The sequence below is a fragment of the Salvelinus fontinalis genome, chromosome 12, assembly GCF_029448725.1.
Source record: "Salvelinus fontinalis isolate EN_2023a chromosome 12, ASM2944872v1, whole genome shotgun sequence".
Classification (NCBI taxonomy): Eukaryota; Metazoa; Chordata; class Actinopteri; order Salmoniformes; family Salmonidae; genus Salvelinus; species Salvelinus fontinalis.
The window spans coordinates 49192217-49263529 of NC_074676.1; the positions used below are offsets into that span (position 1 = coordinate 49192217).

The window sequence follows — 71313 nt, forward strand, 5'->3', positions numbered from 1 at the left end:
CATGCCCTTGTAACCTTGTGAATCTAAGGTAAACAAAACCAACAACATTAGACAAAGGGTCAGGTTTGAGTTTGTGTCCAGGGGTTGTGAAGCTGGAAACAATGTGTGTCCATGTCGGTTTTATTGAGCCTTTGGTGAGTGTACTGTATTAGGCTTCTTTCTTTTCTGATTCCAATCGTTTTACCATCAAGTGATTTTGTTTTGATTCCTGAAATAAATATTACACTGTTATCATCTGCAAAAACGAGTAAATCGTAATGTGACAGCCGTCTCTCTGCTGTGCTGTCTCAAGGTACTGGATATACTTTACAGAATGTTGTTATTTGCACTTTGCTTTTCTTTGCACTGTTTCGGCCGTTGAAACCAACTATAGAAAGAACTATCAAAAATAACCCAGCAAGGAAGTAAGAAAGGATCCACTAATTACAAGTTGTTGGGGTAATCCGAGTAACCCAAACCATTAGGTTAATCACGAAGCCCAGCAGCACTTGGTCAAAATAACCCAACATGTGTTCTATGCCACATTGACCCAGCGCTGCGTTCGTGAAATAACCTAAAATGGGTTGTTAAACACATACATTTTGGGGTGCACATTTGGTGAGTGTCCAGTTCTGTGTATTACTGTTTAAATATAAATATTACACTATTTTTAGTGTTGACTGTAAATGCACAGGTTGTGCTTATGGATAACACAGTAGAGGTGAACTGTATACCCCACACCAACCACACCACCAGTTGTAGGGTGGACAGGGGTGGAATTAATTTCGATCAGATTCCTTGTAAACACAACATGACTATAACTAACCCATAGCCTATGAAATCCCTATTCGACAATTACTACTACTCCCATCACTACTGCTGCTGCAGTGCTTGTTGTAGCGCTGAGTGGACATAGGAACAAAGTGCATTTTGTGGCTTATAAAAGTGTTAAATACAAAGTGTTGACAGTGCTGAGTAAGAACTTCAACATAAACTCACTCATAAAACATTTTTGCTGTATTCGTTGACAGTCTCTCTAGTCATTGTTTTAAAAGTTTTGAAATTATCACAGTATTAACTGCTGTAGCTTTCTTTTATGCCTGCTACGTTACTGCATGTACTTCACCAGAGCCATCCGACTGGCCAGCGGTAGGCCTATAGTGCACTTGATTTGCTCTCTTTACCCGCCGGGAAGGAAGAGACACATGAAATGGTTCAAAATGGTAAAAGTTCGCCTACACGGCACACAGGGAAGCCGAATCGGGTACACCTACTGTCAACAGCCCCAGACGAATAATAGGAACACAAGGCTTTATCGTTGTTGTTTTTTACAGAAATGTTTGGTGATCGACTAGGAATGCCTTGGAGATCGACCAGTGGATCGCGATCGACCGGTTGGTGACCAATGCTCTAGAAAGTTGAGTGAAGTTCAATCTCATGCTTTTCTCTGTGGGCTGACATTTCTGTACGGCAGTTCCGGGGAGCTGTGTGGCAGTCTTAGAGGGAACATTGCTGATGATTCAACCATAAACGCATCAGCAACCACAGCTAATGAAGTCAATGAAACCCTTAACAAAGAGTTGTCGTCTGTTTTGGAATGGGTGGCCAGTAATAAACTGGTCCTGAACATCTCTAAAACTAAGAACATTGTATTTGGTACAAATCATTCCCTAAGTTCTGAATCTGGTAATGAACGGTGTGGCTGTTGAACAAGTTGAGGAGACTAAATTACTTGCCGTTACCTTAGATTGTAAACTGTTATGGTCAAAACAGATTCAATGGTTGTAAAGATGGGGAAAGGTTTGCCCGTAATAAAGAGATGCTCGGCTTTGACACCACACTCCACAAAGCAAGTCCTGCAGGTTCTAGTTTTATCTTATCTTGATTATTGTCCAGTCATATGGTCAAGTGCTGCAAAGACCTGGTTAAGCTGAAGCTGGTCCAGAACAATTACACACGAAACTGACACACACACACTTACCCCACTAGATATGCCACCAGGGGTCTTTCACAGTCCCCAGGTCCAGAACAAATTCAAGGAAACATACAGTATTAAACAGAGCCATGAGTGCATGGAACTCCCATCTTATGTAGCACAAGTGAACAGAAAACCTGGTTTAAAAAAAACAAATAAAGCAACACCTCACGGCACAACGCCTCTCCTACGTGACCTACTTGTTGTGTGTATGTATTGACATGCATGTGTAACTGATGTATTGTGTGTGTGCATCTATATGCATGTTTTGAAATGTATGTAAATTGTAAAGTCTTTTGTCTGTAATGTCTTTTTCATTACACGTCGGACCACAGTAAGACTAGCTGTCCCAACTGGCGTTGGCTAATGGGATCCGACGGGGACCAGTACGAAAAAAGTATCAAAATGTAGGCACTCACTACTGTAAGTCGCTCTGGATAAGAGCGTCTGCTAAATGACTAAAATGTCAATAAAAATCCTAATAAATAAAATAAAATCCTCAACTGTCAATTAAGCAACTTTTGGGCTCCCGAGTGGGGCGGCAGTCTAAGGCACTGCATCTCAGTGCTAGAGGCGTCAATACAGACCCTGGAACGATTCCAGGCTGTATCACAACCGGCCGTGATTGGAAGTAGGGTTAGGGTTTGGCCGGGGTAGGCCGTCATTGTAAATAAGTATTTATTCTTAACAGACTTGCCTAGTTAAATAAAGGTTAAATTAAAAAACAACTACCAAGCGCTGAAAAAAACGAAGGAACCAGCGATATTTATAACTAGTTCATCAAGATAATTAATCTGTGTATTTTACAGTGGGAGTAAATAAAACACAGTGGCAGAACAAGCAAGGAGTTGGGCAAAGCCAAGCACGAGCTCACGAGATCCTATTGGCTCGTTGTAGCATGTATTTGCATATCTTAAAACTTTGACATAGCGTCAAGTCTATGAAACTTAGTGAACTTGTTCGTAAAATATTTTAGTTTTGGGAACATAAAAATGTATTGAGATCAGATGTTTAATCGATGAGAAAATTACCTGAATGTCGGCCCAGTTTTACCTAGTTCCATCCTCTCACTACCCGCGACTGGACTTCCTCTCACTACCATATTTGGTGTTGAGAAAACGTTCTGAACGTACCCTTCAGCGTTATAGCCCCTATGACGTATCTGAGTTAACCCTTCGTTTGCGCCATAAACATCTATTTGACTTCAAGGTATTGCATTCTGGGAACCGATGTTATTTTATCCCGCGTCTTTTCTGTTCTCTAACGACTTGTCCATTAGAAGAGAACACTACTTCCCATAATGCAAATGTAGTCCCCCCCCCAGTCAAAGTTGGTCCGTCTGCTGAGAAATGAAATTGGAAAATGAGAGCAGCGAAAGGAGTAACCGAGGAGATAAAATTGAAAATATTGCACATTGACATCAAATATGCGACAGTACCGCAGTTGTATTAGCGACGGTTCGTTATGACAGACGTTGCACGGTGTTCTGTCTTGCTCCGTTTTTGTTAGCTATATGGATGTTGAACTAGCTGGCTAGCCACCTCCCTGTCACGAGCAACGCCGGGGTGTATTCTTCGTTTAGACTTCGGTTCATCACCGTACTGCATGTTGCAGTGGCCGAAAGGAGGGCCAGGGCTCGGTTATAGCATTTGAGATTCACCGCTGTACAAGAGCATCAGTTCACAACATTTGTCAACAATGCACAACTCGTTGCAAGCTATAATTATTTCCATCTTTTATGCAAGTTAGCCAGTCAGCAGTTAATATTATGGCACAGTACAGAAATTAATAGCCAGTAACATTTCAGTGCCGTGGTACAAGTGCAGGTGGTGCATTCCGAAAAGGTATGCAAGTTGTCCTCTAGCAAAGTTCTTGGTTAGGTTGTCAAACAGTTAAGCTGTATGTCTCCAAGTTTCCAACTTGTCAATATTCTTTTTGTGTACATGAAGTAATATAAGAGTGATTTTTTTCATTATTGTATCATATATATAGCTAGATAATTATCATGTCCCTTCCCTCTGCACAGTGATAAGGGATCATACACGGCAGGATGGAGCGAGGAGGCACCATGGAGCGAGCAGGTAGCATCCAGCTGGACGTCCCTGAATTTAGCAACTCTGTGCTGTCCCAACTGAACCAGCTGCGTATGCAGGGGCGGCTGTGCGACATAGTGGTGAACGTGCAGGGCCAGAGCTTCCGTGCTCACAAGGTTGTGTTGGCTGCCAGCTCCCCTTACTTCCGAGACCACATGTCACTGGGCCAGATGAGCACTGTGTCCCTGTCAGTCATCCGCAACCCCTCGGTGTTTGATCAGCTCCTCTCATACTGCTACACCGGGAGGCTATGCCTGCAGCTGGCAGACATCATCAGCTACCTGACGGCCGCCAGCTTCCTGCAGATGCAGCACATCATTGACCGCTGCACGCAGATCCTGGAGGGCATCCATCTAAAGATCAGCCTGGCGGAGGAGGAGCTAGGGGCCGGAGGGGGGCACAGGGGGGCTGGGAGCTTGGAGGAAGGAGGAGGAGGTGGGGTAGGAACATCAGGGTGCTCCGTAAGCCCGCGCCACAGCAGCCCCAGGGTTCTGGGCCCTCAAGGAAGCAGAACCCGAGGTGCCATGGATATCCGAGAGGTGGGAAGCCCAGCGGGGGAGTCCATGAGCCCCCAGATGGTGGAGAACAGTGGGCTGGGCCCGGAGGGTCTGCCTGGGGGGGTGGAAGTGGGCAGCAGGCTGGGGAAGGAGCCCATACTGCGCATCAATCGGGCCGGCCAGTGGTACGTGGAGGCAGAGTCGGAGAGGGGGAGCGGCGGTGAAGAGGGGGAGTCAATGAGGGTGGTGGATGGTTTGAGGATAAAGACGGAGAGGATGGAAGAGTGGACGGGGGCTGATACCCAGGAAGAAGGGAGCGGGGCGGAAGAGGGAGCAGCCATGATGATTGACACGTCCGGGTGCAGCTCGCTGGTGCAGGAGGGTATTGTCACGGGGGCCAAGAGCTCTCAGCCCTCCAGCAGCTTCAGTGAGACTGAGAGGTGGGTACAAGTTCCAGGGAAGCAGTCACTTTATATAATATATATGCCATTTAGCAGACACTTTCATTCAAAGTGACTTAGTCATGTGTGCATACATTTTTTTCCTATGGGCAGTCCCGGGAATTGAACCCACTATCTTGGCATTGCAAGAACCATGCGCTACCATCTGAGCTACACCATATAAAAGGAGTGTGCATGCACGTTTTAAACTGAAGTAAAATTCAGTACAAAGTACCTCAGAAAAGCACTTTGGGTAACATTTTAAGATTATTGAGTGAAAATTCTATACAAAAGCAGCCTACTATATGTATTGCTAATGGAAGATGGAGTGCTAAGGTAAATGGCTCAGTGGACTTGCCTGCTGAAGAGGTTTGAGGATCAAGTATCTTTGTCCTGTCAGGTTTAGTCCTACTGGCAGTGTGGTGGTGATGGCAGAGAGACCGAGAGCCAAGTGTGAGTCACCCAGCAGAGTAGACGACCAGTGCCATCCCAACTCGCAGGTATGTGTCACCCTCATCGACTGGTATCCTACCCTGGTGGTCAGCACTCTGCATTTCCAAAGTCCACCATACAACGCTAGTCCAAAAAAAAGCTAGCTTTCAGTCCAGGTGCAATCAATGATCTTTTAAGGTCTCAAGGGAGGTTATGGATTAGTACACTAGCCTGTTACATACTCAATGACTATAGCACTGAGCCGCGTACTCTATGATTAAGGGGTTTACTACTAAGGGGAATCATGCATGTTGTGTGCATTCCTCATGGACACGTACAAACATAGAGGTGATGATGATGATGCAGGCCCTGTGAACAACTCCTTAATCTGGCCCTGTGGAAAGTCCTTAATTAGATTTCAGAAATACTCCATAATACAGGAAGAGAAGACTTTCCCCAACACCTATGACATCAGCTTATATTAAGGGTCTTAATTAAGACATAACTATTATGGGAACCCATGACAGAAGTGTGGTACCTTCGACAACAATTCCAACTGCAAATACAGTGCCTTGCAAAAGTATTCATCCCCCTTGGCGTTTTTTTCCTATTTTATTGCATTACAACCTGTAATTTAGATTGATTTTTATTTGGATTTCATGTAATGGACATACACAAAATAAAAATAAAAACTTGTTTCAAAGAATGATATAAATAAAACGGAAAGTGGTGCGTGCATATGTATTCACCCCCCCCCCCCCTTTGCTATGAAGCCCCTAAATAAGATCTGGTGCAACCAATTACCTTCAGAAGTCACATAATTAGTTAGATTGCACACTTGGACTTTATTTAAGTGTCACGTGATCTCAGTATATATACACCTGTTCTGAAAGGCCCCAGAGTCTGCAACACCACTAAGCAAGGGGCACCACCAAGCAAGTGGCACCATGAAGACCAAGGAGCTGTCCAAACAGGTCAGGGACAAAGTTGTTGTAGAGAAGTACAGATCAGGGTTGGGTTATAAAAAAAATATCAGAAACTTTGAACATCCCACGGAGCACCATTAAAGACTATGGCACCACAACAAACCTGCCAAGAGAGGGCTGCCATCAAAACTTACGGACCAGTCAAGGAGGGCATTAATCAGTTAGGCAACAAAGAGACCAAAGATAACCCTGAAGGAGCTGCAAAGCTCCGCAGCGGAGATTGGAGTATCTGCCCATAGGACAACTTTAAGCCGTACACTCCACAGAGCTGGACTTTACAGAAGAGAGGCCAGAAAAAAGCCATTGCTTAAAGAAAAAATAAGCAAACACGTTTGGTGTTCGCCAAAAGGCATGTGGGAGACTCCCCAAACATATGGAAGAAGGTACTCTGGCCAGATGAAACTAAAATTGAGCTTTTTGTCCATCAAGGAAAACGCTATGTCTGGCACAAACCCAACACCTCTCATCACCCCGAGAATACCATCCCCACAGTGAAGCATGGTGGTGGCAGCATCATGCTTTGAGGTTGATTTTCATCGGCAGGGACTGAGAAACTGGTCAGAATTGAAGGAATAATGGATGGCGCTAAATACAGGGAAATTCTTGAGGGAAACCTGTTTCAGTCTTCCAGAGATTTGAGACTGAGACGGAGGTTCACCTTCCAGCAGGACAATGACCCTAAGCATACTGCTAAAGCAACCCTCGAATGGTTAAAGGGGAAACATTTAAATGTCTTGGAATGGCCTAGTCAAATCCCAGACCTCAATCCAATTGAGAATCTGTGGTATGACTTAAAGATTGCTGTACACCAGTGGAACCCATCCAACTTGAAGGAGCTGGAGCAGTTTTGCCTTGAAGAATGGGCAAAAATCCCAGTGGCTAGATGTGCCAAGCTTATAGAGACATACCCCAAGAGACTTGCAGCTGTAATTGCTGCAAAAGGTGGCTCTACAAAGTATTAACTTTGGGGGTGAATAGTTATGCATGCTCAAGTTTTCAGTTTTGTTTGTCTTATTATTTGTTTCACAATAAAAAATATTTTGCATCATCAAAGTGGTAGGCATGTTGTGTAAATCAAATGATACAAACCCCCCAGAAATCTATTTTAATTCCAGGTTGTAAGGCAACAAAATAGGGGAAATGCCAAGGGGGTGAGTACTTTCTCAAGCCACTGTAGCAATTATACACACTGAGTGTACAAAACATTAGGAACGACTTCCTAAAATTGAGTTGCACCACCTTTTGCCCGCAGAACAGCCTCAATTCATCGGGGCATGGACTCTACAAGGTGTTGAAAGCATTCCACAGGGATGCTGGCCCATGTTGACTCCAATGTTTCCCACAGTTGTCAAGTTGGCTGGATGTCCTTTAAGTGGTGGACCATTCTTGATGCACACGGGAAACTGTTGAGGGTGAAAAATCCAGCAACGTTGCACTTGAAACAAAATGTTGTGCCTGGCACCTACTACCATACCCTGTTCAAAGGCACTTAAAAAGTTTGTCTTGCCCATTCACCCTCTGAATGGCACACACAATCCATGTCTCAAGGCTTAAACATCCATCTTTAAGTGCATTTAACAGGTGACATCAATACGGGATCATAGTTTTTACCTGGTCTGTCTGTCATGGAAACAGCAGGTGTTCCTAATGTTTTGTACAGTGTACATCTAGTGTTACAATGAGTGTTGACAGTCTTGAGACGTACCTCTTGTTTGTCTTTCAGGGGGAGGAGCAGGCTGTGTTGGGCGGCTACGAGGAGTACCTGCGTGAACAGGTGGCTGACCGCTGGTGCCACTACAACCCTCGACTCACCTGCATCTACTGCTGCAAGTCCTTCAACCAGAAGGGCAGCCTGGACCGCCACATGAGGCTGCACATGGGCATCACACCTTTCGTGTGCCGCATCTGTGGCAAGAAATACACCCGCAAGGACCAGCTCGAGTACCACATCCGCAAGCACACAGGAAACAAGCCCTTCCATTGCCATGTCTGCGGGAAGAGCTTCCCCTTCCAGGCCATCCTCAACCAGCACTTCCGCAAGAACCACCCGGGCTGCGGCCCTCAAGAGGTGGCCCACAGCGCCTCCCCAGAGACCACCACTGTCTCTTCCCGGGGGGAGCAGAACGAGGAGGGGTCGCCCAGCCAGGAGGAGCCAGATGGGGGTGGAGGTGGGGCCTCTTTCAGAGAGGGTGTCCAGGCCTCTGTCTCCACCACTGGGCCTGATTGACCCAGTGGACCAGGGAGGGAGATGGTTGGGGTATAGGAGGACAGGGTATAGGTTAGGTTAATGGTTTGTACTCTCCTGCCAGGGGAGGAAAGACAATGTATGTTGAAGTTGCTTCAAAGGAAAGGATAAAAAGGGGGAGGTCAGAAGGTCAAGTCCATCCAGGATGGGATTTTTATAAGCATTTTTTTTTTTTTTTTATCCTTAGACTAAACCGCAGGGACAGGAGAACGAAGCAACAGAGTAGTTTGATATGGCACTTCGTAATATGTCGTTATTTATAAATGATATTCCTGCTTTAAACCATATCTACCTTCACAATACAAACATGAACAGATTAAGCCAACACATGAAGAAATGCCACACACTCCCAATAACCTCACAACACTGAATGCAGTGGTTTTTATTTGACTATTTTCTTATGTTACAGTTTTATTATTTTGTATAATAACTACATACAATTTCAATTCTTGCATTTTGTCTTGAGACAATCTTGAACAGATGGGGGTCAGTGATAATCAGACTCTTCTTCATACATTATATGGGCAATTCCACGGTTAGAGTCAGTTCTACGGTTGCTCATGGTTTTCACATAAAAATGTATGTCAAACAAAAAGCAATGGTTGCAAAGTTAAACAAACCATACACATTTTTACACAAGGACTACTTTTAACAATTTCCAATTTTACAAAAACACATTTACTTGAGGTAATAAAAACATTTACTTGAACAGTGCAGAGGCAAAGTTTGGTATCAGAATGACAGCACCAACAGCACAAACCGTCATTCTGTTACCAAACTTTGCATCTGCTCAAGTAAATTTATTTTTGTCAAATGTTCTGTGTAATTTGTTAAGTAGCCCTTGTACATAGTTGTATGGTTTGTTTACAGAGAGCATCACTATTACTGTGGAATTGCCCATGTGCCAGAATGGCTTAAAAATGAATTCCACATGAATAGTAGATATGGCGCAGTGAACAAAACCAGTTAATTTTGTTGAGTAATGAGTACAATTATGAAAATAAGACTGATGTCTGTCTTATGACGATTTTATGTCATGCGTCTTAACACGGCTAAATGTATTCAGAAGTATACCATTATTTAATCAGTGCAACACTTTTACAATGTATTAAGATATTGGCAAAGGTAAGAGGCCTTTTAAAGAGGACTCTTGTTAATCCATATGTATTTGACCCATACCTCCATATTCTTTAACCAGCTGCTGAATGCATACTTCTATACAGGAACACAGGAAACTCAGTTTTTATTTTATTTTTTAACCTCAGATAAGCTACAATAAAACTCTCTTACCTCTCACACATCACTACGCAATACAGCTCTGCTCCAAGGAGATTGGTCGATGCACTCAGTTGAATTTACAGTATGTTCTAATTTTTCTGTTGTGGTTAACTACCTTTTTTATAAGTGACAGTTTTTTTTGCATAAGCGCATCTTCTGAACATTTTTATCTAGCTCTGACAATGTATCTGGAGGATGTAGAGACAAGATTGTAATGGAGGACACTCATATCGCTATTGGGGGTGTCCTAAGGAGGAGACATGAGACTCTGCAGCTGAACTGTAGTACCACCCAAGAGAAAGACTCTGCAGCTGAACTGTAGTACCACCCAAGAGAAAGACTCTGCAGCTGAACTGTAGTACCACCCAAGAGAAAGACTCTGCAGCTGGACTGTAGTACCACCCAAGAGAAAGACTGCAGCTGAACTGTAGTACCACCCAAGAGAAAGACTCTGCAGCTGAACTGTAGTACCACCCAAGAGAAAGACTCTGCAGCTGAACTGTAGTACCACCCAAGAGAAAGACTCTGCAGCTGAACTGTAGTACCACCCAAGAGAAAGACTCTGCAGCTGAACTGTAGTACCACCCAAGAGAAAGACTCTGCAGCTGAACTGTAGTACCACCCAAGAGAAAGACTCTGCAGCTGAACTGTAGTACCACCCAAGAGAAAGACTCTGCAGCTGAACTGTAGTACCACCCAAGAGAAAGACTGCAGCTGAACTGTAGTACCACCCAAGAGAAAGACTCTGCAGCTGAACTGTAGTACCACCCAAGAGAAAGACTCTGCAGCTGAACTGTAGTACCACCCAAGAGAAAGACTCTGCAGCTGAACTGTAGTACCACCCAAGAGAAAGACTCTGCAGCTGAACTGTAGTACCACCCAAGAGAAAGACTCTGCAGCTGAACTGTAGTACCACCCAAGAGAAAGACTCTGCAGCTGGACTGTAGTACCACCCAAGAGAAAGACTGCAGCTGAACTGTAGTACCACCCAAGAGAAAGACTCTGCAGCTTGTCTGTAGTACCACCCAAGAGAAAGACTCTGCAGCTGTTCTGTAGTACCACCCAAGAGAAAGACTCTGCAGCTGAACTGTAGTACCACCCAAGAGAAAGACTGCAGCTGAACTGTAGTACCACCCAAGAGAAAGACTCTGCAGCTGAACTGTAGTACCACCCAAGGTAAAGACTCTACAGCTGTTCTGTAGTACCACCCAAAAGAAAGACTCTGCAGCTGAACTGTAGTACCACCCAAGAGAAAGACTCTGCAGCTGAACTGTAGTACCACCCAAGGTAAAGACTCTGCAGCTGAACTGTAGTACCACCCAAGAGAAAGACTCTGCAGCTGAACTGTAGTACCACCCAAGAGAAAGACTCTGCAGCTGAACTGTAGTACCACCCAAGAGAAAGACTCTGCAGCTGTTCTGTAGTACCACCCAAGAGAAAGACTCTGCAGCTGTTCTGTAGTACCACCCAAGAGAAAGACTCTGCAGCTGAACTGTAGTACCACCCAAGGTAAAGACTCTGCAGCTGAACTGTAGTACCACCCAAGGTAAAGACTCTGCAGCTGTTCTGTAGTACCACCCAAGAGAAAGACTCTGCAGCTGAACTGTAGTACCACCCAAGGTAAAGACTCTGCAGCTGAACTGTAGTACCACCCAAGGTAAAGACTCTGCAGCTGTTCTGTAGTACCACCCAAGAGAAAGACTCTGCAGCTGAACTGTAGTACCACCCAAGAGAAAGACTCTGCAGCTGAACTGTAGTACCACCCAAGAGAAAGACTCTGCAGCTGTTCTGTAGTACCACCCAAGGTAAAGACTCTGCAGCTGTTCTGTAGTACCACCCAAAAGAAAGACTCTGCAGCTGAACTGTAGTACCACCCAAGAGAAAGACTCTGCAGCTGAACTGTAGTACCACCCAAGAGAAAGACTCTGCAGCTGTTCTGTAGTACCACCCAAGGTAAAGACTCTGCAGCTGAACTGTAGTACCACCCAAGAGAAAGACTCTGCAGCTGAACTGTAGTACCACCCAAGAGAAAGACTCTGCAGCTGTTCTGTAGTACCACCCAAGGTAAAGACTCTGCAGCTGAACTGTAGTACCACCCAAGAGAAAGACTCTGCAGCTGAACTGTAGTACCACCCAAGAGAAAGACTCTGCAGCTGAACTGTAGTACCACCCAAGAGAAAGACTCTGCAGCTGAACTGTAGTACCACCCAAGAGAAAGACTCTGCAGCTGAACTGTAGTACCACCCAAGAGAAAGACTCTGCAGCTGAACTGTAGTACCACCCAAGAGAAAGACTCTGCAGCTGTTCTGTAGTACCACCCAAGAGAAAGACTGCAGCCCACTGATGCTACAGATGTCCCATCACCAAAGGATAGACATGCTTGCTACAGTGGAGTGTGTTCCACTGGAAATCAATCATTAAGAAGAGGAGGCATCCAAAGGAATTGAGAGGACAAGCCAAGGGTCGTATTTCCCTCCCTCGCAGGGAGGCCAAAATAACTACGCCAAGCACTTCAATTAAGGAGGGGTTTGAAATAATTACATTTTTAAAGAAATATGTGAAAGATATATCGCAAATTGAATTTAACTTAAAACATTGTTTTTATACAGATAAAGGGTAGCACAGTGGATTGGCCGTTTATTTTCTTTTTGTTTTAGAACTGAATCATTTGTGGGTGTGACGGGAGTTTTTAATGAATGGGTGTGACGGGAGTTTTTAATGAATGGGTGTATGCAAGTGAAAAACGTTTACTGATTTGTCCACTGGGTTTTTCTTATCTGAACTGAGAATGCATTACACATCACCACAGTACACCTCGGTTAATATTCGTCAGACAAAAACAGATCAACATTCTTTATAAATATCAGGTATTTTTGTTTACTGTTTTTAAGTTTACTCTGTTTGTACGTAACATTTAAGGGGTTTTAGATAACCATGGAGCTTGGGCTACCTGCAGAGAAATCTTACAGCAAGCCTTATTTAGCAAGTGCAGCTTAACGAAGATTAAATGTATACTGAACTAAAATATAAATGCAATATGCAACAATTTCAAAGAGTTTACTGAGTTACAGTTCCTATAAGGAAATCAGTCAATTTAAATGAATTCAGTTGGCCCTAATCTATGGATTTCACATGAATGGGCAAGGGTGCAGCTGTGGGTGGGCCTGGGAGGGCATAAACCCACCCACTGGGGAGCCAGGCCCAGCCAATCAGAAATAGTTTTTCCCCACAAAAGGGCTTTATTACAGACAGGAACACTCCTTAGTAACCCCCCCCAAATGATCCCGTAGATGAAGAAGCCGGATGTGGAGGTCCTGGGCTGGTGTGGTTACACATGATCTGCGGTTGTGAGGCCGGTTGGACGTACTGCCAAATTCTCTAAAATTACGTTGGAGGTGGCTTATGGTAGAGAAATGAACATTCAATTCTCTGGCAACAGCTCTGGTGAACATTCCTGCGGTCAGCATGGCAATTTTACGCTCCCTCAAAACTTGAGACATCTGTGGCATTGTGTTGTGCGACAAAACTACTCATTTTAGAGTGGCCTTTTATTGTCCCCAGCAGAAGGTGCACCTGTGTAATGATCATGCTGTTTAATCAGCTTCTTGATATGCCACACCTCTCAGGTGGATGGATTATCTTGGCAAAGGAGAAATGCTCACTAACGGGGATGTAAACAAATTTGTGCAAACGATTTTAGAGAAATAAGCTTTTTGTGCCTATGGAACATTTCTGTGATCTTTTATTTCAGCTCATGAAACATCAGACCAACACTTTACATGTTGTGTTTATATTTTGTTCATTGTATGCATTGATAACATGTGTTTTATTTTTTAAGTGAAGACGCACGTCCTCATGGAAGTAGCAATGCAGCTGTTATCTTATATTGAAACTAGGGATGCACGAATTTGGAAATTCTTGGTCAATAACCAATATTTTCTTGTCCATGATGGCTGATACTGATATGACATTACAAATATTGTGTGAACAACTAGCTATTCAATTCATCAAAATACTTTTTTAAAAACTTTTTTTTAAATCAATGAGCAAATGTTGTAAAGATCAAACATTTTCACCTAGAAACACTTTCCAGTGCACCTTGTCATTTTATTGTAGCTCAGATTTAAAGCACTAATCAGCAGTTGAAGCAATAACAAAGTGTGTTCCCCAACCGTGTTTCGGTGAGAAATGAAACCACTCAAATTCATAGACAAAGCTAATGGATGCAAGAACTGACCATCCATGCTTAAAAAAGTATAGTTTAAACCATGTTTTGAGGCTATATAGTGTTTGTTTACATTTACAAACATTGAGTAAAATAATCTTACTTTGGGTTCTGATGGGGTTCGGCATTATGTTATAATCAATGGGTCAATGGGTACATAATTCATTTGAGTACAACAATGTATGTAGCAACTGCAGATTGTCCCTTTAACACCATCCACTATTAGTCCAGTTTTTCAGCCATCATCGATCTATACCGATATGAAAGGCAGATATACAGTATCATGCATCCCTGATTGAAACATAGGTATATTAATACTCATGGTTGTAGCTTGAAGATTCTTTACAATGTGATTGCTTCAGCTAACAAAATTTGAAGATGGTCTTGAATTGTTCAATGATGGAAGATTTATGTGAACATTTTAGTCACACTCACAGTTAATGCTTCTAAGCCAGTGGTCACCAACCTTGGTTCTGGAGAGCTCTAATTATGCTGACTTTAGAATTAAAGCATTAAATTAAAGAATTATAGCATTCCAATGTAGAACTAAAGTGGAATGATTTTAATTGACAGATTTTCAGATACAGTTGATTTCATTCATCTTAGAGGTATAGTACATTACAAACCTTGATGCTGGTAAACCTGGAATCCAGATAGAGAAGTATTTCATCATTATGAAAATGTGTAAAAACTATTGGATTTTTAAACAATTACTATAAAACAACAATTATTATGAAACCGAATACAACTAATTTTGTTAAAAATAATAATTCCCACCAGGTACCGGGTTTGCTTGATTTGAATTTGTTTGAATAGCCTTTTTGGGGGTTTGATCAAGATTTATTGTTTCATGCCTTTTTCTTTGTTTAGAACTAAAATGGCTTTTTATTTTATTTTTAATAAGCTTTAACTGCTTTAAGTGATTATTGATTATTGAACCCTTGTATGTGTATTGTTACTGCTGAATGTAGATCAATGACAGGAACAAGCTCTCGTGAACTAGCCTCTAGTTTGAGCAAATAACAGATTTATGGCGGTTTTCATCGTCTCCACTTACCTCTATCTCCTGTGAAGATCCTTACTAAGCTAGTGAGAGGATGACAATAATACAGATATAGTTTATTAAAGTACTGTCCTGAAAAGTCCTGTTTTGACCCATCTGTCCAACTGTGAAAAACAACATATGAAGCTAAAAAACGTTAAGGAATCCAAACATTTCAGTTACTTTAATGTATGGTCAAGCTGAGCCCATATTTAGCAGTGATGCATGTCTTTGTCATAGGTTTTTAATGCCAAACTTGGGAAAGTTCCTTTATCTATATATTTTCTCAAAATCTTGCCAAATAATGATTTATTAGGTGATATTTAATATATTCTACATTTTGTGCTATTATGTCCTTGTTTTGCTGCTTCATTGAGCTATCGTGTCTTATCAGATATATTCTTTAACAGTTGTCTCAATGTTTATACACAAAGATGCATATGTATATCCAATATGGTTTTGACCACAAAATGCTTACTCCAACAAATCAATAAGCTATGTAATTAACGACTTACAGTAAAATATTATTTGACATTAAAAATATATTGATAAAAACATTATATCTCAAAGGAAATGGAATATATTATATGACAATATTTAAAACGTTTCCTGTCAAGTGAGGTACAAAACCAGCTGTGGTCTTGCAGGTTATATGTGAAGTTTATTTTTATTTTGCATGGTCCTGTTCCTGAAAAAGAAACATTGATTACACTGTAAAGGCCAAAGGTTGATTTGTTATTGTTTTTTATCATGTGAAAATGGGTTACTTCACAATAACCACTATCATTTTCTTCACTAGTACATATTAAAGTACATTCTTCTTAAAGGAAATAAAAATACATCACAAAGTGGTCCACTGTTCATCCCATTTGGTTTATTTTAGATCAATACAGAGATCAGAAGTAGGTAGTTGCATGACATGACAGTTTACATTGGGGAATGACATATCTGAAGTGTGTGATCAGAGGTCACAGGGGTCAGCCACTCGGCCAGTGAACACCATGGTGTTGATGGTGGACTCTCGGATGAGCAGGAGGAAGGGCTTGTCGGCCACAAACAACTCCCGGTTTGAGTTTATGGAACGGCCGACGGCCATTACAGCCGTGGCAGCAGCCGCCTCACTGCCTTCCTCATTCACCTGCAACAGTTGTTTATTCGTTAAGTTACTGGACAAAAATGTTTTGAAAGTTGATCATTTTCATTGATATAATCAAGTGAATAGAGTGCCCCAACCGTGTGCCCCAGCCGATGCACGTTTGATCTGTTCATTTGTTTGTTGACGTTTGTTTCCCCAGCTACTTTTAGTCATGATCATTATGGATTTTTGAATCATGATCCTTATGGATACTGTACATACCTCTATGAATGCTTTATGGAATGGATTTTTGAATCATGATCCTACTGTACATACCTCTAGGAATGCTTTATGGAATGCATCGGAAATGTACAGATCATTCGCCTCATCTTCAAGGATGCCTGGTAGGCTGGCGTCCTTGGGGCTGAAGAGGTCCTCGAGCCCCATGGCCTGCAGTTTCTCCTTCAGACTGAAGCTGTCTTCGATGCGGAAGCGTGGCAGATGCACCGACACTGAGGTTTCCCTCATGTTATGCAGCCAGCCAGTCAGCTTCTTCAAGTCCAGGTTCTCCTCCACCTTAGAACATCATCGGCAGAGCGAAAATTCAGTGTGATATAGTACTGTACACTATAATTGTCAGTGAACAGTGTAAATTATGACAGTAGGCACCTACCTCAGACAGGAGTGTGTCTTTGAGAGGTAGGATCAGCACCATGGTGATGTCATCTCCACGGTACGGCAGCTCCAGCACCTGCACCTTGTCTTCCGTGAACCTGCCGTAGTGGAACTTGGTTTCCTGGTACATCATGGACACTGGGCACGTCTTGGACTTACTCACATAGAAGTCAGCCTTGAAGACATTCTTTTTGTCAAATTTGCTTTTCCACTGACCCTGTGAGACAGCAGAGATGACAGTTGAATGGAAGGAAATGGATGCCTGGGTGGTGGCTATGGAAGGCCGTGGAGGCAAAAATTAAGTAGTTTTGGCTCAAAGGCCCTCCATAGGCAGAGAGGAAATAAACTCAACACACCTTGAAATAGATTGTGTTGACCAGGACCAGCACAGTGTTAGAGTTCAGCGAGTCCTTCGGCAGGGTGTTCTGAATCCTGTTCTCAGTCTTGTTTGCGATCCAATCATTGATGGTCACCCGTGACAATTCTGGCTTCTCCTAAAAGACCCATGGTCACAGAATTGCATTTCTACATGTCTAGAATTACTTTGGTTCAGAAAGACTTTTTCCACAATTTGTTGTGTTACAGCCTGAATTTAAAATGGATAACATTTTGACTTTGTGTCACTGGCCTACTCACAATAGCCCATAATGTCAAAGTGGATCTGTTTTGAGAAATGTTTACAAATGAATAAAAAATGAAAAGCTGTAATGTCTTGAGTCAATAAGTATAGTATTCAACCCCTTTGTTAGGACAAGCCTAAATACGATCAGGAGTAAAAATGTGCTTAACAAGTCACAAAAGCTGCATAGACTCACTGTGTGCAATAAGTGTTTAATATTATTTTTTAACAACTACCTCATCTCTGTACCCCACACATACAATTATCTATCTGTAAGGTCCCTCAGTCGAGCAATGAATTTCAAACAGATTCAACCACAAAGACCAGGGAGGTTTTCCAATGCCTGTAAATAAGATTTCTGTATTTAATTTTTTATACATTTGCAAAAATGTCTAAAAACACGTTTTCACTTTGTCATTATGGGATATTGTGTGTAGATCAATTTTGAATTCAGGCTGTAACAACAAAATGTGGAGTAAGTCAAGGGCTATGACTACTTTCAGAAGGCACTGTAATTACTCAGTTGTGTGACTGCAGATAAATACCATGTAGTAATGGTGCATGTAATTGATTAGACTTAACGCTGTTTCATTATAGTAATAAGTGGTTTAACTCTTGAACACACATTGTTATTAAAGAGTATATAATATCTATTTGTGATGTGTGAAAATGCAAAATGATGCTGTAGGCTATAGACAATGCAAGAGGGAAAGACCTTGAAGTTGAGTGGCATGAGTTTGGCTCCATACACCAGCTCACTGATATTTTGGTAAATCTCATTGAATGCCAGAGACTTTTCTCCAAAAAGACGGTTGGCTGAGATCAGTTCTGTCGTCTTGTCTTTCTTGCGGTACAGACGACAGTTTAGCTTGGCGAAGAAGAAATGCACTTGGTCCGACGTCTTCTCTTTGATTGTGTCAAACTCAAACACCTGAATTGAGATTGAGACAGAGATCAGACATTGGGATGCCCTGAGCTGTTATTGGTTGTTGCCATTCATTTAAAAAGAAAATGTTTATCACTAGAGGAGCAAGAAAGAGTGAACATGTGAATTGATAGAAACCCCACATTTCTAAGTTCTTCCTGCCTAATGTGGATGAAAAAATGCTGAATGAGTCATGTTCTTGTAAATGTATAGTAAGTCTTAATCTTGGTTTTATATTTTGGCTTTTTGATGTTGGTTACCAGGCCTATTTAACAGTCCTGTGGGCTACACTTCAGACCCCTTACATTCATAATCTGTTTTAGCGTGTTGTTGCAGGCGCCCAGCTTGGTCATAGCAAAGGCTGAGGAGATGCTGATAGGGGACATGAAGATGTTTGACTCGCTGGATTTGCCCTGGGCTAGCTGCTTGAACAGGGACAGGGCGAAGCGACTGTTGGCCTTGGACAGCTCCCACACCCGGGGATTGGTGTTCTCAGGGACTTTCTCCGGGATAGCGTCCCCTGTCGGGGCTTCGTCCTCAGGGCTGCGGTAGACGCACCTGGGCTCCAGGGGCACGTCTTTGGGCTTGGCATTGCAGATGTCTTTGAACGCCTGGGAGGTTGACAGCAAGGGCAATAGCAGCCCCAGCGTCCACACAAACTGGGGAAGCCTCATTCTGCGGGGAGAGGGGTCTGGGTCAGGGTATAGCAGGGCAGTGATGGAAAAAGTACCCAATTGTCATACTTGAATAAAAGTAAAGATACCTTAATAGAAAATGACTCAAGTAAAAGTGAAAGTCACCCAGTAAAATACTATTTGAGTAAAAGTCTAAAAGTATTTGGTTTTAAATATACTTAAGTATCAAAGGTAAATGTAATTGCTCAAATATACTTAAGTATCAAAAGTAAAAGTATAAATAATTTCACATTCCTTATATTAAGCAAACCAGATGGCACCATTTTGTTTTTTATTTACGGACAGCCAGGGGCACACTCCAAAATTCAGACATAATTTACAAACTAAGCATTTGTGTTAAGTGAATCTGTCACATCAGATAGTAGGGATGACCAGGGATGTGCTCTTGATAAGTGCGTGAATTGGACCATTTTCCTGTCGAGCTAAGTATTCAAAATGTACTTTTGGGTGTCAGGGAAACTGTATGGAGTAAAACGTACATTATTTTCTTTAGAAATGTAGTGAAGTAAAAGTAAAAAACGTTGTAAAAAATATAAAGCAAAGTACAGATACCAAAAAAAACTACTTATGTAGTACTTTAAAATACGTTTACCTAAGTACTTTACACCACTGTAGCAGGGTTATTCAACTCCTTTGGTCATTGGTCAATGGCTAATTTAGAAACCAGCTGTCTCTGTGGACTCTGGCTGATCGATGGCATGTATCCTGAGTGGTGCAGCGGTCTAAGGCACTGCATCGCAGTCCTAGAGGCGTCACTAGAGACCCGGGTTTGATCCCGGGCTGTATCACAACCGGCCGTGATTGGGAGTCTCATATAGGGGAGCACAATTGGCCCAGCGTCGTCTGGGTTAGGGAAGGGTTTGGCCGGGGTAGGCCATCATTGTACATAAGAATTTGTTCTTAACTGACTTGCCTAGTGAAATAAAATGTAAATGTAGGGATCAATGAAGTATCAGGGGAAGGGGAAACTACCAGACACTGCAGCTCTAGAGGACAGTGCAGCCAAAGACAGGATGAAAATAGGTGGAAACTACTTCTCCAGTAGGAATTCCCGATCACACGTGTAGGCGATGTCATGGCGACGTTGGCTAGCTAAACTCATGCGCAGAAACAAATCATCAGATCTAACTGTCATCTTGCGCCGAACTGTGCATTTGCAGGCCGTCAAATCAAAGGCACTCCTTCAATATAAAGTTGTTTTTGACAAAAGTTTGTCAGTTTGCCACTTTCACAAGGTTAGAGTAATAACATGTTTAACTACTAAAGACATTGGCTCAAATCTAGGTTGAGGCTTTAGGGAGTGGAAAAATTAACTAAAAGGAATACTTTTTCACTTCTCTCATTGACTTCTCAAACCCCAAACCTGGTCTGTTTCGCAAGCGTTCCAGAAAGTCTTGCGAAGTTGCGCCTCTAGGTCTCGAGTAGTGGTTCCCAAAGTTTTTATAGTCCTGTACCCCTTCAAACATTCAACCTCCAATTGCGTAGCCCCTCTAGCACCAGGCAGTGTTGCCAACTCCTCAGTAAGGAAAGTAGCTATTGGCTGTCCTAAAAGTCGCTTGAAGTCGCTAAATGACGTCATCCCCTAATTTGCATAATTGGCCATGTAATTGTGATTGACGCTGTAGGAGAGAGGAAAACGTCGTGGGAGAGACAAAAAGTGAGTAAAAAACACCCTAAATATGTTTAGAACTACAAATAAGCAAGCTGCAGAGAGTGGCACACACAGCAAATAAGAACCAGATATTTAAGGCCATACTCCTCCTTCAGCACTTGATGGACCCCATTGTTAATCCCCGTCATAACAGAGGCATTGTCAGTCCCTATCCCTAGGAGTTTCTCTTTTTTAAGAAAACACTTCTCTAGGAAAGCCACAACAGCACGGGCTATAGATTTGGCATCTCCTCCCTCCAACTCAACAAGCCCCAGAAATGTTGATACAATTGTCTGCTTGGTGTCACTAAAGTACCTTATCACGACCCCCAGGTACTTAGAAACACATCCATGGACTCATCGAAAAGGAGGCTGAAACGCTGGTCACCCACATCTGCGACCAACTTTTTCAGAAAGTATGGTGCTAGAACACCATTAATCATTCCTGTGCACTTTGTCCTGTCCATTTTGAAGTGGGTAGCAGCAGTGGAGTCTGAGAAAGCAGCTCTACATGCTTCTCTGTGATCACATGCCAGCATAGAACAGTGTTCAGCGATAGCTAATTCCAAGGTGGCCTCCGCCTTTTTTGCAGTCATTTCTTTTTAACCATAAATGGCAGCTTGTTTTGGGTGGAACTGTTATAAGGCTTTGCTATTTGAGTATGTTTTTGAGTTGTCATGTGTTTTTTTACATCACTAAGTCTGAAGTAGAAATCAGCCTTACAATACAGGCAGTATGCCCGTGTATCATCTCCAATAAACGGCTTCAACCAGCCTTTGAATTCAGGGTTTGATTCCCACTCCTTTATGTATTTTTGAGTGTACAGTTTAGACTGAGACATGATGAGCTAGCCAGCTAGATGTTTAGCTTATTCACAGAGAGGCACACACAAAGTGGACATGGTGAGTAAGTGACTGAGACTGTGTGAGTCAAATGCAGTGATTTATTTTAGTGCAGAGATTTATTTTAGACAAAGAACATTTTACATTTACAACCCGCCCTGAATGGGCGGGATCAGGCAGCGGCGGCTTCCCGCATGCGCGATTCATTTGCAGTCTGGACGCGGAGGGGTGAACATCTCTTGCTCGGACTGCAGCAGCACCCGCTGCTCGTCGAGAAGAGTAAGAACGATACGTGCTTTCACGTCAGAGTCTCCAATAACACCAGAGAAAGTCGCTAGATTTGTCGCTAGTCAAATTTAAAAAATGTATCGCTAGAGGGGTCTGAATACTCGCTAAATATAGCGATAAAGTCGCTAAGTTAGCAACATTGGCACCAGGGTCAGCGCACTCTTAAATAGATTTTTTTGCCAACATTGTAAGCCTGCCAGACACACACTATACAACACATGTATTAAACATAAGAATGAGTGTAAGTTTGTGTCACAGCCTTGCTACTGGGAAGTGGCAAAGAGCTCTTATAGGAGTTAATTGAAAATTGTGAATAACTAACCACAGGTTAATGTTGGGTTGTATTGGAGAGAGTCTGTCTTAAATCATTTTCCACACACAGTCTGTACCTGTATTTAGTGTTCATGCTAGTGAGGGCCGAGAATCCACTCTCACATAGGTATGTGGTTGTTAAGGGCATCAGTGTCTTAACAGCACAATTTGCCAAGGCATGATACTCTGAGCGCTGCCCAATCCAGAAATCTGGCAGTGGCTTTGATTAAATTCAATTTTCTCAGAACCGCTTGTTACAATTTCAATGAGGCTCTCTTGTACAGATATGATATCGGTAAGTGGACTGGAGGCAGGGCATGAAAGGGATAACAAATCTAGTTGTTTGTGTCATCTGTTTCGGGAAAGTACCTGCCTAATTGCGCACCGCTATATCACATTTGACATTGTCCGTAAACTTGAGTTAATTTGCACACAAAAAAATATAATACGATGGAAAGACCTGTGTGTTGTCCTTGTTAACGCAGACAGAGAAGAGCTCCATCTACTTAATCATACCTTCAATTTTGTCCCGCACATTGAATATAGTTGCGGAGAGTCCCTGTAATCCTAGATTCTGATAATTCAGGCGAGAAAAAACATCACCCAGATAGGCCAGTCTAATGAGAAACTCGTCATCATGCAAGTAGTCAGACAAGTGAAAATGATCGTCAGTAAAGGAAACTTTAAGCTCCTCTCTCAATTCAAAAAACGTGTCAATTACTTTGCCCCTTGATAACCAGTATGTTGTAAAAGTGTTACATGGTCGCTGCCCATATCATTGCATAGTGCAGAAAATACACGAGAGTTCGGGGCCTTACTTTAACAAAGTTAACCATTTTCACTGTATTGTCCAAAACGTCTTTCAAGCTGTCAGGCATTGCCTTGGCAGCAAGAGCCCCCTGTGGATGCTGCAGTGTCCCCAAGTGGCGTTGGGAGCAAATGCTTGCATGCGCATTACCACTCCACTAGGTCTCCCTGTCATGGCTTTTGCACCATCAGTACAGATACCAACATGAGCAGCATCTACATACGGACCGTTAGTGGAATCCCCGCGAGAGTGTATGGGTTAATGTGATTGGATGTTAATTATTTGACTAGGCTACCTGTATTTGACATTGACTAGCGTTGGTATAGTGGTGCTATTTCCCCTAATGCAGAGTCGATCTTTAAGATACCTTGAAATACTGCTGTGTTAATCATTCAAAACAATCAAAATATAATTCCAATAATAGCATGTCATACCATTGGCTTAAACCTGAACGCATTCAATATAACTTTCATCCATCCCCCTCCCTAAGTCACCAGCCGCCACTGCAGCACACATTTTAACCAACACCATAACACTTTTGAAAATAACTTCCACAGTCCAACATTTTCTTCACATCGTGGGAGCCCGCTGTAAAATAGTGAAACGCAAAGTCCAAAAAACGAACCAAAGCAAACACGGGAGCTATCAATTTATGATTGTGATAATTCATAATTTTAAAAGAATTTCCGCCCTGTTAGCTCTCCCAGTACGTGATATTTTAATACCACGTCAGGGGGTATGTTATGGTATCACCTTATCAAAGGCAGCAAACAGTGAGTGGACGTTACATTTTCTTTAACGTGTATAACATTTTATCCAGGTCTTGTAAAGTTCGGAAGCGCAAAACCTCAGGAAATGTATAATTTTGTCAACTCTAGAGTGCCATCTAAGCAAATACACATTGAAAAACAAATAAAAATGTTTAAGTTTGAAGACTTAAAATATATTCTATTTTATGTTGAAGCGTTGAGTTGATCGTGTTTATTCAGCTAGCCATTGAGAAATGAATACCTGTTGCTAGCCTCAATACGTGGGATCTTTGAACATGCAATTATAAGCCAATCTCACCATGGCTTAAACCATATTAAACTCTCCGTAACGATGTTATGAATTGACGCCTTACCTGAGGTAAATTTCCTTGTAAGTAAATGACTGTGTGGAACGTAAAAATATCGGCTGCGATTTGAGCTGGCGAGTCCCTCATAGGGGACAGGGTCAGTGTCCTGCAGTGCGCCGGGGCTGTAGAAAGGACCATTTACTCAGCTCAACCTTTGAAGTATTGATCGTTGGTCCCACATCCTGTGACCCAATGTTCTAATGTTTTCGCAAGTATTTGTTCATATGAAATGATACAAATAGAACCAAATGCACAAAGAATTGTCACAGTGAAGAACAAAAAAGTACAAGCTCATTCGTATAAATCGTACATACTAATATTGATGTAGCAACAGTAAACTGTCTTTAGCCTGCTTAAATACCCCATACATCGTACAATATTGACAAGAAATCTACGTATGACAAATGTTGCTCTATGCCATATAAAACAGCTGTGTGTGTGTGTGTAGAACTACAAAAGATGGTTAAAAGGCATCGGTTTCACAATATTGTTTAATTACAGTCCCTGCCAGTAAAGAATCACTGTTGCACATAAGTTACATTTACTTCAAACTTCCAGTTCTCCCCTCAAAGAAACAAAACAAAAGCAATTGTATTATACAAAAATGCAATCCCATTTTCACACAGTGAATTCTTTAACAAAAAAAAATGGTATAAGACCTATATCCAAATTGGAGAAATCTCATTCTAAACATTCCTTAAGGGAGTATAATATAAAAACAATGTTGAAGTTAAACTTGTACCTTAATTTAAGCAAACTCTTACAAAGAAAACTTGGGTAGTAGTTATCAAAAGCAATTACATTTCCCAAAGTTAGAAAATATGTAAAAAATACAAATGAAAAAAAATACAAGAACAGCCCATCTTATTACAAGGAATTCAATTTGAGTGGAAGCAATGAGTGTGTTCAGCGTGAACAAGAAAACAATCTGAAATGAAGCGGTCTCTCCCATTGGGACATGGCCGCTCACATGGAAATCAATTCCCTGTCAGGGTGGTTTAATATGTCATCCTATGTTACTTATTTTTTAACTCATCATACGATTGCTAAAAAGGACAACTAAGTCCAAAGTAAACAATTCCACAGTATTTAGTCAAATGAATCACTGAACAAGACATTTCCTGGGCAAGAATGTGACATTCTTGGCAAAGAATTCAGAAGTTACTCGTGTCTTGGTGTATGGCTATCCTACTGTCAAGTGTTACTGTGTTTACCCAATACTTGTCTTAATGATCATCTCACACACACACACACACACCAACCCCATTTAAATTAGAAAGTATAAATTAAGACTATTGTGATCTCTACACAACTTCCAAAACATTCCTTTTAGAAGGGTCGTTTTTTAATTTAACTTGTCAAGTCAGTTAAGAAAAATGTATTTACAATGACGGCCTACCCCGGCTAAACCCTAACAATGCTGAGCCAATTGTGCGCCACCCTATGGGACTCCCAATCATGGCCGGTTGTGACACAGCCCGGGATCGAACCAGGTTCTGTTGGGACGCCTCTAGCACTGAGATGCAGTGTCTTAGACTGTTGCGACACTCGGGAGCCCCTCCGTAAAGATAGAAGTCTGTCCTCAAATTCTGGCGAGCCTAACACCATCTAAAACACAGACCAAACAATGCTAAGTGACAGCCAAAACATGCCAAAAATAATTTCCCTGGGTTTCTATTTAACAGACACCAAATGGCTATGTAAACAAATAAGCAAGTTTCCCCGGTATCAATGGATCTTTAATATTAGCGCGTCACAGTTTTACAATTGTAAAACTCGTAAAGACGTTAGTGCTGCAAGACTTCCGGGAAACTCACCCCTCCCCAGAGAATCTGGCACTGAACTCCTTTGTCTCAGAAAGGATAAGCGGTTCCTCGGCTCTGCAATGGAAATCAGCCGATTGACTCATGTTTCCAGGGCTGATTCGTAGAGACCATTTAATATAAATGCGGACTCCTGAAGGAGTAACAGTTGCAAGTTGATGTACTGTATAGACAAACCTACATGTATCCATATTAAACTTTGAAATAGTCAATAGCCTGCTGGAAGGCAGGTCACATTTCTTAAGCTTCAATCAATAACAATAGAGCGACTGAGACCAGACAGTATTCAAAAGATAGCAGTGAAGGTATGGAGCGAAGAGAATTCCTATGCAGATACTATGCAAAGGATCACATTTACTAAGCGCTCATGAATTTTGCCCCTATTTTTTCTAATTAAATGAATAGTTCAAAAACTTTACAAGGACATATTCAAACATGCATGTTTAAGTTTCAATATTATATTAATTTGAAAAAAGGTTCAAATGTTGCACCAGCGCAAATACTTCATTATGAAAATATAATTGAGCAACAGACGGTGCTTTAAACAGCTCAATTCAAAATGGTTCCCTCAATGATGGGCCAAGATCATAATACCGTACCTCTGCAAAAACAAAGATACAAAATTGTGAAAATGTATGCAAACGATGTAATTTGACAAACCCAGAAAAGTAATTAATTAACTCTTAAGTTATCTTTCCCAGTGCGGGCAATGGTAGTTCCTTCCTCTTCATGCAAGGAAAATGTTAAATTCTGATAGCTGTTCTTAGAAACCACAGCATGTTAAGTAGCCTAACATGCTGACTACACCGGGCACGCGCGTGGGTCCGCTTGTGCCATCATGCGCATGTTGATTTTTTTCCATCCACACCAGATGCCATCAGGACACACAGGTTGAAATATCAAAACTCTGAAAAAACTACATTCATTTGGGGACAGGTCGAAACATTAAATATTCGTGGACATTTAACTAGCTAGCTTGCTGTTGCTAGCTAATTTGTCCTGGGATATAAACATTGGGTTGTTATTTTACCTGAAATGCACAGTGTAGTCAGCATGTCACCCATGGCAATATAAAAAATAAATAAATAAAAACCGGTGAGAGGTGAACCTTCTGCAAATTCTGTCTCTACAATGCATCACAGCAAAGCTGTTGTAGCCAATCATTACGATTGCTTAAATGTGAAGTGCCTTCCCAAGCAACAGCAACAAAAACAATGAGTATAATTATAAATAAAAAATGTTACACAGCAATTATATGTATAAAACCGGTCCAACCTAAATCTGTGCTTTTAAAGATCATAGGATGCCTCGAGAGACCAGTATGTGTCTACAAAATAGTAACATAATTTTTTTTGAGGCAAATAACTGAATAAATGTATCAAGAACATACAATACCGTTCAAAAGTTTATGGTCACTTAGAAATGTCCTTGTTTTCCATGAAAACATACATGAAATGAATAGGAAATATAGTCAAGACGTTGACAAGGTTACAAATAATGATTGATTGAAATAAGTGTCCTTCAAACTTTGCTTTCGTCAAATAATCCTCCATTTGCAGCCTTGCAGACCTTTGGCATTCTAGTTGTCAATTTGTTGGTGTGAAATCTCTTCAGATTACCTCATGCTTCCTGAAGCACCTCCCACAAGTTGGATTGGCTTGATGGGCACTTCTTCCATACCGTCAAGCTGCTCCCACAACAGCTCAATAGGGTTGAGATCCGGTGACTGTGCTGGCCACTCCATTATAGACAGAATACCAGCTGACTGCTTCTTCCCTAAATAGTTATTGCATAGTTTGGAGCTGTGCTTTGGGTCATTGTCCTGTTGTAGGAGGAAATTGTCTCCAATTAAGCACCATCCACAGGGTATGGCATGGCTTTGCAAAAGGGAGTGATAGCCTTCCTTCAAGATCCATTTTACCCTGTACAAATCTCCCACTTTACCACCACCAAAGCACCCCCAGACCATCACATTGCCTCCACCATGCTTGATAGATGGTGCTCCAGCCTCCATTTTTTTCTGCGTCTCACGAATATTGTTCTTTGTGATCCAAACACCTCAAACTTATATTCGTCTGTCCATAACACTTTTTTCCAATCTTCCTCTGTCCAGTGTCCTTTTGCCCATCTTAATCTTTTCTTTTTATTGGCCAGTCTGAGATATGCCTTTTTCTTTGCAACTCTGCCTAGAAGGCCAGCATCCTGGAGTCGCCTCTTCACTGTTGACATTGAGACAGGTGTTTTGCGGGTACAATTTAATGAAGCTGCCAGTTGAAGACTTGTGAGGCGTCTGTTTCTCAAACTAGACACTAATGTACTTGTCCTCTTGCTCAGTTGTGCACCGGGGCCTCCCACTTCTCTATTCTGGTTAGGGCCAGTTTGTGCTGTTCTGTGAAGGGAGTAGTACACAGTGTTGTACGAGATCTTCAATATCTTGGCAATTTCTCACATGGAATAGCCTTCATTTCTCAGAACAAAAATAGACTGACGAGTTTCAGAAGAAAGGTTTTTGTTTCTCGCCATTTTGAGCCTGTAATCTGTAAAGGCCAGTTTTATTGCTTCTTTAAAATCAGAACAACCGTTTAACTGGCTAAACAAAATTGCAAAAGGGTTTTCTAATGATCAATTAGCCTTTTAAAATGATAAACTTGGATTAGCTAACACAACGTGCCATTGGAACACAGGAGTGATGGTTGCTGATAATGGGCCTTTGTACCCCTATGTAGATATTCCATTAAAAAAATCTGCTGTTTCCAGCTACAATAGTCATTTTCAACATTTAACAATGTCTACACTGTATTTCTGATCAATTTGAAGTTATTTTAATGGGGGGAAAAAGTGTTTATCTTTCAAAAACAAGGACATTTAGGTGACCCCAAACTTTTGAACGGTAGTGTACATTGGTCTAATCTCAGACATCCCAATTCCTCAACACCGAGTCAAGTCCCGGTAAATCTGTATGTTGACCCATCTCACTAAATTGGTAAATTAGCATCCCTGGCCTAGCTGCTAACACCCCGACGACTCTCAACCAAGTCCTGAGGACTATAATTTTCTCTGTAAAAAGGTCTGCATACCTTCAAGACAAAAGTGTGCATTATTAACCCACATTCGGAAAGGCAGACTGAGCCTTTTATAGGGAGATATGTTGTATTGATGACACTTATGGAGGAACATGTCTCCTTATAAAAGGCTCAGACATGTTGTATTGATGACACTGATGGATGTACATGAGTAAGGAGACATGTTGTATTGATGACACTGATGGAGGAACATTCGTCCAAATACATAGAGCTATCTGAAACTGAACCGTAAGCATTACCTGAAGTTCAGTCCCAAATGCAATTGTTGTAGTTGATTTTACCATATGGTTTGACAGATGTATTGATAGTCCTTTGACCTCTGGAACAACACTGCTCTTCAGATAACCAACATGAAGTTCCTGGCAGAAAGTCAGGGCTGTCAAAGCCACAGAGATCAAACAAATATATCATATATGGGAGTTCTTTCCGTATGGAAAGCAAGTCATGTGACCTTATGATAACACCAATGGTCGTCACTTCCCCAGACCAAAATATTTTTGGGATATGTATGCACACAGCATAGTTGACTGCAGTTCTGTTCAGCCCCAGAACTACAGGTGCTTTTGCACAATGATACACATTTTATTTTCCTATGAAGTGCTCTAAAACTACTACAAACAACCACCATCATTTAGCCACCACGATGGCTACACTACAACGCAATTCATTTCCCACTACATGATACAGAGGTGACTAAAGCGAGATAACTTCTGTAATCACAAACATGCATGATGCTATGCCAATTAAGGGACTGTGTCCTCATGTCCTTAACTCTGTCATGGTTAATAAGGAGGGTTGAAGGACCATTGGTTATGATTAGCATGAAGAGTAACGCAAACTGCATTGATTAGCCTACATTGTCCTCTTGTTAACAGTCATTTTCCATAATATTGCTAGATTGCTATCCAATGCTCTGACATGAGAGCAGACAATGCATTGGGACAAACTGGGGAGAACTCCAAAAAAGTCAGCAACTTTTGAGGACTAATGGACATTTCAATGTCATGTGCACAGAAGGCAGAGAACTTCTATAGGAGACGAATTGACTTAAGTCAGTGTCATTGTCTGGCTTTGAAAATACAGTATAATGTGTATATACACATGCAGTATAATGTGTATATACACATACATTATAATGTGTATATACACATACAGTATAATGTGTATATACACAGTATAATGTGCATATACTGTACAAATACAGTACAGTATAATGTGTATATAGTCCATACATATACAGTGTAAGCATTTCATATTTGAAATAAAATCTCAAAAAGTGAGATAAGATCCGTGAGAAGTAACTAAAAAAAACACACGTACAACATATTTCCATAAAGACAAAGACTAGATTTAAAACAAGTTTGACTAATCCAGTTGTTGGATATATTTTGAATTCAAATGGAATATCCCAGCCACCATTTCACAATATGACACCTTTGAATATATTCTGCGAATTAATCTTACCAAGAAGGAAAGTAAGCTTGTAGTACTTAATTTCATAGTTCGCATGCATCTGAGAATAACAAATTGCATCTGTGTGAGGGGTGGCGATAATTGAAGCACGTAAAAAATGTAAAAGTAATGCAGATAATGCAACTGCAGCACTTCATTTGTTCATATTTGGGAAAAAGCACTGATTTGGTGTCGTCAAAATGCCTTTCCTAGTCTCCTCTCACCCTGTGTGGTGGTGCTGTGGTTGTCTCCAGTGATGCTAACTGCTTTGCTAACTGTAGTTCTGCCTTAGCCCAGTTCAGTGGCCTGTCACCTATGCATCGACCCCCATCTACAAATGATTAAAGCCTTCTCCAGGAACGCATCACAACCCCTTTTACTAGAGCAACTTCTTGGAAGTTAAAATAAATTAAAACGAGACAAATGTCTGCTGCGATTGGTGAAAAAGGTGCTCAGAGGAGTGGAGACGAGGAACTGAAAAAGGAATTTCACCTTTCCTGTAATTTGCGGTGTTACGGGTATGTTGACAGCATACCGGGTGTCACAATTGTGGAAGTGAACATGTCGTAACTCTACAGAAAAAAATAAAATAATTTTACAGTAGATTGATGTATAAAAACAGAGTGGCTGTTTGAACCCTGCTCTGTACAACATGGCCAACACTATTAGGATCTTAGGGAGCAACCATGGCCATCTTGAACTACACGTTCTTAAAACAGAATGTGGTTTTAAGTTTGACCTTTTAATGTTATATCCATCCTCAGGATGCAAATACTGTACATTTAATAAATACATATACTCAGTACAAACCATCCTTAAAGCTATGAAAGTGCAAATATGTTTTGTAGATCAAGGTCTCAAATTCCAGCCATGGGTCATGTCTGGCTTCGTTCATGTTTCCTTTACTCCATATACCCAGTACCTCTGACCACCCCATCAACAGGCAGACGTATCATTGATCCATGTTTTGATTCCCTCCCACCTAGTCCATCACTGAATTTAAATTACACCCAAAAGACGACAGCTTGAATGCCAAGCCTAAATGTATATATCCTTTTCCTCATCAGCCCCATACCAAAGCATGAATGGTAGAGGCTGAAGTAAATATCCTGAAGGTGGTGGTAGTGGTGAGGGGAGATGCAAAAAGAGGGTCAGGCCACTGAAGTGGACACAAGGGAGCCTTTGTTTCTTGTTAAAATGTATCTGATAGTTTCATCTAAATCTCAAAACTGCCCAGTTGAAAGGTGTTCTCTGTCTTCAAGAGGCCAGTGTCATCTTCAATTTGTATTATCTTGGATATGGGCAAACTTATTCACAGCCGTTTGCCAACAAGTATTGTTTCTATGCGATGGAGATATTTTGATAAGATGTAAATGTCCTCCTTCAGAGAACCAAGAGTCAAACTTAACGAAACGCAAAAAAATAAAAAAAATGGTCGGCGAATAGCATTGCAGCTTAGAAACAAGAACTTACAATTAATTCCAAACACAAATTCCGCATTTCAGGACATGCATATATGCTAAGCACAAATATTGCTGTAGCGATGCTACAAAAAAAATAAAAAAATTGCACATTGTGAAGCTAACAGATGTAATTAATGTCAATGCGATTATGGTGGCCTTATCTATTTGAAACCAAGGAACTGGTCTCATCGTTATATTATTCTTCCAATCATTAATGGGTTTGAATTCATGGAGCATAAATCTAAACATCTGGTTTCCAAGGCAGGGTGAGATTTTTTATGAAAAAAACATTCATTCACGGAACAAAACGAAAAAAAATGAAAAAAAATTCAATTCAGGGCAGATACTGCTTAGTTGTAGACAGACTAAAGTTGCAAGTGTGCAAATTTGTGTTGTATCAAATGAAGCGCCGTTGTCTATGATGGCACCACATCCACATTTGCAAATCAGTGGCTTTTTCAGTTACTTAGATACTCCTCGCCCTTCTATCACAAATCCCTCTTTGTAAGAAACCTAGAACGGTCTCTTGCCATTTTAAGCAAGGAGAGAGGTGGCGCCTCTCTCTACACGTTTTGTAATCAAGTTAAAATTGTCTTAGTGGCGTCAATCAGATTTTGCAAATGTGGAGGTAGGTAGGGTATACCAGACAGTTTGGAGGACCTGGTTGTGTGTCTCAATGACAGTGGAACGGTTCTAACGTTCAGAGGACGAGGGGTTTCCCAAGGCTCTATGTGGTTGACTGATCGGTTAGTTGTAGCTGTGGTGGTAATACCAGACTCCAGTTGTGTGGCTAGGAGCACAGGTGGACCACGCCGTTGGTCTTTCGGTCAGTGCCCCCAGCGATGGGGTCTGCAGACAGGCTGAGGGACGAGGTCTTGCTGGTAAGGCAGGACAAACCACCGCTGGACACACTGCCGTCCTGCAGCACACCACTGGGACCATTACAGCCCTCACTGCAGAGAATGAAAGGTCAGAGAGAGATAGGAAGAAACAATGAATCAAACATTTTGTATTATTCTACATAATATATATCTATATATTTTTTAATCTTCATGAATTACGAAATGACTTGTTAGTTAAGCCATTGACATTGAGAACAATGCAAGCAGCATCTCACTGGTGGTACCGACAGTGAATTCATCATTTTGTCACCACATTGTTTCGTTGATCACAAGAGAAGCTTTGGTGAAACGCATATGGCACTTTTTTTCAAGCCTTCCTTCAATTGTTTTTCCCTGGTCCTTTGTGCAACCATATACACCCAAAAGTGTGTGGACACCCCTTCAAGTTAGTGGATTCGGCTAGTTCAGCCACACCCATTGCCGGCAGTTGTATGAAATTGAGCACACAGCCATGCAATCTCCACAGACAAACATTGGCAGTAGAATGGCCTTACTGAAGAGCTCAGTGACTTTCAACATGACACCGTCATAGGATGTCACCTTTCCAAAAAGTCAGTTTGTCAAATTTCTGCCCTACTAGAGCTGCCCCGGTAAGTGCTGCTATTGTGAGGTGGAAAAGTCTAGGAGCCACAACAGCTCAGCCGCGAAGTGAAAGGCCACACAAGCTCACAGAATGGGACCGCCGGGTGCTGAAGCGCGTAAAAACGGGTCTGCCCTCGGTTGCAACACTCACTACCGAGTTCCAAACTGCCTCTAGAAGCAACGTCAGCACAATAACTGTTCGGCGGGAGCTTCATGAAATGTGTTTCCATGACCGAGCAGCCGCACACAAGCCTAAGATCACCATGCGCAATGCCAAGCATCAGCTGGAGTGGTGTAAATCTCGGCGCCATTGGAAGATTCTGCACTTCCAACTTTGTGGCAACAGTTTGGGGAAGGTCCTTTCCAGCTTCAGCATGACAACACCCCTGTGCACAAAGCGAGGTCCATACTGAAATGGTTTGTCGAGATCGGCGTGGAAGAACTTGGACTGGCCTGCACAGAGCCCTGACCTCAACCCCATCGAACACCTTTGGGCTGAATTGGAACACCGACTGCAAGCCAGGCCTAATCGCCCAACATCAGTGCCCGATCTCACTAATGCTCTTGTGGCATTAGTACCACATGAGGGAGGAGGATGTCTTCCCTGTAACGCACAGCATTGAGATTGCCTGCAATGACAACAAGCTCAGTCCGATGATGCTGTGACACACCTCCAAATCGATCCCTCTCCAGAGTACAGGCCTCGGTGTAACGCTCATTCCTTCGATGATAAACCGAATCGGACCATCACCTCTGGTGAGACAAAACCGCGACTCATCAGTGAAGAGCACTTTTTGCCAGTCCTATCTGGTCCAGCGACGGTGGGTGTGTGCCCATAGGCGACGTTGTTACCGGTGATGTCTGGTGAAGACCTGCCTTACAACAGGCCTACAAGCACTCAGTCCAGCCTCTCTCAGCCCATTTAAGGACAGTCTGAGCACTGATGGAGGGATTGTGCGTTCCTGGTGTAACTTGGGCAGTTGTTGTTGCCATCCTGTACCTGTCCCGCAGGTGTGATGTTCGGATGTACAGATCATGTGCAGGTGTTACACGTGGTCTGCCACTGCGAGGACGATCAGCTGTCTGTCCTGTCTCCCTGTAGCGCTGTCTTAGGCATCTCACAGTACAGATATTGCAATTTATTGCCATGGCCACATCTGCAGTCCTCATGCCTCCTTGCAGCATGCCTAAGGCACGTTCACGCAGATGAGCAAGGACCCTGGGCATCTTTCTTTTGGTGTTTTCCAGAGTCAGTAGAAAGGCCTCTTTAGTGTCCTAAGTTTCCATAACTGTGACCTTAATTGCCTACCGTCTGTAAGCGGTTAGTGTCTTAACGACCGCTCCACAGGTGCATGTTCATTAATTGCTTATGGTTCATTGATCAAGCATTGGAAACAGTATTTACAATGATCTCTGAAGTCATTTGGATTTTTACGAATGATCTTTTTGAAAGACAGGGTCCTGAAAAAGGGCAGTTTCTTTTCTTGCCGAGTTTACTTTTGTTAATGTAGTGTATTTTACAGCATCAAATGGCAGTAGTTTAACTTCTTATATTTAAAAAGCCATTTCAAAACAATGTGAGAAAATGTGGGTAATTTCTAAAACAAAATATCTAAGATAAGAAATGTTGTCTAAGGGAGAATTCTGGAGCAAACTTAACGGTTCCTTATGGCACAGCAGTTGAGATGAACAAACTACTCTTGCTGTGTGCCGTTTACCTGAGGACCAACGAGTGCTCTGCTCTCTGCCCGTTCTCAGTGGGCTTCAGCTTATACGCCCCACTCCCATCATGACTCACAAGGTGCTCCTGCAAGGGGACAATGGCACCACTGTCAGTTCACCACAATAGTGACTGGGAGACAAAGCTTGTACGTTTGAGAGTGTACATCAATATTGTCTCAGAAGAAAAGCTTTCAAGCTGCACTTGTTGGGCTCGGTTGTGTTTCACTCTTTCATATTTTATAAGTGGGATAGCAGTAGCAGTGACATTAGCCCAGGGCTCCTTCAGCCCTGCCCCTGTTCACATTGCCGTTTTAAAGATCAAAGCAGGATGTGTGTGTGTGTGTGTGTGTGTGTGTGTGTGTGTGTGTGAGCGCATATATATTTTTCTCCCTCTCCATCTCTGTGCCGCTCTGTCTCTCTCACCAGGGCTATCTGGCGGGTCCTCTTGCCGATCTCCCTCTCCACATGGTGGAGCTCCAGGCTCAGCTGTTGGCTGGAGACGCTCCCTGACGACCACTCCTCCGGGCTGGGATGGTCCGCCTGGGCCGTCTGCTTGTTGATCTGCTGATTGACCTGCTGGAGCTCCATCGTCAGCTGCTCCCTCTCCTTGACTGGCCGTTCACTGAGGTGGGCCTGAGGGGGCTGGCTGTACCCGGCAGCACCCCACCCTGCAGGGGGACAACAAGAGCCAGTCAGACTCTGCGAAATGCAGCGAACAGAGCAAAACCCAAAAGGTGTGCGAGTTCTCCCTGTACCTGTTGCAGCGCTGTGTTTGGGGCCATTGGTCCCCTGTGAGAGGGTCATGGCCTGCCCTGGCCCGGCAGTCAAGTAGCCCGTCTTGGGGGTGCGGGAGATCACCCCGAAGCGTGACACGGTGGGCAGAGAGCCGAAGGGGATGATAGGGTCGTCATCTCTGGCCTCGGCAGCCTTGCGCCTGCCTTCCACACCTTTCCCCTCAGCGTTCTACAACACCCATAGAGGCCACAACCAGTGGAATTAGTTATACACTGCTCAAAAAAATAAAGGGAACACTTAAACAACACAATGTAACTCCAAGTCAATCACACTTCTGTGAAATCAAACTGTCCACTTAGGAAGCAACACTGATTGACAATACATTTCACATGCTGTTGTGCAAATGGAATAGACAAAAGGTGGAAATTATAGGCAATTAGCAAGACACCCCCCAAAACAGGAGTGATTCTGCAGGTGGTGACCACAGACCACTTGGCTTCTATTGGCTTCTATTGGCTTCTGGTGACCTTTGATTAGTACACAAGGTGCAAGTAACCTTTAATCAGTCAACAAGGTGTAAAAGGAAAAAAAGCTATAGAATAGTTAACATCTGTCAAAGAAGAAAAAAGACAAACAGATGTTTGACCTATTGCAAGACAATGAGCTTTGGAACATGTTTTGAGCTTTAGATATCAGATTTGGTATGTTAAAAAGCAGTCAAGCTTTTCAAACAAACAGGACATTGAATGGGATTAGATAATGATTAATGACACTCACCATCCTCTCCATACTGTCTCTGGACTTCCCCTCCTTGCTGCCAATGTAGGAGCCGATAGTGTCACATGACCAAGGAGAGTACTGGCTAGCGTAGTCTGGCTCGCGGTACTTTGAAAACGCTTGTGAGTTTTCCAAGTACTGCTGTTGCTGTGACACAAACACAGTATTTTTAAAATCGACCTATTCTTTGAAGTAACTAACTGCGGTGACAGCACCTGGTGCTACCACTGAATATAACCACAGACACCAGCCGAGAGTTCCCTCTTACCTCCTGTGTGTAGTTGGACTCGTAGTGGTGTGGCAGAGTAGGCGAGGGGGCGAAGGGTGGGGGAGTGACCTGCTTCCCGTCTTCCAGCTGGGCCATGATCTCCTGGCGTCGGCGGTGCAAGTAGTCCAGACTGGGAGTGGGCTGGGGCCGGTTGTAAGACTCCTGTACAACAGGACATGTGAACACCTTTACTGTAGCGCACTTTTGCAGTGATGGAAATACATTTTTGAAGTGGATTTATCCTGAACACTTATTTTGATTAGCTGAATAAGGTCATTTACTCAATCTGAGTATGGCTGATGACTGAACTACTAAAAAGTAATTGCATAAGTGGCATAGTAATGTATACTGTCCTTTAGCAGCGCCTCGTACTGCAGACCTGTTCTTACCCTGGGGGTGTAGGGCCTCATGTGGCTGGGGTGGGGGCCAGAAGGGTGGTAACCCTCAGGAAGGTATCTTTCTCTGGAGGCCTCGTCCGCAGGCATGGAGGGGTCCTCCCGGTGGGGATAGGAGTGTGGTGGTGGAGGGGGGTAGGCGGGGTGTCGACGGCCGTCATAATGCGGAGGAGGCGCAAACCCTTGGGGGTTGGCATTGGAGAAGTGGGAACTCGAGGGCTGAGGGGGACACTGGCGCTCCTGGGGGTAGGTGCCGGGGTAGGGGGGCAAGGCCGGGTCGTTGGTGGGAGGGGGGTTCCGGACGTAGCGAGGCTGGGGTGGGTACTGAGAGGGCTGGTAGGGGTAGGGGGGGTTACCTGACAGGACACAGAAAATTGACAACATGATTGGTGTTAGATAAGCACAATGAAACCACACGACTGGGAGATATACAAGTCCAATTGCTCCCAGAGAGAAACTGTTTTTAAATCAGCTGATGAGTCATAAGCTCGAGATACATAGATATATACAACAACAAAGAAGAAAAGGAAATCACAGAAAAAAAGTATAGTTTGTGCTGCCTTACCTGGGGCGTTCTGGGAGGCCTCATACTGCAGGGCTGATGGAGGTGCCCTGGGCTCAGGAGGGTAGAAGAGTTCTCCCTGCTGAGGGGGGTACATGGAGGGCCTCCTGGGCATCTGCTTGTGCATGGCCAGGTGGTCCACTGCCATCCTGGGGTGGGCCATGGCCCGATTGGGCACAGGGTCCAGTCTGAGAAAGACAAATGATTTCAGTGTGTGTGTGTGTGTGTGTGTGTGTGTGTGTGTGTGTGTGTGTGTGTGTGTGTGTGTGACAGATGCTGTGTATGTCCATCTACTCACAAGTCTGGAGGAGAGCTGGGGGCACTGAGGCTTCCCTGGGACTGGGGCTTCCGCATCATGGGCTCGTAGGAGGGGTCGGCACCGCGGGAGATGAGCTGGGGCAGGGCGGAGCCTGTGACCGACGCCACCATGCCATTCGTCAAGCCCTTATGTGCCAGCCCCTCCAGCATCCCCACCTCCTCGGGCAATAGGCCAACCTCGTTCAGCTGCGTCAAGGATAGGCTGAGGGGCCGGCGGGCAGCCAGACGCTTGTTCATCTTTCGGTACCTTCAGAAAGAAGGAGAATGACATGGTTAGTGAAAGAGGTTTCAACACCTGTGTCTGGCCTAATGATTGCTGTCACACTAGCAGTGCTGAATTGAACTTTCCACCAAACATCAATACATAATTTACCGTTAAGTAAAATGTGGATTCTACCCAATGATCCCCCATTGGGAGTGTCTCAGGGTGTGCATTGTACTCACTTCTCTAGCTCGTCCTGAGAGTGAGCGAAGGTGCAGCTGGTTCCTCGAGGACAGCCCCCCTTCTGCTTCATGTCCCGACACATGTACGTCTTGTATTTACTGTGCTGGGGTGGCTGGGGAGGGGGGACACCACAGGCCACGTTAAAATTGACGAGCCAAAATATGTTGTTATCGTTACTGTTATGGTCATAAACGCACAGACAACCATAGACTGCCATTACTAGGATCATTCCAAAGTCAAACATGGCTCATGTTCATCAGGCAGAAAAATGACGTTTCATGCCCTAATGAACATGACCCTACCTATAATTTCAGACCTGTTCTATTGATTTAGATCTTATTTTGAGGTATGCGTTTCTAGATTCACACCTGTTGTGGGTCACTCCCCTTCTTGCTGTGGTTCTGGATGAAGTCCACCAGGCCGTGTACCACAGTCTTCACTGCCACCAAGCCCGTGTCCAGCAGCTCCCACGTGGGGGGAGGGGAGTCTAAGATGGAGGACAAGACGAGGTTTTTTTCAGTTAGATGCGTTATACTTGGAAGAGCACTGGGGACAGGGTCTCACAGGCACTGTGAATGTACGGCACAGTGTTGCTTACATTTAAAAAAGCATTTCAATTTGGGTTTCTTTTACTGATCTGAAAAGGTCACTCCACAAAAAACTTACTCCACATTTTTAAAGTGATAGTGTTGATGGCTTCTCACACTGCTGAGCCAAATCAAGCTGTACTGAGCTGACAATAAAATAGAGCCAGCACAGTTCGGTCTGGGTCGGCACAATACTGTAAAAAGGGTAGTGGTGTGATGTAAAATGGAGCAACCTGGACTTGGGTCGATGTTGGCTAGCAGCTCCAGGTGTGGTCGCAGGCGGTTCAGGTTGGCCGGGTCACCTGTCCTCTGCAGGGCGATGGTCAGCTCCTGAACACTCTGAGCAAACGACGCTGGCGTCTGCAACTGACACACACACACACAAAATCCCTGTTCAATTTACGGCAACACCACTACGGCTAGGCCAACAGTCATGTTATAGCAAAATATGTGGTCCATCACATAAAAACACACACTTCCTACACACCTTGTCAATGATGGACTGCATGTGGGACTTGTGCGACTGGTCCCCGTAGAGCAGGGAAGACCACTGGTCAGGGGCGATGCGGAGGCCCCCCTCCATTGCGATCTGGACGATCTGGGAGTCGTGTTCGCGCCGCAGCGCCTCGTACGTCCAGAAGTCCTCCTTCAACTGCATCAGGGACGAGTCCTCATCACGCTTGGTCACCTGAATACACGGGATGACAGACAAGACAGAATCAGGGCAGATACATCTGGGTTGTGCTTATTAGACTGACTACACGGATAGGAAGAAAATGCACTGAAAGGGACTGGGAGGAGGGCCTACCTCCCATTTTCTGTCTTTTTTTTTTACCTTTTCAGTTGCGTGCCCTAAAGCAGTAGGCTCTAAAGGAGCTGCACCGCATGGCCTATGCTGGTCTTACAATCATGTAATAAAAATTAACAATTTGGTGGGTTCTTATATTTGTTCATTAATACGCATGTGTGAATTGAAAATGTTTTTTGTTTTTTTGCATATCCCAACTCTCCCCGAGACACCGCCAGTCAGATCACGGCCATGTGTATGTTTGCATTGGTGTACAGTACAAGTCAAAAGTTTGGACACACATACTCATTCCAGGGTTTCTTTATTTTTACTATTTTCTACATTGTAGAATAATAGTGAAGCCATCAAAACTGTGAAATAACACATGGAATCATGTAGTAACCAAAAAAGTGTTAAACAAAATATATTTTATATTACAGATTCTTCAAAGTAGCCACCCTTTGCCTTGACAGCTTTGCATACTCTTGGCATTCTCTCAACCAGCTTCATGAGGTAGTCACATGGAATGAAACTCAATTAACAGGTGTGCCTTCGTAAAAGTTGATTTGTGGAATTTCTTTCCTTCTTAATGTATTTGAGCCAATCAGTTTGTTGTGTTGTTGTGTTGTGACAAGGTAGGGGTATACAGAAGTCCATATTATGGCAAGAACAGCTCAAATAAGCAAAGAGAAATGACAGTCCATTACTTTAAGACACAAAGGTCAGTCAATGCGTAAAATGTCAAAGACTTTGAACTGGCTATCATGAGGACCGCCAAAGGAAAGGAATAGCCAGAGTTACTTCTGCCGCAGAGGATAAGTTCATTAGAGTTACCAGCCTCAGAAATTGCAGCCCAAATAAATGCTTCACAGACACATCAACATCAACTGTTCAGAGGAGACTGCGTCGATCAGGTCTTCATGGTCGAATTTCTGCAAAGAAACCACTACTAAAAAGGACACCAATAACAAGAAGAGACCTGCTTGGGTCAAGAAACAATGGACATTAGACCAGTGGAAATTTGTCCTTTGGTCTGATGAGTCCAAATTTTAGATTTTTGATTCCAACCGCCGTGTCTTTGTGAGACACAGAGTAGGTGAACGGATGATTGCCGCATGTGTGGTTCCCACCGTAAAGCATGAAGGAGGATGTGTGATGGTGCTTTGCTTGTGACACTGATTTATTTAGAATTCAAGGCACACTTAATCAGCATGGCTACCACAGCGATACACCATCCCATCATTTGTTTTTCAACAGGACAATGACCCAACACACATCCAGGCTGTGTAAGGGCAATTTGACCAAGGAGAGTAATGGAGTGCTGCATCAGATGACCTGGCCTCCACAATCACCTGACCTCAACCCAATTGAGATGGTTTGGGATGAGTTTGACCGCAGAGTTTAGGAAAATCAGCCAACAAGTCCCCAGCATATGTGGGAACTCCAAGACTGTTGGAAAAGCATTCCAGGTGAAGCTGGTTGAATGCCAAGAGTGTGCAAAGCTGTCATCAAGGTCAAGGGTGGCTACTAAGAATCTCAAATATATTTTCATTTGTTTAACACTTTTTTGGTTACTACATGATTCCATGTGTTATTTCCTACTTTTGATGTCTTCACTATTATTCTACAATGTAGAAAATAGTAAAAATAAAGAAAAACCCTTGAATGAGTAGATGTGTCCAAACGTTTGACTGGTACTGTATGTTTGTAGGCAGTGGTGTAAAGTACTTAAGTTGTTTTTTGTGGTTGCTTAACTTTTTTGGCAACTTTTACTTCACTACATTCCTAAAGAAAATAAATGTCCTTTTTACTCGTTACATTTTGACAAGAAAATGGTCTAATTCACGCACTTATCATGAGAACATCCCTGGTCATCCCTACTGCCTCTGACCTGGCAGACTCACTAAACACAAATGCTTAGTTTGTAAATGAGTGTTGTAGTATGCCCCTGACTATCTGTAAAAAAAAAAAAAAAAAAAAAAAGTTAAAAAAATGGTGTGGTCTGGTTTGCTTTGATACTTAAGTATATTTAAAACCAAATACTTTTAGACTTTTACCTAAGTAGTATTTTACTGTGACTTTCACTTGAGTCATTTTCTGTAAAGGTATCTTTACTGAAGTATGACAATTGAGTACTTTTTATACCACCATTTGTAGGTTGTGTCAGACCTACCTTGAAGCAGGAGGCCCTGTAGAGGAGCTGCACCACGTGGCCTATGCTGGTCTTGGAGGCCTGGGGGAAGCGTGGCTCTAACCTCTGAACCACAAACAGCACCAGGACCTTCCTGGATAGAGCGGAGCCGTCCTCCAGAGCCAAAAGCACCAGCTTCAGAGCCTCCTCCTGCATCGCTACAACAGACAGCTCAACATATGCTTACCATTTTTCCTCAGATGATATTCATTGACATGTCATTTGGGCCCAGACTTTATATTTTATGTTCAAATAAAATGTGCCTAATTTGCATAAATACATTGGGTGTATTTGCATATATAAAACTATTAACATAACAGGGTGGGACTGGGCTCCAACCACCAAAAACTTGCTGTCTACATCTACCTGCAGTCAAATGCGCTGTTGCATAAAACAAGTGTCAATAGCAGGATACTCTCAGATTAAAAATCAACATGCTCAGCTCTAGATTATATATAAAGTGTACACACACTTCACATTATAGTTGAGAAGACATAATATCACTATAATCCAAGTTTTCGGAAGTTGCTTTCATTTCAGAGCATCTAATTTGTAAGCATTTCAACTATTAAATTATATATTTTTCTCAATTCCACAAAAAATGAACACCCATCAAAATTAAGTTATCCTATTTGTTGTGATGTAAGTGTCGAGACAATGCTTTAAATCCCCAACCAAGCTTGTGCATTGTTAAAGACAAAACCGAAAGACAATGTATTCCTTTGATCCCTGTTCATCCATTACCGGAGTGTGTATGACAGGTCATTACAAACATTTCAGTGGTCGTAACATTAACGGGGAAAAAAGAACAGGCAGAAGCAAGAGTACGAAAGAGTCACAGGAGTAAAATGAAAGCAAATCAATCCAGCGAGATTTAAGTGACAAATGGATTTTGCACCCATCAAAACACAGAAACAAAAAAATGGCTGAGAGACAGAACGTCAGGGGCACTTCGCTATTGTATACGTGTTACCTGGGCCGAGAAACTGGCAGCCCCTTGCCCTGACTGCAGCCCACAGGTTGGAGGAGAGCTGCTGGGGGTTCTGGTGCTGCAGAATGAGCTCAGTGACGGTGCGCTCCCCCAGAGACCTGGCCGCCCGCGTGGCCCTCACCCGGCCCTCCTCCTCCACCAGCTGACAGTGCACCAGGGTCACCAGCTTCCTCTGCATGGGCCGACTCAGAGAACTCTGGGCGCTGCTGGTGCTCAACCCCACACCTGGAGGAGAGGATGAAGTGTGAGAGAGGCTTATTCATAGCAACTTACAACCAGTGTGAACATTAAGGAGGAAATTGTGGAACAGCAAAACACGAGTATCAAAGCAAATGGATAAGGAGGAGAGGAAAAGGAAAGATGAGGGTGAGAGAGAAAAAGCACCATTCAAGATGAGGGAGAGAACCATTCAAGATGAGGGAGAGAACCATTCAAGATGAGGGAGAGAGAGAAAGCACCATTCAAGATGATGCCTGATAAAGCAAGAAGACAATGAGTGCACTAGACTAGAATGAGGATTGTGAGTGGATAAAAAAGGGGGAGTGGTTGAAACTGTTGCTATTAAATATGATATGTTCAGCAATTAATAGAGGCTTGTCCCACAATTCATGAGCAATGGTTGTGACTGTCAGCAGGATGAGGTGGTGTCTGACTGACCTCTGCTGTTGCTCAGGGGTTTCAGGTACTGAGCCAGCTCCTCCACACACTCACTGGCTTCCTCATAGTGGGCTATGTCCTCTGCCCCTGTCACCAAGGTGGTAGACTGCCGTTTGGGCACCTGGGGAGAGAAAAGAGACACAAAGGTCACAACACACACGTTGAAATGCAGGTTACGTTTACAGTGTGTGTGTGTGCAAAAAGAGAGAAACAAATACTTAGATCTATAGCTAGAGGACTCCTGATATCTTCAGGAGTGATAAGTATAATTTTAGTCTTAATCTGTTGCTGTCTAGTAGTCTTTGCTATCTAGGGCCATCTACTTTAAGTGCTGTATGTCTTCCCAGTTGCCTACTTGGTGTGTGAACTGCTGACTGCTCATAACTTGCAGATGATTGTTGACACATCAACCAGGATTAAGGGACAGGGCAATTTGTGACTCTTGAGGTTTTGGTAATCAGTGTCAGCAGCGGTCTCATTGTCAAAACGAAGACCGTTGCCAAAACAAAGACTGTTCTGCAGATTTATTGGAGGAAGGAAAGAGAAGAGGGCTTCACTCCACTCTCACTTGAGTATCTTACCTCAGATTCTCATTTTGTAGCTTTGGCGACTGTGTGCGCGCGTGTGTGTTTTCTATCCCAGTTCCCTCCTCTCCCTGTAGGCATTAGACAGCCCCCACCCCTTGGCTGCAACCCTTCTAATTTAATATACCCTGCACGCACAACCCATGTGGAATCCTGCACTCCGGCAGCATTCTACTGTCAAGAACGCCAAGTTTCTCACCCTATGCTGCCCTTCAGTCCATTGACTTTTTGGCCCTGACGAAGACATGGATCACCCCAGAGAATACTGCTTCCACAGCTGCTCCCTCTGGGGCTGCGTGCTACACCACTGCTTATAAGTTAGGTATAATTATAAGAAATCTAAGATGTCAAATTATATCCAGCTCAGAGCTCCAGCTATGCATTTGGTTTGCTAACTAAGTGGCTAGGCGTCAAAAATCAAGCCTCTTGGTTACAGCATTCAATCCTCTCCTGGATCAAGATTCTTGTTGCCTAAATAGTTTTGGGCTTAAATTATTTTATTTTTTTAAATTATGTGCACATCCGTTAATACTGTATACCCCGGTATGGAACAGAAACCGTACGAAAATGTGGATATCACCCAACCCTATCGCCCACCAGGTACCCTTTTGAGAGTTCCTCAATGTGCTTGACACCTTGATAATCTAACTTTCTGACGATGGCTCACTGCTCTTCATACTTGGCAACTTCCAACCTCCTGACATATGCCTTTGATTAATTTCTCTCCAACTCTTTCTTTGCCCCTGGATCTCACCCTTTCCCAGTCCCCTCCCACTCACAAGGCAAGCAATACGCTTGACCTCATCTTTACTAGAGGCTGTTCGCCTAATCTCATGGCAACCCCCTCCCTCTCCTCCAACCCTAGCCCTCAGCCCCTACCCAGATGGTCATGCACCATATCTCCACTCCTCTCCTCTTCTATCCCATCATCTGCTAAATCCTTCTCCCGCATGTCTCCTGATTCTGCCTCGCCGACCCTACCATCTTCCCTTTCAGCACCCTATGACTCGCAATCTCCCCTTTCCTCCCGGCCAGCTCGGCCCTCCTCTACTGCTCCATGGTGACTCACTGCAAGCTTACAGAACAGAGCTGTGGGTAGCTGAGCGAAAATGGAGGAAAATTAAACTTCCGGAGGACCCATCATCCTTTCACTCCCTCCTCCCTACCTTATATTCCTCTGTATCCGCTACTGAAGCACCTTTATCACAAAATGTCAAGCATCTGCCTCTAACCCTAGGAAACCATTTTTCACCATCGCCCCCAATCATCCACCCCCTCCCACTCCCTGCGAACGACTGTCAGCCGCTTTGAAAAATCCTGCGACTAGTGAGGTCTGGCCGCCCGACAACCTGCCCGCTCGACCCCATCACCTCCTTCACACCATCTCTGGAGACCTTCTCCCATTCTTCACTTCCCTCATCACCGACGTCAAAAACAGGACGGTATCACTTCTTGCTTTTCTTTCCAAAACACTTGTGCGCACCGTCTGACCAGCTCTCTCGCCATCTCTCTCAAAACGATATTCTTGACCCTAACCAGTCAGGCTTCAAGATGGGTCACTCAACCGAGATCGTTCTTCTCTTTGTCACGGAGGCTCTCCGCAGTGCCAAAACGGACTCTCTCTGTTCTCATCCTCCTAGATCTATCTGCTGCCTTTGACACCGTGAACCATCAGAACCTCCTCTTCACCCTCTCAGGGCTGGGCGTCTCAAGCACTACACACTCTTGGATTGCATCCTACCTGGCAGGCCGCTCCTACCAGGTGACATGGAGAGGATCTGTGTCTGCACCACATACGCTCACTACTGGTGTCCCTCAGGGCTCGGTTCTAGACCCTCTCCTTTTCATGCTATTACACAAAGTCACTCTGTTGCATCATATCCTCACATGGTCTCTTCTATCATTGGTATGTGGATTGCCCTCAACTACTTTTATCCTTCCCTCTCCTTCTGACACCCAGGTGGTGACATGCATCTCCACTTGCCTGGCAGATATCTCAGCTTGGATGTCGGTTCACCACCTCAAGCGCAACGTTGACACGACGGAGCACCTCTTCATTCCGGGGAAGGCCTGCCCGCTCCAAGACCTCTCAATCACAGTTGACACCTCCACGGTGTCTCCCTCACAGAGTGCAAAGAACCTTGGTGTGACCCTGGATAACGCCCTATCATTCTCTAAAAAACATCAAAGCAACGACTCGCTCCTTCAGGTTCATGCTCTACAACATCCATAGAGTACGGCCCTAACGCACATAGGAAGCGCTGCAGGTCCTAATCCAGGCACTTGTCCTCTCCCGTCTGGATTACTGCAACTCACTGTTGGCTGGGCTCCCCTGAAAATGATCCAAAATGCTGCAGCCCGCCTGTTGTTCAACCTTCCCAAATTCCCTCCTCCATAGACTCCACAGGCTTACAGTCGAAGCTCGGATCCACTACAAGGCCATGGTACATGCCTACGGAGCAGCAAGAGGAACTGCCACTCCCTACCTTAAGGTTCTGCTCAAACCCTACACTTCAACCCAAGTAGTCTGTTCAGCCACCTCTGGTCTCTTGGCCCCCACCACTACGGGAGGGAAGATCCCACTCAGCCCCAGCTCTTCTCTGTCCTGGCACCTCAATGGTGAAACCAGCTTCCCCCTGAAGCTAGGGCAGCAGAGTCCCTGTCCATCTTCTGAACACATCTGAAATATCCCAAATGGGGAATATAGTGTGATGGTTCAGAACGCTCCTTAAACAATCCATAAGAGAAGCACAATCCTGAAAATGGTCTCCACAAACATCTGACACATGATCGAATGAACTGTCTATTGCAACCTGACAAACAAGTGTAAATGCCCCCCCCCCCCCCTCACAGAAGTGTGGGGATGGGATAGTATCTAGTAAAACTAAAGGCATGCTCTTCAACGAATTGCTGCCGTACCCTCTCACCTGACTAGCATCACTACTCTGGACGTTTCTGACCTAGAATATGTGGACAACTATAAATACCTAGGTGTCTGGTTAGACTGTAAACTCTCCTTCACTCATGCTGCCAAACATACCCTCATAAAACTGACCATCCTACCGATCCTCGACTTCGGCGATGTCATTTACAAAATAGCCCCCCAACACTCTAAGAAGCAAACTGGATGTAGTCTATCACAGTGCCATCCGTCTTGTCACCAAAGCCCCATATACTACCCACCACTGCGACCTGTATGCTCTCGTTGGCTGGCCCTCACTACATATTCGTCGCCAAACCCACTGGCTCCATGTCATCTATAAGTCTTTGATAGGTAAAGCCCCATCTTATCTCAGCTCACCATAGCAACACCCACCCGTAGCACGCGCTCCAGCAGGTATATTTCACTGGTCATCCCCAAAGCCAACACTTCCTTTGGCCGCCTTTCCTTCAAGTTCTCTGCTGCCAACGACTGGAACGAATTGCAAAAATCACTGACGCCTTATATTGCCCTCTCTAACTTTAAGCATAGGCTGTCAGAGCAGCTTACCGATCAGTGTACCTGTACACAGCCAATCTGTAAATAGCACACCCAACTACCGCATCTCTATATTGTTACTTACCTTATTTTGCACCCCAGTATCTCTACTTGCACATCTGCATATCTATCACTCCAGTGTTAATGCGAAATTGTAATTATTTCACCACTATGGCCTATTTATTGCCTACCCCCCTACATTTGCGCACACACTGTACATAGATTTTTAATTTCCCCCCCTAATTGTGTTATTGACTGTACGTTTGTGTGTAACTCCGTGTTGTTTTTGTTGCACTACTTTGCTTTATCTTGGTGAGGTCACAGTTGTAAATGAGAACTTGTTCTCAACTGGTCTACCTGGTTAAATAAAGGTGAAATAAAAAATAAAAAAATAAACTTATTTTTTTTTTAAATCTGCAGGGTTCTTCTAAGACTTTGGTATCAACAGAAGATTTGTACGCCAAAGGATTGAGATATTGCCCCAAGAGTCTATCCAGATTGCCTGGCATTCATATCCAATGGGGGTGCATTGTAGCCTCGTCCGAGATATGTGTGGGCGTGACCATAAGAGTTGGTCAGACAGTACAAACAGATCTAGGACTCAGCGTACTGTGCCATCATTTCCCAAAAGCCAGAGTAGAGAACAAGCCATCCAAAACAGGAAGTCATTTACATCCAGTATCTTTTGAACCACTTGACAGGGACAGATCTAGTTTCCCTTTTCCTCATATCAGAGAACTAAATGGCCCTCTTGTATGTGTCGTGAGAACACACAAATAGATGTGAAACGTGTGCGTACACACACTAAAACAAATACACAGGCAGTATCACACGGTCAGTGGTGAACTAGAACAAGTTGTAGTCTTCCCCTTTCATGTGCTTGTGGATGAAACTGCAATAGTTCGCAGAGAAATCAAATGCAGACCTTTGTGAGCTCCTTTTCAAAGGCTGTTTGTTTGGGATTATGGAGGCAAAAATAACACCAGCCAAATGCTGGTAGATTTTGGCATTGGCTGGGAAATGTCTAAGCCTACCAGCCATATTGGCAGATGGTCACACAGAGAATTTGGGACCTTTAAAAAATATTTAAAAAATCCAAGCCCACATGCAAAAAAAACATTGAGTTTGTGTGGGTCACCACCTGGAAGTGGTGAAAGCAGGGTGGGGTACAGCATAGGTTCAATATTTGCTTCAAACAATAGAGAGATGAAGACCACTGACACAGGTCTAGAACACACTGAAATCCACTTAGCCCAAAGGCCGGGAGATGGCAATATTGAGTCGTTTCCATCTTACCGACAAACGCATTGTATGCAGCCGGCAATACACTCGTATCCCCTGTGGACCGGTTCATACCTAAAAGATTCTCCATTCAGGCTGCAAAGCCATTGACTTCCCGGTTAACTAGATTTAAAAAATGTCAAGAAAGCGCGGCGGCGGGGGAGTATACATACTTTCTTTATGAAACACAATTTTCCACAACCATGCTGAAGTGGCTAATGCCTAGAAATGCTAGTCCCGGAAGTTGCGTATCGCGTTCTGCCAATCAGGTTGCAGCAGTCTGTTGTTTACCCCTGACTGAAAGCAGGGCACAATATCAGGAAGTTGCATTAGCCACTATCATGGCGGTGGAAAATGGTGCTTTTCACTGAGGAGTGGCTTCCGTCTGGCCACTCCCCCATAAAGGCCTGATTGGTGGAGTGCTACAGAGATGGGAGAACCATCCAGAAGGACAACCATCTCCACAAAGGAACTCTGGAGCTTTGTCAGAGTGACCATCGGGTTTTTGGTCACCACCCTGACCAAGGCCCTTCTCCCCCGATTGCTCAGTTTAGACCGGCGGCCAGTTCTAGGAAGAGTCTTGGTGGTTCCAAACTTCCATTGAAGAACTGTGTTCTTGGGGACCTTCAATGCTGCATAAATGTTTTGGTACCCTTCCCCAGATCTGTGCCTCGACACAATCCTGTCTCTGAGCTCTACGGACAATTCCTTTGACCTCATGGCTTGGATTTTATTCTGACATGCACTGTCAACTGTGGGACCTTACATACACAGGTGTGTGCCTTTCCAAATCATGTCCAATCAATTGAATTTACAACAGCTGGACTCCAATCAAGTTGTAGAAACATCTCAAGGATGAGAAATGGAAACAGGATGCACCTGAGCTCAATTTCAAGTCTCATAGCAAAGGGTCTGAATAATTATGTAAATAAAGTAGTTTTTTTATGTTTAATACATTTCCTAAAAGTTATAAAAACCTGTTTTCACTTTGTCATTATGGGGTATTATGTGTAGATTGAAGGAAAACATTCTAAATCAATTTTAGAATAAGGCTTCTACACCTGCATTACTAGCTGTTTGGGGTTTTAGGCTGGGTTTCTGTACAGCACTTCGAGATATTAGCTGATGTACGAAGGGCTATATAAAATAAACTTGATTGATTGATTGGCTGTAACGTAATAAAATGTGATGAAAGTCAAGGGGTCTGAATATTTTCTGAATGCACTGTATTATCTCAACTACCTCCTAACCCTGCACATTGACTCGGTACCCCTTGTGTATATAGCCTTGTTATTGTTATTTGTGTTACTATTCTTATTTGCTAATTTTCTTACTTTTTTAAACTGCATTGTTGGGAAAGTGCTTGTAAGTATTTCACAGTAAAATATACACCCGTTGTATAGCGTCTCACCTGAGTAGTACCAACCTAGCTTAACCTAGCGTCTCTCACCTGTCCTCCCACCAGCTGCAGCAGGGCTGTGTTGACTGGCAGCAACTCAATGTCGGTGGCGATAGCCGTCTGGTCGAAGGGGCAGGCCTTGCGATGCAGCTTGTTCAGGCACATCTTGCAGACGGTGTGGCCGCAGCCCAGGCTGATGGGCTTGCGGAGGCTCTCCTCGAACAGCTGGGTGCAGATGGGACACAGCAGGAATTCCGTCCATTGCGGCGCTTGCACAGGCATCGTCACCCACGGAGGTCTCTGGGGGAAGCACTGTAGATTCGACGGACGCTTTCTTTTTCAAAGATCCTAAAGCGTGTTGTCGCGTGGGGTTTGTTTTCTTTTCGAAAAAACAGAGTGATGGAAAAGATCTGACAGATTCCACTGTAATAAAATAAAACTATTCCGAACATCAATTTTCATCTAAATGTTCAGACATTATGAACACTCAGTATGTGGTATGACCTGAAAGACAAAGTGAAAACAGAACAGTAAGCATTTCAACTGCATACCCCAAACGGGAAACAGATTAAACATGTGGGAAGAAAAAACATCAACATTTGCCTAACTACCCAACGATGTTCTAAACTTGATTCACCTGGCTGCCCTTCCAGTAAAAGGACAACCAGCAGGATGTCAATAAACGGCCCGATTTGTCTTCACACTGGGGTCAGGGAGTGTTGGGGTGTTCCCTGCCCCAGCAGCAGTGTTCATTAAGTGCCAGAAGGCTGATTATTTACTTGTACTGGCTATTTTAGGACCCTCCCTAGTCCAATAACAAGCACTCATCTGAAAATAGGAAGTTTGGGGTTTCAATGGGGAATGACAGCATCTTGTTGCTGCATAAGAACAGGTTACTATAACTGAATGTCCACATTTCAGCTACAGCAAGTGAACCCCTAGGATAGATGTTCAACCTGGCCTCAGGGCAATTCGGAAGATTTGGTATGTAAATCTGTTCGCCTTCATTTAGTATGATACATTACAAATGGAATAACGGTCGTAAAATATCATACGTCTTACCTGGTCGTACAAAAGCATACGGATTGGATGACATAACTTATCATATATCTTGGAGGACGTGTAGTATTATACACTGAGTGTACAAAACATTAGGAACACATCTTTCCATAAGACTGACCAGGTGAAACCAAGAGAAAGCTATGATCCCTTATTGATGTCACTTGTTACATCCACTTCAAAATCAGTGTAGATGAAGGGGAGAAGACAGGTTTAAGAAGAATTTTTAAGCCAAGAGACAAATGAGACATGGATTGTTTATGTGCAAGACAAAATATGTAAGTGTCTTTGAACAGGGTATGGTAGTAGGTGCCAGGCGCACCGGTTTGAGTGTGTCAAGAACTGCAACTCTGCTGGGTTTTTCCACTTTAAACAGTTTCCCCATGTGTATCAAGAATGATCCAACACCCAAAGGACATCCAGCTAACGTGACAGAACTGTGGGAATCATGGAGCCAACATGGTCCAGCATTCTTGTGGAACGCTTGACACCTTGTAGCAGGCCCTGACGAATTGAGGCTGTTCTGAGGGCAAAAGCGGGTGCAAATCAATATTAGGAAGGTGTTCCTAATGTTTTGTACACTCGGGACATTTCTCTGAAATCTGGTTGCGTTGTAACAAAGGAGAATAACAGGGAGAATTTACGTTGGTGGTTAGGAGAACTAAAACGACAAAGGTTAGGAGAATTTAGGTAAAAGGTTAGGAGAATTACATTAAAAGGACAATTCTGCAACTTTTCAACCACCTATTCATTATGCTCTAGCACCAGTCTATATTTATATTTTAAAAATATATTTTATATTTGAGATTCCTCAAATAGCCACCCATTGCCTTGATGACAGCTTTGCACACTCTTGGCATTCTCTCAACTAGCATCACCTGGAATGCTTTTCCAACAGTCTTGAAGGAGTTCCCACATATGCTGAGCACTTGTTGTCTGCTTTTCCTTCACTGTGGTCCAACTCATCCCAAACCATCTCAATTTGGTTGAGGCCGGTGGATTGTGGAGGCCAGGTCATCTGATGCAGCCCTCCATCACTCTCCTTTTTGGTCAAATAGTCTTTACACAGCCTGGAGGTGTGTTGGGTCATTGTCATGTTGAAAAACCAACGATAGTCCCACTAAGCGCAAATCAGAATCGCTGCAGAATGCTGTGGAAGCCACGCTAGTAAAGTGTGCCTTGAATTCTAAATAAATCGGTGTCACCAGCAAAGCACCCCCACACCATAACACCTTCTCCTCCATGCTTTACGGTGGGAAATACACATGCGGAGATCTTCCATTCACCCACACCACATCTCACAAAGACACAGCAGTTGGAACAAAAATCTCCAATTTGGACTCCAGACCAAAGGACAAATTTCCACCGGTCTAATGTCCATTGCTCGGGTTTCTTGTCCCAAGCAAGTCTCTTCTTCTTATTGGTGTCCTTTAGTAGTGGTTTCTTTGCAGCAATTCAACCATGAAGGCCTGATTCAAAAAGTATCCTTTGAACAGTTGATGTTGAGATGTGTCTGTTACTTGAACTCTGAAGCATTTATTTGGGCTGCAATTTCTGAGGCTGGTAACTCTATAATGAACTTATCCTCAGCAGCAGAGGTAACTCTGGGTCTTCCATTCCTGTGGTGGTCCTTATGAAAGCCAGTTTCATCACAGCGCTTGGTTTTTGCGACTGCACTTGAAGAAACGTTCAAAGTTCTTGAAATGTTCCGTATTGACTGACCTTCGTGTCATAAAGTAATGATGGACTCTCATTTTCTTAGCTTATTTGAGCTGTTTTAGCCATAATATGGACTTGGTCTTTTACCAAATAGGGCTATCTTCTGTATACCCCTACCTTGTCACAACACAACTGATTGGCTCAAACGCATTAAGAAGGAAAGAAATTGCACACATTAACTTTTAATAAGGCACACCTGTTAATTGAAATGCATTCCAGGTGACTACCTCATGAAGCTGGTTGAGAGAATGCCAAGCGTGTGCAAAGCTGTCATCAAGACAAAGGGTGGCTATTTGAAGACTCAAAATATATTTATTTGTTTAACACTTGTTTGCTACATGATTCCATATGTTATTTTATAGTTTTGATGTCTTCACTATTATTCTACAATGTAGAAAATAGTAAAAAGAAAAGAAAAAACCTTGAATGAGTAGGTGTTCTAAAACTTTTGACCAGTAGTGTATGTATGTAACTAGTTAAGCAATTTTTTTATCCTGAACTTATTTAGACTTGCCATAAGGGGTTGAATACTTAACTCAAGACATTTCAGCTTTTAATTTTTTATTAAACCTGTAAAATGTCTAAAAACATGATTCCACTTTGACATTATGGGGTACTGTGTGTAGGCCAATGCCTTTGAAAGTTGACATTTCAACTTTCAAATGGTACCACAAAGAAAGGGGATCCACACATCAGAGAATCTTGAGTTGAATTGGAATATTTGTTGTTTTAAATTATACTGACAATCCTCCATAGGAAACCTATTGAAGTCATAGAAATATAGAATAGACATTACCAAGTTGTCATTTGACAGTGGGTGGACCGATGACCATCTTTGTGGTAATAATAAGAAATAAAAATGTCATTTTAAATAGAATTGACAATGGTGTACCAGCTAAATTACAAATGGTCGGAAGGGATAAAAAAAATAAAAATCTGAGTTAATGCGTTTTTAGATAGACGTTAAAAGGTTAAATATTTCAGAACCTTGATTTAAAAACTTTTCACAAGAAATTATCAAAGTTTGACAACCCTGTTTGTAAGCTTTTAAATAATATCAAACTCAACCATTTGTCTTTTCCAATGGCATTCAGATCAAAAAGGACCTTTCGGACCACCACTTCCGTGGCCAAACATGTATGGAAAGTTCTGTTTACATCAAAAAGGAATACGTTCAAAAAGTGAATGCAAATCTATTTAAATTCAAGCACTACATATCAAAGCATAGTGTTTCACATGACTAATATACACAAACCTAATATAGTGTGACTATCATGAAATAACCAAACGAGTCACGCCAATAAATCATTGTGTAATCACACACCAACTATGAAGCATGTCTGAGCCTGTAGTAGACAAAAACAAACATATGCTGCTACATGCTGTCACCTACTAGTCCATGTCTACTCCCTTTTCCTCTAGAAATTAATAGCAAGAACATCTAAGGATGCCAGTACAAAAAGTCTGCTGTGTAGGCCTACCTTACAAAAGTAGTGCTCTCAATAGTGACAAAGCAGTCGGTAATGAACCTTGTTCATGACAATGAACAACACTCACAGCAAAAGGAAATGAACAATATGAAGGAAATGCATCTGGTACGACATGCGTAAACAAACAGATCGCACTAGTACGGTGCTGATTTTCAATGTAGAAGATACTCTCTGATGCTGGTACTGGTTAGCTAGTATGCAGAGCCAGAAACATTATGCTTCCAGTATTGCTACTTTCTCTCCTGCTTTTTTTTGCCTGCACTTATCCTTGTATCTGGTTCAAGATGGACATGTGTAATATTCAAATGATATCTTTGTTTGTGCGCCACCACTACCTCTGCCTTCCCTGTCACTGCTGCATAATTTGCTTGTGGCCAGCATAAAAAAAGCCACACCTGATGTCAACAGCAGGCGTCGACGACCTGGGTGGGGATTCCACAGGCTGAAAATAGCCCGGAGGGGTGGACTGACTGAGTTCCCAATCTGAGTAGGGAAGTAGAATAGCTAACAAGCTAACTGTTTACTTATGAGACAGGAGAAGGAAACACCCCCACATTGGTGCTGAGATGAGTGGGCCAGGCAGCGGGAATGTGATTCCCATAAAGCCTGGGAGAGCCTAAGTGCTGGGAATTGGCTGTAATACGTGTGCTGGAGCAACAGGGGCCTTTCCTCAATCAGTGATTGAGTCTGACAGACTATGATAATCTACACGGAGATGACAATAAATATCCCTGCGTGTTTTTGGGAAGGTTGACAGACAATGCGGTCATTGTGCCTGGAACTGCTATGGTACCACTCACAATGCAGTAGCAGACATGGAAATAATAATTAATTCTTATTTCTATGGTAGCAGAAGACTGTCATTTCCTCCAATGCTTCTGGACAAAACAAAAAATTGACCATGTCCACTGCATGTGATCTAACAAAGGGCTTAATAGATTAGTGAATGTACTGCAGCCTTGTCTATAAAATAAAAATATTTTAACTTAAAATAGGGCAAATGAGGCCAACTTCCACACAAACATTCCAGTGACGTTAATGTAAGATCAGGTACAAAAGTTTGAATTGTGTGGACCTTTGAGGACTTTGTTTTCATCTGATAAGTGTCTGCTAAATTACAAAACTGTAAATGAATGTAATAAGACAGAGGCCCAGTCTCTTAACCAGAGTGACTAACAGTTAGTGCATTCATCTTAAAACAGCTAGGTAGGCCAACTACACCACAGTCATAGTAAGTACATTTTTCCTCAATAAAGTAGCTATCAGCAAAGTCATAGCAAGTAAGCAAAAAATAAATGAGAAAGTGTTAGTTCAGGAAAGGCATTCTTAATTTACAAATGTATGAATACATTTATACCCAACTTCCCCTGACAGTCTGGCTGTGATTGACTAGCCTCGTTATTTTAATTGTTACTTTAGTCTATTTAGTAAATATTTTCTTAACTCCATTTCTTGAACTGCATTGTTGGTTAGTACTGTAAGTAAGCATTTCACGGGTAAGGTCTACTACACCTGTTGTATTCCACGCATGTGACAAATATCATTTGATTTGATAGCCTGGCCTACATACTGTGTGGTTACATTTTACACCCTCTCCCTTTGTACTCACACAATCTTCCATATTCAAAATTCCATGCAAATAATGCTGCTGTGACACTGACAGAGTAATGTTGACTAGCTGTCCATATACTTGTCCTTATATAGCCATTTCACCAAGACAGAAGACTAACTGTTGAACTTTGTGATTTGCTATCCGATTGACTGTTTAATATCCAATGACTCCATGACCGTATCAGTCTCAAATAAAGTTTAGTAAAGCCTAAATCCTAAAGAAAACTGTAGCCACAGCAGACATACACTCATGATACGGATGCAGATGAAAACACTCACAGCTAACATGAGTAAACAATTGTGGTCACCCCACTTGTTTTGGTAAAAAGCTGAGGGATGGGCCTGAAGAAATGTAACCACTCTCAAATTCATAAACAGAGCCCTGACCATGCAAGATATCAACATTATGTTTGAAACATGTTGAGGCTATACAGTGTTTGTGTACATTTACAATGTTTACAAACATTGGAGCAAAACACTTTATATTTTGGGCTCTGGTGAGGTTTGACATTTGAACTAAGCTCATGAGGCATTTATAAAAGTTTTCAAGAATCAAGGGGTATTGATCATTAAAGTATAAGTCAAAAATGGATGTAACAACTGCAGATTTCCTCTTTAACGATGACTCATAACACTAGAAGGAACTGTACCATCCTTACACAACCACTAGTCATAGGCCTAATGATTTCCCTACACTAATCAATCAATTCAATGTAGAATATATGTAATATATTTTACCATTGTATCATCAAAACCACTTCATAGGTTTGCATAACATGTAATGAGCAGTAAAGCATTAGCTATAAGTAACATATGCAGTTGCGTTTGTTGTTTCAATGTTCCCTTGTCATGCTGTTGGGTACATGAATCCAACGTCAACCTGCAAACCAAGTTTGATTGAATATCATGGGGCGCTTCCACAAGCTATATTTTCCACTTTCACAGCAGAATTATTAAATATTGTAAAGTTGTTATTAGGCCTCTGAAACGTATAAGCATCCATAAACATAACAAGCAAACGTATCACTACGAAGTGCAACGTAAGCAATGCTAGCGAGCTAGATGCTAAAGTTAGTTAGTAGTAGCTAACCTGCTAGGCTAATACTTCAAAGTATGCTTAATAGCTAACGTGAGTTTGCTTCGCCCAGCTCGTTGCGTGACGAATCAAACGTTAACCATACTCAAATTGAAAATCAACATTTGTCAAATGCCCTGAACCTAGTTAGCTAGTTATACCGGTTTGTCTAACTAACGTTAGCTACTGGTAATGTGTGCTTTAGCCTAACTATTAGTTACTGTGCTAATTTAGCTAGTCAATACACATTAAGTGGACATTGTTAACATTAGCTAGAATAGCTAGCCAACGTAAGCAAGCTATCATAAATTGACACAGCTAACAAAATAGACCAGTTAGGTAGCTAACGTTAGCTAGTTATCAGAAACAAAAACAATTAGTTAGCTAGCTACATTATTTTTATTTTATAAAGCTAGCTAGCCAGCTACACTTGACGGCTAGCATGGTTAGCTACCTAACATAACAGCTAGCTAGAAAACGTTAGCTGTACATTTGTCGCAAAAATAAAACATGTCGAACATAATCCGACCTTATCTAGTTAGCTAGTCATTTATAATTTCTGTAGAACCACCACCATATACTTACAATTTCCAATTAAATGCCATCAACCTTCAGCTGTTATGATAGCTAATATTGTTGTATTTTGTCGGTCGCCATGTCGACCACGTAGCTGGATCCTGGCAGTGGCAGTAATGAGCTAACTAGGAGGCTAGCTTTTAGCTAGGCTGTGTATGTCACAGCAGCACACTATGCAAAGCTGCAAGCATGACATACAAAAATATCAACACATCGGCAGGTTACTATAATACAATTTCTCAGAAGAAAAGTCTTGCTGGTTTGCTTTACTTTCATTAACATAATTTTTAAATTAGTACATGCATATCACTTTTATTGTACATAATATGCGGTACGCTAATTGGTTTTTAGCAGAGCCATGTATAGTCAGTCCATCCTACTCCCAGTCTCCTGAGGCTTGCTGGTTTGCTTTACTTTAATTTACATAATTTTTAAATTAGCACATGCATATCACTTTTATTGTACATAATATGCGGTACGCTAATTGGTTCTTAGCAGAGCCATGTATAGTCAGTCCATCCCACTCAAAAGTCTCCAGAGACATAACACCATTGAAATAATTTGAATCATGTTGCTTTTGTTGTTTTTGCCATGTACTCCCCACTTTTTCCCACGAATTGGTATTTTGACCAATCACATTAGATCTTTTCACATGTGCTCTTTTTTAGAGCTGAACTGATTGGTCAAACAAAATATCAGAATTTGGCTGCCTGTCTAAACGCAGCAGCAGTTACTTATTATACTAATCAGCATACATTATTAGAATACCACCAAGTTACATAATCGTGGGTTTTTTATATGGCTATATGGTTACTATTTGTAGCCATTAAAAAGGTCTCAGCAGTTCGAGGTGGGAGACACTTTGAAATGTCCATCAAGTAGTCAGTGTAGCGTGATGGTATTTCTTTGCTTGGTACTAATATGTGTAAGCATATCTAACACTACTATTGATCATGGTCAACATTAGTCACTCTGGCATATCTGATGAAGTATACTTTTATTGAACTTGTTTGCTACTGTTGTCACACTTAGTCAACCTTCCTAATGTTGAGTTGCAAAGATCTGTTACTGTAATCTCCTGTCATTGAAACACACACACACACAAAACTAAAGGCCTACTGTTTGAAAAGTTATTTTTGTTTTGAGGGTTAGTGTATTGAACACAGAGAGACCAATGCTCAGCATTCAACACAGTGCCCTCAAAGCTCATCAATAAGCTAAGGACCCTGGGACTTAACACCTCTCTCTGCAACTGTATCCTGGACTTCCTGACGGGCCACCCCCAGGTGGTAAGGGTAGGTAACAACACATCCGCCACGCTGATCCTCAACACAGGGGCCCCTCAGGGGTGCGTGCTCAGTTCCCTCCTGTACTCCCTGTTCACCCACGACTGCATGTCCAGGCACGACTTCAACATCATCATTAAGTTTCCAGATGACACAACAGTGGTAGGCCTTATCACCGACAACGTCAAGACAACCTATAGGGAGGAGGTCAGAGACCTGGCCATGTGGTGCCAGGACAACAACCTCTCCCTCAGTGTGATCGAGACAAAGGAGATGATTGTGGACTATAGGAAAAAGAGGACCGAGCGCGCTCCCATTCTCATCGACGGGGCTACAGTGGAGCAGGTTGAGAGCTTCAAGTTCCTTGGTGTCCACATCACCAACAAACTATCATGGTCCAAGTAAACACAAAGACAGTCATGAAGAGGGTACGACAAAACCTATTCCCCCTCAGGAGACTGAAAAGATTTGGCATGGGTCCTCAGATCCTCAAAAGGTTCTACAGCTGCACCATCGAGAGCATCCTGACTGGTTGCATCACTGCCTGGTATGGCAACTGCTCGGCCTCCGACCGCAGGACACTACAGAGGGTAGTGCGAACGGCCCAGTACATCACTGGGGCCAAGCTTCCTGCCATCCAGGATCTCTATACCAGGCGGTGTCAGAGGAAGGCCCTAAAAATTGTCAAAGACTCCAGCCGCCCAAGTCATAGACTGTTCTCTCTGCTACCGCAAAGAAAGCAGTACCGGAGCGCCAAGTCTAGGTCCAAAAGGCTTCTATCCAAGCCATAAGACTCCTGAACACCTAACCAAATGGCTACCCAGACTATTTGCATTGCCCCCTCCCCTCCCCCTCTTTTACACCGCTGCTACTCTCTGTTGTTATCTATGCATAATCACTTTAATAACTCTACCTACATGTACATATTACCTCAACTAACTGGTGCCCCCGCACATTGACTCTGTACCGGTACCCCCCTGTATATAGTCTCACTATGGTTATTTTACTGCTGCTCTTTAATTACTTGTTACTTTTATTTATTTTTCCTATCCGTATTTCTTTAAACTGCATTGTTGGTTAGGGGCTCGTAAGTAAGGATTTCACTGTAAGGTCTACACTTGTTGTATTTGGCGCATGTGACTAATACAATTTGATTTGATATTCTCAAGAGCAGTGTGTGGGTTCCTTCTTTTTTCTCATCTTATTCAACTGTTACCATGCACCTGCAAAAAAGATAGCTCAGATGTGCGAGTGCCTTTTGAATTTTGAAATTAAGTATATACTAAGGACTCATGCATGTTTTTGAAATGTGTTTTTATTTAACCTTTATTTAACTAATGCATGTGCGCGTATCTATCTATATGTGAGCAGTAGGGGGCATGATTGCACCCCCCAAAAAAACCTGCCTGCAACTAGGTTTCCATCTGCTGAGATTTATATATACACACTAGATGTCTGACAGGAGGCACTGTTTTGAAGCCACATCATCGTGGCACTCCCCCACCATTGTAAAAAGATATTTTGAAAGCTATAGAAAGGAATTTACTAACGTCTACATTTGATATTGCCACGTTTATTCTATTACAGACACCTTTATGCATACTTTTAAATTGTATTATGTGAGCTAAACATAATTTTAAAATACATTTTTTTTAAATCCTGAAAGTATAATTTTTGGAGAGCACTAATGTTTCTGTCCACACTACAAGAACAAAAATACTTAACTACATGTCATTTATTCCTTGAAACATTTAAATTAAATACTTTAGAATTCCATTCATTCTTATGGAGGACTGCTTTTCTGAGTGTCAATATGGCCGACCAGTGGCTTCAAAGCTTCTCCATGGCCAAAATATTGCTTCAGCTATCCAGGGTTATATATACATCATTGAGTGGCAAGGAGTGGAATGTTAGCTAAAGAGACTGGTACTCAGACTAGGGGGACTTACATTGAATATATGATTAAATTCCAATGATTTAAAGGTGGGATGACCTAGTAATTTTGACCTAGTAATGTCATGTCTATTATGCCACCACATCAGATGTGGGGTATCACCTTTGGGGTCAATTCAATGGAATAATATGCAATCAAAACAGAGATTAATTATTTGATGTCACCATAGAAATACATTATCATATCAATGTCACAAAGGTCAACTGACTTGGAATGTTTACTGTTACCGCACAAACCTTGTTTGTTCCAATAATAACATTTTGGACAGAAAATCCCATGATCCTTTTTGAGAATGAAGAAAGCAGGTAAGAGGTTGGTGGTCTGGAAGTTATGAAGAACCTGACAAGCCTGAGGCAGCAGTGTGCAACGCCTTAGCCTACCACCAGCCAATCACCTCAGCCCTGCCCTGTACCAGTACCTGGACTCCACCCCACACCGATGACCTGTGACTTCATGGTGGCGCCTGAGGCACCGTTTATGGAGTTGTGGGACCTCTGGGAGGGCGCAGGGGACCAGCTCTACAAGGCCAAGTGGGAAATAACCAGGGAGCACAGCACTGCACTGGGTGAGGCCACCTGTCTCTAAAATGACAACTGGTGAAACCACACAAGACACTACGCTGTTAGGCTAACAATTATCTTCACCTCACAATTCAAAAGTGTGTGTGTAAAAATAAAGTTACTTAATTCCTTCATAAAGATGTATTCCTGCATTCCTTTTATTTATTTCCTCCAATGTTGTATCCAGTACTGGAATACTACTGTACAGCACCTGTTTTACTGAAAGGAAGTGGCTATTTGAAAGAGTTAACATACAAAATGTACAGAATATAAAATAGAGGATGAGAAACAGGAAGTGAGAGTTCTGGGATGCAGAGGTGATGGAGAAAGGAAATCAGTGACGTGGGGGTTAGGGTGAATACATCTGTCATTCACCAGATTGTACACAGAGCTTGGGTTAGTCCATTTCCATGGTTTGTACTGTCCTGTCATTTACATTCCACTTCCCTGAGCAACAAATTTGAGCTCGTATTGGCTCTGAAAGAGTGCTTCTCATTTTTTAAATTTAACTAGGCAAGTCCGTTAAGAAAAGATTTTTATTTACAATGACGCGGGTCTGTAGTTACGCCAGTGCCTTAGACCTCGGCGCCACTCATTTACACATCTGTAGTAACTGAATTACATTTAAAATCACTAGTACTTCTGTTAATTCTAGATAGGCCAGTTGTGTGTGATATGGCAGCCTTTTCACAAAGCAGTGAGGCGAGGTTGACAGTGGGTAGTCTCAGTCAGAGGGGGTGGGTCTTTACTGCAGGGTTAGAACACTGGGTTTGGGTGGGCCTCAGGGGAAATGTAGTGAGCTAACTAAATAGAAAAAGAAAAATAAATATTAAATAAAGACAAACTACCATTAATACAAAAGTAAAGAAAATAAATATGTACTATAATCATGTTTTTTAAGGCTATCATAAATAGAAAGTTCAAGTTCAGAAATTAAAAATAATGCTGGAGCCAGCATTTCATGTAAACACACACAAGAAATACAAGTCAACATGAAAGAAACTTAAAATATTTACAACATTAAACTGAAAAGTACAACAAAATAGGCATGAAGGTAGTCTGTTTCACCATGTAATCAGACTTAAAAATCCCAACATTGACTATAAGTAGGTGTCCACCAATTACCAGGAGATTGGGTATCAGTAAGAGGCCAAACTGTTATAAATAAACATTTCCAAAGAGCTAGATACATCATGACGCCACACCCTCTTCCACATAGTTGTAGTAGAAAGGCAACAAGTACATTTTGTGCACAAACAAAGAGCACAGTGGTGAAGAGACTTGGTAAGAGCCTCTGTTTCAGTGGTCCTACACAAACGTACACATTACAATCAATGAGCACCATGAAGATTCCAATAGAGGCATTCAAAACAATCTGTAAACAAATGTATGGAAGCATTTAAAAATATCTTACTAAGAACACAACCACACTGACAAATCGCAATGGATTCGACAATACATTTCATTTGACATTTTGAGTTTCCGTTGCATTAGTTCCCGTGGTCCTTTAGAAGAGTTTCGGCAGCTGTCTAAGTCTACTCAGGTTCAAGAAATTTCCTATTGACCCCTCTGGTTGAGGACACTCCCTTTGTATTTCACCTAAAGATGGCAGCCGTTTTGCACCATTCTCCTTGTCCGAATGTTGTTTGGCGCAGCGTGCCAAAAGCTGCATTTTAGGACGCAAGTGCCTGAGTAGCTGGCTTTGAGAGTCTGCGTGTGGCCCCTGCGGGTGGACAGATTTGGAATGTGGCAACTCATTGGTGATGTTTTTCAGAACCAAACCTTTGCGCTCCCTCTCTCCCTGCCCTACTTGTTCCTGTTGAACATGGAACTGTATGGTACATCCCATCTCCAACTGCTCCCCCTCGGCCCTGTCGTCCTCCTCACTCCTACTCCCCTCCTCTATAAGCCCGTACCTTCTCATGTACTTGCTGGTGGCGAAGGACATGTTGTTGGGAGACAGGATACAACTGAGTCCCACAGTGCGCTTCGCCGCTCCAGGCTTCTCTGAGAGCGGTGTGTAGGGGCTGAACCTAGGGGGCTGTTGCCCTCCCCCCACAGAAAGTCTAGAGAGCTGCTGGTCGCTGAGGTACCGGAGGGCGATGGCGTTGGCCTCCAGGCTGAGGTCCACGCTGCCACTGGGGCCCCGCAAGCTGCTTCCCGTGGACTCCAGGAGGGTCAGTCTGCTGATGACTGCCTCTGGGTTGATGCTGGCCAGTGTACTGGGGAAAAGTTAACAGGAAAACCTTCTGCATAAGTAATGTAACCTATATAATTACTCTTTAAGATGTGCTGTAGTGCATGCCAATTGAAGCATTTATTTTTTAAGTCCTTTTTGGATTTACATGAAAATGAGAGAGAGAATAAGACTATTAGCAACAGTAATAGCATCTATGATCTACATACTGTAGGTACAAAGAAGCTGAAGTAAACATGACAATTCGATGCTCACACCTGGCACTCTCCATTGAGCTGCGTGTGACCTTGCCCCTCGAGACGGCAGAGTCTAGATCCACATTGACCCCTAGCTGCCGCAGCTGGCGCAGTGTGGCATGGAGCACCTGATCCTTCCCTCCTGGCGGCTGCTCTCTGGGCTCCGGCCTACGGGAGCAGAGGGGAACAGGGCTAGGGTACGACTGCTGGGACTGACAGAGGGACAAGGTGCGTTTCTCCTGCCGTGGGTATGAGGTCCATCTGTCCTGTTCCTCTTCATCTTCGCCCTCCTCGTTCACTGTACCCTGGAGACGGCTGTTCACTTGGCCCTGTGGAGGAAAGAAGAACTTAATTCATTGATAAGCACTTTTCATACATTTAGTGGAAAAAGCGACAAATAGTCAGGGATCAGGAGGGAGGTTGGTCACAAAACACGTTGTATATTAACCATTTCACTGCAATACTAGATTCTGTTGAAGCCTATCCAGAAATAAGGATACCAGGATAAAAGCTGGGGCAAATACACCACCTGGGCCGTGCTCATAACTATTTTTTGTTTCCTTTCCTAGCATAGTTTTTCTCCATACATGGAGCAAATGAAGTACCTATAAAAAAAATGTTTTAAATGAGTCTCACCAGTAGGTCTTGATAAAACCTCTGATCATCCTCCACTACTCTGGGCTCCTGACTCTTGGTGCTGTCCCTCTGTGGAGACTGGGACTGGTAGTACATGCTTGCACTCTCCCCCAACACAGGGCTCTGGAAGGAACCATCTCCAAACGATGACTGAATCCTGCAGCAACCGCGCAAAAACACATGCTGTTCATAACACAGAAAGAGTTTACTGAAATGGCCGATTGGTGGCACCAGTGTTCAGATGGTGGGATCTCCCTTCTGAAACCAATTGTGAGGGCTCACCCTGACATCCACATATTGCCCACGTTCTTGTGGCTGGATTTTAGATTGAAAACTTGGTCTATTTCGTTCAACCATTGACGACTCACCATTGTGGAATAATGGGAAGAATTTATGTAAACTGCTTAAAGGGGAAATCTGTGCTTGCTACATCATTTTTTTAAACTTAAATTAATGATATAGAGGGCCTCCCGGGTGGCGCAGTGGTCTAGGGCACTGCATCGCAGTGCTAGCTGCGCCACCAGAGTCTCTGGGTTCGCGCCCAGGCTCTGTCGCAGCCGGCCGCGACCGGGAGGTCCGTGGGGCGACGCACAATTGGGCTAGCGTCGTCCGGGTTAGGGAGGGTATGGCCGGTAGGGATATCCTTGTCTTATCGCGCTCCAGCGACTCCTGTGGTGGGCCGGGCGCAGTGCGCGCTAACCAAGGGGACCAGGTGCACGGTGTTTCCTCCGACACATTGGTGCGGCTGGCTTCCGAGTTGGAGGCGCGCTGTGTTAAGAAGCAGTGCGGCTTGGTTGGGTTGTGCTTCGGAGGACGCGTGGCTTTCGACCTTCGTCTCTCCCGAGCCCGTACGGGAGTTGTAGCGATGAGACAAGATAGTAATTACTAGCGATTGGATACCACGAAAATTGGGGAGAAAAAAATATGTATTTATGATATAGCTATAAATTATTGCACAATATAACTTAAAAATGCCTCATGAGCTTAGTTCAATTGTCATACCCCATCAGAACCCAAATTCAAGATGGTGCCGATAGAGATGGCAGCTTTGCTTCTAGTCCTTAGGAAAATGTTTAGTATTTCATTATTTATGTATTATTTCTTACATTGCTAGCCAAGAAAACCTTAAGCATTATTACATACAACCGGGAATAACTATTGGATATCAGAGACGTCAACTTACCAGCACAACGACCAGGAATTTGACTTTCTCAAAGCGGATCCTTTGTCTGCACCTCCCAGGGCATTTGAACTGATTCCAGAGGCCGACCCAAAACAACGCCGCTGGAGGAGAGAGTGCAGGAGCGGTCTTCTAGTGAGGCTTCGGATGCGCACACACCACCCACCACTCCCGAGTATTTTACTCGCTAATGTACAGGTCCCTAGTTAACAAAGTCGACAAATTCAGGGAAAGAGTTTCTTTCCAAAGCGATATCCGGGATTGTAACATATGCCGTTTCATGGAAACATGGCTAGCTGGGGATATGCTGTCGGAGTCCATACAGCCAATGGGATTTTCAGTGCATCGCGCCGACAGGAATAAACATCTCTCCGGTAAGAAGAAGGGTGGGGGTGTACGTTTCATAATTAACAACTCATGGTGTAATTGTAACAACATACAGGAACTCAAGTCCTTTTGTTCACCTGATCTAGAATTCCTCACAATAAAATGCCAACCATATTATCTCCCAAGAGAAATCTCCTTGGTTATCGTCACAGCAGTGTATAACCCCCCGCAAGCGGATACCAAGAAGGCCATCCAGGAACTTCACTGGACTTTATGCAAACTGGAAACCATATATCCTGAGGCTGCATTTATTGTAGCTGGGGATTTTAACAAAGCTAATTTGAGAACAAGGCAACCTAAATTCTATCAGCATATCGATTGCCGTACATGAGCAACAAGCTCGACCATTGCTAATCTAACTTCCGTGATGCATACAAGGCCCTCCCCCCACCCTCCTTTTGGAAAATCTGACCATTGACTCCATCTTGTTGCTCCCTCCTATAGGCAGAAACTAAAACAGGAAGCAACCGTGCCTAGGCCTATAAAACACTGGTCTGACCAATCGGATTCCACGCTTCAAGATTGCTTCGATTACATGGACTGGGATATGTTCTGGGTAGCCTCAGATAATAACATTGACGTATATGCTGACATGGGGAGCGAGTTTATAAGGAAGTGTACAGAAGATGTTGTACCCACTGTGACTATTAAAACCATCCCTAACCAGAAACTGTGGATTGATGGCAGCATTCAGGCAAAACTGAAAGCACGTACAACCGCATTTAAATCTTGGCAAGGCGAACGGAAATATGTCCGAATACAAGCAGTGTAGTTATTCCCTCCGTAAGGCAATCAAACAAGCAAAGCATCAGTAGAGACAAAGTGGAGTCGCAATTCAACGGCTCAAACACGAGACGTATGTGGCTGGGTCTACAGACAATCACGGAGTACAAAAAGAAAATCAGCCCCGTCGTGGACATCGACGTCTTGCTTCCAGACAAATTAAACAACTTCTTTGCGCGCTTTGAGGACAATACAGTGCCGTCGACGCGGCCCGCTACCTAAGACTGTGGGTTCTCCATCTCCGAAGTGAGCAAAACATTTAAACGTGTTAAACATCGCAAGGCTGCCGGCCCAGATAGCATCCCTAGCAGCGTCCTCAGAGCATGCGCAGACCAGTTGGCTGGTGTGTTTACGGACATATTCAATCAATCCCTATCCCAGTCTGCAGTCATACATGCTTCAAGATGGCCACCATTGTTCCTGTTCCCAAGAAAGCTAAGGTAACTTAACTAAATGACTATCACCCCGTAGCACTCATTTGGCATCATGGTGCTTTGAGAGACTAGTCAAGGATCATATCACCTCCACCTTACCTGTCACCCTAGACACATTTCAAATGTACTTATCGTCCCGATAGGCCCATAGACAATACAATCACCATCACACTGCCCTATCCCATCTGGACAAGACAAATACCTATGTAAAAATGCTGTTTATTGACTAATGCTCAGCATTCAACAACATAGTACCCTCCAAACTCATCATTAAGCTTCAGACCCTGGGTCTTGACAGCGCCCTGTGCAACTGGGTCCTGGACTTCCTGACGGGCCACCCCCAGGTGGTGAAGGTAGGAAACAACATCTCCACTCTGCTGATCCTCACACTGGGGCCCCACAAGGGTGCGTGTTCAGCCCACTCCTGTACTCCCTGTTCACCCACGATTGCTTGGCCATGCACGCCTCCAACTCAATCATCAAGTTTGCAGACGACAACAGGAGTGGGCTTGATTACCAACAACGACGAGATAGCCTACAGGGAGGAGGGGAGGGCACTCTGAGTATGGTGACAGGAAAACAACCTCTCACTCAATGTCAGCAAAACAAAAGAGATGATCGTGGACTTCAGGAAACAGCAAAGGGAGCACCCCCCCTATCCACATCGACAGGACAGCAGTGGAGAAGGTGGAAAGTTTTAAGTTCCTCGGAGTACGTATCACTGACAAACTTAAATGGTCCACGTACACAGACTGTGTGGTGAAGAAGGCGCAACAACGGAGGTTGAAAATGGATGCGTTGTGCATCGAAAACCCTCAACTTTTAAAGGTGAACAATTGAGAGCATCCTGTCGGGCTGTATCACCGCCTGTACGGCAACTGCACCGCCCACAAACGCAGGGCTCTCCAGAGGGTGGTGCGGTCTGCACAACGCATCCATAGGGGCAAACTACCTGTCCTCCAGGACACCAACATCACCATGTCACAGGAAGAACAAAAAGATCATCAAGGACAATAACCACACAAGCCACTGCCTGTTCACCCCGCTTCCATCCAGAAGGCAAGGTCAGTACAGGTGCATCAAAGCTGGGACAGAGAGATAGAAGCTGTTTTTCAATCTCAAGACCATCAGATTGTTAAAACAGTCACCACTAGCACAGAGAGGTGGCTGCCTACCTACAGACTTGATATCATTGGCCACTTTAATAACTTTATGAATGTTTACATATCTTGCATTCATCATCTTATTACGTATATAATGTATACTGTATCCTTCACTATCTATTGCATCTTAGCCGCTGTCACTGCTCAACCATATATTTTATACTTATATATTCTTATCCCATTCCTTTACTAGATTGTGTGTATGAGGTTGTTGTGAAATTGTTAGATATTACCTGTTAGATACTGCTGCACTGTTGGATCTAGAAGCATAAGCATTTCACTACACACACAATAACATTATTATTGTTTTAACAGCAGATTGCCCCTTTAACCTTTCAGAGCTCTAGGTGGCCAACTACGACATTACTTTCTTGCATGCACCCTTCCAGTCAATTCTAAATAAGGGTGGATCAGCCAGGGCCGATGGCAGGAAACAAGCATTCCGTTTGGAATGCAGCCAACCATTCTATCTTACCTCTGCATTGACTGGTTGAAGGGTGTGCCTTTCACATGTCCCTCACTGCCCCCACACTCTTCTTCCATGCAATTCATGTGCCTGCTGTGGGTGAAGCTGGCACTGCCAGAACTCCGACCAGAGGAGGACCTGCTGCCATCGGGGGCGCCAAGCCCCCTGTCCGTGTGCCACTCTGGCTGTTGGCGCTCGTCCTCATCGCAAGCGGGGGCATCGATGGGGTTTCCCCAGAACAAACTGGCACCTACACATAAAGGAGAGATACATTAAGAGTTGAGTAGCTAAATGTCTAGTCAGTTAGCAGCCATTCTAATCCAGAGTGACTTGCAGAGAGTGCCGTTTATAGTTCTATGTAGCAAACCTTTACCCATGTAGTCAGGGAAATACTCTCAAATGAACCACGTGTGAGATCGCTGAAACCAGTGATGAGTCCAGTACCTGTTTCTACAGCAATGCTGGCATTCCTCCTGGTGTGTTGTCCTGGGGAGATCTGTGTCTGCATGGCTGCCTGCTCAGTGGATGGAGAGGAGCTGCTCCCCCCTTTCCCCTGAGCCGCCAGTAGCTTCTGGATCTGAAATAATTGGTACATCAGGATTCGAAAGTCCAATGGTAAGAAAGGTTGAAAAGTTGTTCTCGAAAGCTGCAAGATTGGTACAGTGTCAACCACAAACGACACCGTAGAGAGCCTGACCTGTGCCTGCAGTAAGTTGAGCTGCCGGTCTTGGTCCACCAGGATTCTGTAGGCGTCAGAGGCCAGGAGGTCCATGGGCCCATCCAGGGGGGAGAGAGACTTTGCCGACTGGGCCTGGCAACACTGGTTCTGACAGACAGGGGCCAGCCGCTCCAAGCAGGGTCCCTGGGCGGTGAAATGGTGTAAGTGTGGGCCCCCGGGGTGGCACAATGGGCTGTGGTGAGGGTGTGTTTGGTGGGAAGGGGAAATGTGAGAGGTGGGGGGGGTTACCATCGGAGTTGGAACAGAAGTGCCTAACTGGGCTGTTGTGGGTGCCTGAAGCTCCCTGCCAGTAGTTGGGGTGGTACAGGGGGGTAACATGCTCATGTGGGTTGAAGGAGCAGCACCCACAAGGCTGGTTCATGTTGTGGGTGCTGTGGAAGTGTTTGAGATGGACAGCGGGCTGTTGGTGAGTGGGCATGGGGGCTGAGGGGTGACCGGGGCTCTGGTGTGGAGGGGCTCCGACGGGGGAGGCCCACTTGTGAGAGAGGGGACCTGGTGCTTGGTGGAACTGCCTGGCTTGGTGGACTGATCCATTAGGAGAGAAGCCTGTCTTTGGAGAAGAGGAGGAAGATGAGGAGGAGGAAGAGGCGGACGTCTTCCCGAACTGTGGAGGGGTTGATTTCCTGCCAGAGGAAGGGGGCCGGAGTGGTGGTGGCTGCTGCCCAGGGGTGAATAGGAATCCTCTGCTGCCCTTACCATGAGTGTCCATGGCGGGGGTCAGGGGCCTTCTGATGGGTGGGGGACCACTGAGTGTGGTGGGCCCCTGGCCTGGGCGTCTGGTTGCCCCAGGGTGGAGCTGGTGGGAGGGGGGGGCAACCACCTCTGGGCAGCAGAGCTGAGGGGGGAGGATGAGGAGGGCCCATGGTCTTTCCATCAAGGAAGCTGCCGTCCATCACCAGGGAGAGCTCCGGCACAGAATGGTGGACCCGCTTGGTCTGAAACAATATGGAGCCTGTCTTTTAGAACAGAGTTCAAATCAACAAATAGGTGATACGAGTCAAAAGAGAGAGACAGAACTGACCTGCTGGGTGAGAGGGTGGGGGTTTGGGGAGGGCCTGGGGGAGAGGTCCTCGTCCTCTACT

General features: G+C 43.5%; 4 protein-coding genes across 9 annotated transcripts in view; 1 reads left to right on the top strand and 3 right to left on the bottom strand.

Moving 5' to 3' along the window:
* The first annotated feature begins 1200 nt into the window (after positions 1-1200).
* LOC129867561 (zinc finger and BTB domain-containing protein 37-like) lies at positions 1201-16043 on the top strand. Its single transcript, XM_055941042.1, has 4 exons — positions 1201-3798; positions 3981-4984; positions 5385-5484; positions 8126-16043. The coding sequence occupies exons 2-4, from the start codon at positions 4005-4007 to the stop codon at positions 8627-8629; spliced, it is 1584 nt and encodes a 527-aa protein (XP_055797017.1). The 5' UTR covers positions 1201-3798; positions 3981-4004; the 3' UTR covers positions 8630-16043.
* A 3-nt stretch (positions 16044-16046) lies between these two features.
* Positions 16047-24351, bottom strand: LOC129867562 (antithrombin-III-like). 2 transcript variants are annotated; one of them, XM_055941043.1, is made up of 7 exons: positions 24205-24295; positions 18792-19161; positions 18277-18492; positions 17299-17436; positions 16941-17159; positions 16604-16843; positions 16047-16330 (listed from the first exon to the last, which is right to left on the bottom strand). In XM_055941043.1, exons 2-7 carry the CDS (start codon positions 19158-19160, stop codon positions 16154-16156), a joined length of 1359 nt encoding a protein of 452 aa, XP_055797018.1. In that variant the 5' UTR covers position 19161; positions 24205-24295; the 3' UTR covers positions 16047-16153. The 2 variants fall into 2 exon arrangements, with proteins under 2 accessions (XP_055797018.1, XP_055797019.1); XM_055941044.1 differs by lacking the exon at positions 18792-19161 and having other exon boundaries at positions 24205-24351.
* Positions 24352-24671: 320 nt separating this feature from the next.
* On the bottom strand, positions 24672-58585 carry LOC129867560 (roquin-1-like). 5 transcript variants are annotated; one of them, XM_055941040.1, is made up of 18 exons: positions 58220-58583; positions 50732-51184; positions 43939-44059; positions 43264-43506; positions 42273-42448; positions 39800-40000; positions 39546-39678; positions 39094-39212; positions 38725-38837; positions 38261-38527; positions 37966-38150; positions 37395-37756; positions 37006-37167; positions 36738-36878; positions 35981-36188; positions 35649-35893; positions 35222-35310; positions 24672-32972 (listed from the first exon to the last, which is right to left on the bottom strand). In XM_055941040.1, exons 2-18 carry the CDS (start codon positions 50960-50962, stop codon positions 32810-32812), a joined length of 3159 nt encoding a protein of 1052 aa, XP_055797015.1. In that variant the 5' UTR covers positions 50963-51184; positions 58220-58583; the 3' UTR covers positions 24672-32809. The 5 variants fall into 5 exon arrangements, with proteins under 5 accessions (XP_055797015.1, XP_055797013.1, XP_055797012.1 ...); XM_055941038.1 differs by having other exon boundaries at positions 36738-36884; positions 58220-58582; XM_055941037.1 differs by having other exon boundaries at positions 35649-36188; positions 58220-58585.
* A 3559-nt stretch (positions 58586-62144) lies between these two features.
* LOC129867563 (SCL-interrupting locus protein homolog) overlaps positions 62145-71313 on the bottom strand; it is a 13763-nt gene continuing 4594 nt past the window's right edge. The window contains 9 exon segments of the mRNA XM_055941045.1: positions 62145-64232; positions 64465-64772; positions 65080-65236; positions 69502-69742; positions 69937-70069; positions 70190-70432; positions 70434-71045; positions 71047-71166; positions 71253-71313. The exon segment at positions 71253-71313 is cut by the window's right edge and continues 60 nt beyond it. Coding sequence (XP_055797020.1) covers positions 63518-64232; positions 64465-64772; positions 65080-65236; positions 69502-69742; positions 69937-70069; positions 70190-70432; positions 70434-71045; positions 71047-71166; positions 71253-71313 — 2590 coding nt within the window. The 3' untranslated portion in view covers positions 62145-63517.

Coding starts and splice junctions, on each gene's coding strand:
- LOC129867562 (XM_055941043.1), bottom strand. CDS start 19,160: ATGAGGCTTCCCCAGTTTGTGTGGACGCTGGGGCTGCTATTGCCCTTG. Junction 17,437..18,276: donor TCATGCCACTCAACTTCAAG/GTCTTTCCCTCT, acceptor TGGGTCTTTTAG/GAGAAGCCAGAATTGTCACG. Junction 16,844..16,940: donor AAGACACACTCCTGTCTGAG/GTAGGTGCCTAC, acceptor TGATGTTCTAAG/GTGGAGGAGAACCTGGACTT.
- LOC129867561 (XM_055941042.1), top strand. CDS start 4,005: ATGGAGCGAGGAGGCACCATGGAGCGAGCAGGTAGCATCCAGCTGGAC. Junction 4,985..5,384: donor AGCTTCAGTGAGACTGAGAG/GTGGGTACAAGT, acceptor TTGTCCTGTCAG/GTTTAGTCCTACTGGCAGTG. Junction 5,485..8,125: donor AGTGCCATCCCAACTCGCAG/GTATGTGTCACC, acceptor TTTGTCTTTCAG/GGGGAGGAGCAGGCTGTGTT.
- LOC129867560 (XM_055941036.1), bottom strand. CDS start 50,962: ATGCCTGTGCAAGCGCCGCAATGGACGGAATTCCTGCTGTGTCCCATC. Junction 44,060..50,731: donor TGCAGCTGGTGGGAGGACAG/GTGAGAGACGCT, acceptor TTCTCTCCCCAG/GTGCCCAAACGGCAGTCTAC. Junction 39,213..39,545: donor CAACATCGACCCAAGTCCAG/GTTGCTCCATTT, acceptor CCTCCATCTTAG/ACTCCCCTCCCCCCACGTGG.